This window comes from Coccinella septempunctata, chromosome 8 (assembly GCF_907165205.1).
Source record: "Coccinella septempunctata chromosome 8, icCocSept1.1, whole genome shotgun sequence".
In the NCBI taxonomy this organism is placed as follows: Eukaryota; Metazoa; Arthropoda; class Insecta; order Coleoptera; family Coccinellidae; genus Coccinella; species Coccinella septempunctata.
Window position 1 is genome coordinate 12,620,991 of NC_058196.1, and position 60,948 is coordinate 12,681,938.

Here is a 60,948-nt window from a genome sequence, read left to right on the forward strand (position 1 = left end):
TTTTCCGGCTTTTTTAATTAGTACCTCTGTCTCATAAAATTTTAGTGATATCAAAAAGCAAATACAACATTATATGGGCATTTTTCTCTGGCGTAGTCAAAGATTTTTCTCATCCAACCACTTCTTAAAAGAATATAAATGAGCATTATACCACGGAAGTTATTAACTGAAATAGTTATTTAATCAACAAGGTTATTAATAAAATCGATTAATGCTTGAGATATTTTAACGTGTGAGCGAAGCGAGCACGTTAATGTTCGAGATCATTAATCGCTCAATTAATAAACGAGTTGATTACAAGATTTTTCCATCGAACACATTTCGATTTTAATGTGAAATCTTGATTGCAGAAATTTTCTATCGATACCTAGTCAAATTTGACACCTTATAAATTTTCTATTCTCATATCGGAATGTTAATATTTATGCGGCCGATCGAACAATTCGAGAAGTGCATAGAGAGCATTTTCGAGTTGTGACATTTTTAGTAAATCACATTGATATCAGTCCCTATTATATCTGTTAAAGAATATGTGGAGCTGGTGGAAGCTGGAGTTGTAGTAAATAGATATATTGATTACTCTCTAACCATCATAATTTTTCTGCAACCTCTTCTCAATTCACTCGCTAGTTACTACGAAAATCAATGCTACATAAAATGAAATAATTATTTGGGCAGCTGCTGAATACTTCTATGTTCGATTACCTATGACAATAATGCATTAATAGGAAATTAATCAATAAAAGGGTTTATTAACAGCTAATTTCGTGTACGTTAAACAGTACTATTATTAAGAGGTCGGCGGAAAAAATATTTAATTACTCCACTCAATTCTACATAGAAATGTGACGCTGAAATTTTGCCTTGTTTTCGGTATTACTAGAGCAAATTTAAAGAGCTGAAATGAATTTGAAGATGGAGGGTTGAGGTTCTCGCTTTAATCTATCCATTTTTTATACAAACAAAAATGAATCAGCCGTTTCAAGGCAATATATTATATTATTGGCATGGAAGCAAGCCTTCCATCGAGTCAAACGAAGCTTAATTTCTGGATACACATGATAACCAATTTTTTTTTTCGGTAGGTTGATTATAGAAATAAAATATATAGCTAGCTGATTATTAGTCGGAACAAATAATTAAATTCAGACAATGGCAGTTTTAATTCAAGGCTCAGTAGTACTACCGCCTACCAGGGTTTCAACAATTTTGAAATCGAAAATTTTTGAAGCTATTAAATGAAATGTCACAAGGCTATATCATTACTGCGATTCAGGAAACTTATGAAATACTTCGTAGTGAGGAATATCAGTCACAAGGAACAGTTGTATACAATTTATTCAATGGCAACGTTTCTGAGCATTTAGCTCCTTCATCAGGCTAAAAACAAAAACCAACTTATACACAACGGCATGGCTCATACAATTGGTGTAGCAATAAAGATAAAAAATAGATAAAATGACACTTTACAAGTATAGCATAATATATGGTTTATAACGGTTCTCAGCTGAGTGTTGGAAACAGAATCTACTCTAATACCTAAGTGATAAATCTGAGATTGCTACCTTTTGTTGTCTTGATGTGTACTACTCCTCACTACAGATATATATAATTTTGAAGATTACGATAAACCAACTAACATAGCTGCTTTCAATAAACAATGATAAACAAAAGTAGGTACAATTTTTTTGATCAGTGATTTCTTTTGAATTTCATTGATTTCGACTTGTATTTCATTGCATATAATTCAGAAAACTCATATTGAATATAGATTTGAAAAAAGGTATTTGAAAAATCATGAGAAAAACGATGACACATAACCTAAAATAAAATGAAGGCTGTTCATTTCAAATTGACGCTTGAATCCCCACCCCTTATCGATACCCGCTGCAATCACAGCGACACCTATCCTACGTTTCCCGTTTAAAATTTTCACAATATTAAAATCAAAGGAGTGGTCATTAATTTTTGCATGCTGTGATAATGCTGTTGCTTCACTACGATTCTTGCAATCTCTCTTATGTTGTTTCAACCTCGACCCTATATACTGTTTTGTTTGGCCTATGTAACTGCCAGCACAATCTGAACAATCTATTTTGTATACTAAATTAGAATGTCTCATCAACGGATTGCCATCCTTTAGTCGACTGAACAATTTGCCCACAGTTTTATTATAATACACAACTACTTTGTTTGAGAGATTGCTCATTATTCTTGCCAATTGCTGAGAGCATCCCGGTATATAGATTAATTTACAATAATGTGTCGTTTGATCAACATCATTGGATGATCGAGAATCACTTGCACTATTAGATGAATAAAAAATCTTATATATTAAATTACTGGAATAACCATTCTTGACAAGCAGAGCAGCCTGATCACGGAAATTTTTTCCATGGAATGACTCATGAGAGAGGTTTAGAATTTTATATTTTACATTCTTCATTATAACGATTTTTTGTGTGAGTGAATGCAAATGATGAAAATTCAACAATCGCTCAGAAGAAACTGGCTTCGAGTACAAATCATTTATTACCTTGTTATCACGACGGCCAATAACAAATCCAAAAATGAAATTTTTTCATCATTTTCTAATTTATATGTGAAATTCAAGTCCTTATGATGATTATTAAAGGCATTCATAACGAAAAATAAATACTGTCTTTAGGTATGGACATAACAATATCATTAACATACACCCACACAAACGCAAAAAATTACGTAGTTTGGTCGTTTCAGATCTCAAATATCTTCATCAATAAAGAAGTTGATATACGCACATTATTGCGTCCTTTCATGGTCCTACCATTAGTGCGTCCGGCGTATATTTTGTTTTCATATGTAGCACAATGCTGCGTCCGAATTACATTCAATCTTTCACCATTAGCATGTTGTTGCGTCCAGCGTAGTTGCCACATATGTTTTAGAATCTGGTACATTAGGATTATTCGAAATCGATGACGTGATCGTATTATAACATTGGCTCCAGTTATTACAACTTTCATCTTTCAAAACACCTCTATATTTATGATGGCTTTCATCCTTAGTTTGTGGACTGCTCACTTTGGGAATCGTGTTTCAGAATGTTTCAAACACTCTTTAAGTGTCTTTTTGTCAAGAAGAGCTGTAGTGATTGTGTAATAATTTTAAAAAGGTTATATATTTCATTTTCGTTTTTTTTTAATAACAAATGAATGTGAGAGTGTGGTGCTCTGGAGATAACTTAAATTAGGAATGCATTAACTGCACAGTTGTTAGTTTATCCTACGTTTATTCTACGAACAATTTGGCAGTCTGGAGAGTAAACTACTCTCTCAGGGTAGTTGAATGGACGGAGAATGAAATTCTCGAGTTCGATAGAAGTGTTTGAATATGAATCGTAGCTTGCATCCTAGCTCTTCGATATAGAGGTCAGGCTGTGTGGATATTTCGAATCTCAGTCGATCATCTCTAAACATCAGCATGGCTACCAAAGGAGGAAGTCAACTATTACACTTATGATGGAAGTCGTCGATTATATTATGGATGCATTTGAAAATTTTGAGGAGGCCCTTTTGGTGAGAGTTTGAATATGAATCGTAGCCTGCATCCTAGCTCTTCGATATACAAGGACTCTCTTTGCTTATAGGAGGACGAAACCATTGAGCATATCCTCAGTGACTGCCCAGCGGCAGACAAGGTTCGCTCAGGCTGGTTCTAGGGGAACCCATGAACTACTCCTCCTCTGTTATCACCTCTTCCCTTAGGAAGATGGCACTGGAGGTAGAAGTTTAGCTCTTTAAGCTTGTTTGTGTGCCACAATAGACCGCTTTGGGCGCGGTAGCAGGTCTGGGGGATTCGACAGATGCGCCGAACAAACTGTAACTGTAACTCTTCGATACAAAGGAAATACTTTCCTCGAATGCAGGAAGACAGGGGTTTCAAAGTTTGCAATACCAACATTATACACAAAAGTTGGAAATGGAATAAGATTATTGAGAGGTCAAGACCCACTCTTTGGAAGATGGCACTGGCGGTAGAAGTTCAGCTCTTTGAGCTTGTTTGTGTGCCACAATAGACCGCTTTGGTCGCGGTAGCAGGTTTGGGGGATTCGACAGATGCGCCAAACAAACTGTAACTATAACTCTTCGATACAAAGGATATACTTTCCTCGAATGCAGGTAGACAGGGGTTTCAAAGTTTGCAATACCAACATTATACACAAAAGTAGGAAATGGAATAAGGTTATTGAGAGGTCAAGACCCACTCAAGGGAATAGTAGCGCATCATAAAATCCAAGTCAAAGAGCTGGAGTGCTTTGGAGAAGCTAATATCCGACATATGAATCGATCTTAAGCTAGTAGGAAAATCTATCACGCCAGCAGAACAGAAGATATTAGAAAGCTAGATAAGACAAGCAAAACTGAAGTTTTCATTCGAATATCATATGAGTTAACATATACTTTATATATTTCAATAGATTGAAAGACCATGACTTGCTGTAAGAATCATCTTCTGCTTTTCTGGATTCGGCTGAGCTGATGTCGGAAACGGGAGGATTTGTTCATCAAGATGAAGTGATACTAGATACTAGTATTCTAGGCAGTATAAGAAGAATATAATGCGAGTGGTCACCTCAATATCTTGCGGGGCTAGCCGTGATCGACGAAAACTCTTATGCACATCTTGTCCGCTTGCAGAATTCATACTTTATCAGGGTATATAGAGAGACAGAATGCGAATTCCTTACTTTCATCTGAGAGAAGTTTATGGCATAGACAAATAACCAAAGCTCTCATTTGTACCTCCAAAGACCAAAGCAGTTTTTGAGAATGATAAAACTCGCATATATTGCAATTAGGCTCTTTCAACAACTTGGCATATGCCAAAAGCGTGTATATACACGCAATAAAGCTCGATAAAGTTCTGTCAGAAAAAGAGTTCAAAGAATTTCTTGTGTTGTATTCCCTTCGCTACCAAAAATAATGTGGTAGTGAACGAAGAACAGAAAAGTGAAAAATACAAAGGATCAATGTTCGAACAGGGGGCTTCATACCCAGGGCATAAAGTTTGAATGGTAAATCTGATTGAACAATTTTTAGATCTGAGAACTAATAACGTTACTGAATTGGAGATTATTCTGGCCTGCATAACTCTGGCCGAATGAAGAACTATCTCAAGAACGTGGGGACAACACCTGGTTCTGTCACTAGGGCAAGAAAAGGGGTTCTGGACGTGACAATGGTCAACAAAGCTTCCAGAAGAAGTGTTAAAGCTTGGGAAATGGTGACCAAACCATCAATCTCTGACCATAAGATAATCGAATATAAAATAACAGAAGAGGAACTGATCCACCATTAAGATCCATCTGAAGCAAAACTTACAACAGTTCGAAACTAATTGGCCAAACCTCTCGCATTACGATCTGGAACAAAATGTCGATCAGGGAATTTTAGAGGCCTTCCACTCCAGTTATCCACTCCCGGAAGTTTGAACAAGTGAGGATTAATCCTATTCGTGCATGGGCTCATGCCGACGATTTTAAAATCATTGGTGATATAGGCTCTATTGAAGACTGCGTTTCCCGCAGCGTGCTTTGTGGACTCATTCTTGATTTGGTGTGGCAGAAATCAACTACCATTGAGCTTTTTTGAGTGCAATGTCGCCACGTATACCAGGAAAAAGAACTATTTACTGTATAGTTATAGTCTTGATGGCAGCGTCCTGAGCAAAAAAACGGAGATAAAAGATCTTGGCGTTGTTTTGATCAAAGTTTTACATTTGTTCCTCATGTTAATCATTTACTTGGTACGAAGCCAAGATTGTATGAATTCATCGTGCGTAATAGCAGATATTTTCTGATCCGGAAACCATGATTTTGCTGTTCAATACATTTGTGGCGAGCAAACTGGAGTTTGGATGCATTGCTTGGAACCCAATATACGATTGCCATACACATCACAATGACATATATTCCGAGAGCTGGCGACGAAAATCGGCAAAAGATTTGTAATGGATCATAATTGAATATAAGTTAGTTTTGATGGTTTATATGAATGAGCACCCACGCTAAAAGATCAGGTAGTGGAACATTTGACGGCGACGCTCTTTGATTTATATAAAATTACAATATCCGTACTTTGTTGTGACTGCTGACTGCCTTCTCTTCACGAATAATATATGATATTTGAGCAGTATATGCAGTTTCAGCCAATACAATTCTTTTGAAACAACATCGTCAAGGCTGCATGATCATGCTGCATGATCTTACTCGAAAAAACTTCTCTGAACAGCCTCCATTAGTCCGAGAGCTGGCAACGAAATTCGGCACAAGTTTTGTACTGGCGCATAATTTAATATGATTTAGTATTGAGGGTGTACTTAAGTCAGCACCCACTCTCAAGGTCAGGTAGTGGAACACCTAGCGGCGACGCGCTTTGATGTAGGTATATGAAATTACAACACACTCTACAAGTATTTTGTAATGATTGAAAATTGTCACTAGTTCATAGAACAGAAAACTTGAAAAAGTAGTCAGATCTCACTTTAGTGAAACGCGGTGTGTCAGTGCACCACATAAGTTGCTGCCTTGACGATGTTGTTTCAAAAGAATTGTATTGGCTGAAACTGCATATACTGCTCAAATATCATATATTATTTGTGAAGAGAAGGCAGTCAGCAGTCACAACAAAGTACGGATATTGTAATTTTATATAAATCAAAGAGCGTCGCCGTCAAATGTTCCACTACCTGATCTTTTAGCGTGGGTGCTCATTCATATAAACCATCAAAACTAACTCATATTCAATTATGATCCATCACAAATCTTTTGCCGATTTTCGTCGCCAGCTCTCGGAATATATGTCATTGTGATGTGTATGGCAATCGTATATTGGGTTCCAAGCAATGCATCCAAACTCCAGTTTGCTCGCCACAAATGTATTGAACAGCAAAATCATGGTTTCCGGATCAGAAAATATCTGCTATTACGCACGATGAATTCATACAATCTTGGCCTCGTACCAAGTAAATGATTAACATGAGGAACAAATGTAAAACTTTGATCAAAACAACGCCAAGATCTTTTATCTCCGTTTTTTTGCTCAGGACGCTGCCATCAAGACTATAACTATACAGTAAATAGTTCTTTTTCCTGGTATACGTTGCGACATTGCACTCAAAAAAGCTCAATGGTAGTTGATTTCTGCCACACCAAATCAAGAATTAGTCCACAAAGCACGCTGCGGGAAACGCAGTCTTCAATAGAGCCTATATCACCAATGATTTTAAAATCGTCGGCATGAGCCCATGCACGAATAGGATTAATCCTCACTTGTTCAAACTTCCGGGAGTGGATAACTGGAGTGGAAGGCCTCTAAAATTCCCTGATCGACATTTTGTTCCAGATCGTAATGCGAGAGTTTTGGCCAATTAGTTTCGAACTGTTGTATGTTTTGCTTCAGATGGATCTTAATGGTGGATCAGTTCCTCTTCTGTTATTTTATATTCGATTATCCTATGGTCAGAGATTGATGGTTTGGTCACCATTTAAAATCGTCGGCATGAGCCCATGCACGAATAGGATTAATCCTCACTTGTTCAAACTTCCGGGAGTGGATAACTGGAGTGGAAGGCCTCTAAAATTCCCTGATCGACATTTTGTTCCAGATCGTAATGCGAGAGTTTTGGCCAATTAGTTTCGAACTGTTGTATGTTTTGCTTCAGATGGATCTTAATGGTGGATCAGTTCCTCTTCTGTTATTTTATATTCGATTATCCTATGGTCAGAGATTGATGGTTTGGTCACCATTTCCCAAGCTTTAACACTTCTTCTGGAAGCTGCGTTGACCATTGTCACGTCCAGAACCCCTTTTCTTGCCCTAGTGACAGAACCAGGTGTTGTCCCCACGTTCTTGAGATAGTTCTTCATTCGGCCAGAGTTATGCAGGCCAGAATAATCTCCAATTCAGTAACGTTATTAGTTCTCAGATCTAAAAATTGTTCAATCAGATTTAACATTCAAACTTTATGGCCTGGGTATGAAGCCCCCTGTTCGAACATTGATCCTTTGTATTTTTCACTTTTCTGTTCTTCGTTCACTACCACATTATTTTTGGTAGCGAAGGGAATACAACACAAGAAATTCTTTGAACTCTTTTTCTGACAGAACTTTATCGAGCTTTATTGCGTGTATATACACGCTTTTGGCATATGCCAAGTTGTTGAAAAAGCCTAATTGCAATATATGCGAGTTTTATCATTCTCAAAAACTGCTTTGGTCTTTGGAGGTACAAATGAGAGCTTTGGTTATTTGTCTATGCCATAAACTTCTCTCAGATGAAAGTAAGGAATTCGCATTCTGTCTCTCTATATACCCTGATAAAGTATGAATTCTGCAAGCGGACAAGATGTGCATAAGAGTTTTCGTCGATCACGGCTAGCCCCGCAAGATATTGAGGTGACCACTCGCATTATATTCTTCTTATACTGCCTAGAATATTAGTATCTAGTATCACTCCATCTTGATGAACAAATCCTCCCGTTTCCGACATCAGCTCAGCCGAATCCAGAAAAGCAGAAGATGATTCTTACAGCAAGTCATGGTCTTTCAATCTGTTGAAATATATGAAGTATATGTTAACTCATATGATATTCGAATGAAAACTTCAGTTTTGCTTGTCTAATCTAGCTTTCTAATATCTTCTGTTCTACTGGCGTGATAGATTTTCCTACTAGCTTAAGATCGATTCATATGTCGGATATTAGCTTCTCCAAAGCACTCCAGCTCTTTGACTTGGATTTTATGATGCGCTACTATTCCCTTGAGTGGGTCTTGACCTCTCAATAACCTTATTCCATTTCCAACTTTTGTGTATAATGTTGGTATTGCAAACTTTGAAACCCCTGTCTACCTGCATTCGAGGAAAGTATATCCTTTGTATCGAAGAGTTATAGTTACAGTTTGTTTGGCGCATCTGTCGAATCCCCCAAACCTGCTACCGCGACCAAAGCGGTCTATTGTGGCACACAAACAAGCTCAAAGAGCTGAACTTCTACCGCCAGTGCCATCTTCCAAAGAGTGGGTCTTGACCTCTCAATAATCTTATTCCATTTCCAACTTTTGTGTATAATGTTGGTATTGCAAACTTTGAAATCCCTGTCTTCCTGCATTGCAAGATGTAAGAATTTTGAATGAAGACAGATATGAAAATTTTCAGTAAAAGCACCTATTGAAATCAACAATATTTATCAACATCCAAGAGAATTTATAAATTTAGGAGAAAATACGGATTACAGTGATGTCAAAAGTTTAACTTACGTGAAAGCTAAATTTTATAAAAAAAATATCAAAATTTTAATAGATACTGGTTCAGAAATAACACTCATCAATAAGAATATTGTGAAGGAACTCAAATTAGAACAAAATTGTTACAAAATACCGAAAACAATTTTAATAGGTGCAAATAATAAAAAATTAGGGGAAGTATCAGTGGGCATTATGGGAGAAATTATATTCAATGATAACGAATATAAAATGCAACTTATAATAATTGATAATATGGATTATGATATGGTACTTGGAACAGATGAAATGGATAGGAACAATGTGATAGTTGATTACAAAAATGGACAATTGCAAATAGGAGAAGATATAATAAATTTTGAGAAAGATAACGAACTGATGGTTAAAAAAAAAGATAAAATGAAATTGAATGGAATGCATATGGAAAGATTGCAGGATGTGAGAGAAATTATATGTGATTCGACTAAAATAAGAGAAGTGCAAAGCTTGTTAGGGAAATATCAAAATATCATAACTAAAGAAAACAGAATTGCTAAAGACTATACACACAAGATACAACTTAAAGGATTATAACATTTCAAAAGTAAAACATATCCAATACCCTATAAATACAGAAAGGAAGTATCACAAGAAATAAACAAAATGTTAGAAAATGGTATTATTGAAAAATGTAATTCCAGATTTATAAATCCCATCGTTGTAGTTAAGAAGAAAAATGGAGAATTAAGACTTTGTTTAGATGCAAGGAATATAAATAGATACACAATTCCCCAATATGAAGCACCAATGAATGTAGAAGCAATATTTGGTAGAATTACAGGTTCTCATATATTTTCAAAGGTGGATTTGAAACATAGTTTTTGGTTGATTCCATTAGATATAAAAAGTAGAGATTACACTGCTTTTTCTATTGATGGGGTTCTGTATAGATTCAAAGTTGTACCTTTCGGATTGCAAAGTTCTTGTTCGGCTCTTGTAAGAGCACTCCATTCAATTTTGGATAAACACGAAGAATTCATTTTACATTATATAGATGATATCTTGATATTTTCAAAGGATGAAGTAAGTCATTTAAATCACATTGAGATATTGATGAAGGAATTGGATACAGCAGGATTAAAAATCAATGTAGAGAAATGTCAATTTTTCCAAGAAGAAATTATATTTCTAGGATATAAATTAGATCAAGAAGGAGTAACAATAGACGAAGAAAGGATTAAAATTATAGAAGATTATAGAAGACCAGAAAATTTGAAGTCATTAAGAGGATTCTTGGGATTGATTAATTATTTCAAAAAATTAATTCCAAATTTAAGCGGAAAAGAAATAGCATTGATCGAATTATTAAGGAAAGGAAATAAATGGCAATGAAAAGAAGAACAGGAACAAGCTTTTGTGGAAATAAAAAAAGAATTTTCAAAAAATTTGAAAATATATCATCCTCAGTATGATCAACCATTCACGTTGAGAACTGATGCTTCCATGTATGAATTTGCTGGAGTATTATTACAATATCAAAATGGTATAGAAGTACCCATATGTTTTGTTTCTAGAGTGACGAAGAAATATGAAAGAAAATATAGTGTAACTGAATTGGAATTTGCGAGTATTATATTTTGTGTAAAAAAATTGAGATTTTATTTATTAGGATCGAAATTTTTTATTGAAACTGACCATTTATCATTGCTGAATATTATGAATAATAGATTACTCAACAATAGAATACATCGAGGAACATTACTTTTACAGGAATATGATTTTGAAATTAAATATATAAAGGGAAAAAATAATATAGTAGCAGACATATTAACAAGAGATGATGAAAAAGGGAGAAAAGAAAATAGAAAAGTACAAATTGGAATGAATATTCTAAGGGAGAATGAAGGATTATTTTCGAAGAAGAATATAGTAGAAGAACAAAGCAAAATGACAACACAAGAATTGAAGAATTGTACAAAGATTGATGATATCTATATAAAAAGAACAGGGGAGAAGGATTTATATCTGAAAGATTAGCGAGAGATATTTTAACAGAGTTACATGAAGAATATGGTCATCCAGGAAGCAGAAAAATTTGGTTGATATTCCGGGAAAATTATATATCGAAGAAGGATGGGACGATCAGTAAAAATATCACCAAACATTGTAAGATATGTCAAATGAACAAAAACAAGAATTTTGTGAATTACAATGAACCAAGAAATATATTTGTAGAAGGAAAATTGGATACAGTTGCTATAGATTTTCTTGGGGAGTTAATAATGACAGAAAGAGGAAATAAATTTATTTTCATAATGGTGGATATTTTCTCGAAATACATTAAATTGTATGCATGCCCGAACACTAAAGTCAATACAATTATAAGAAGAGTAAGACAATATGTAGAAGAAATTGGAAAACCAAATAGAGTAATTTTGGATAATGCCACATATTTTCAGAATAATAGATTTAGGAAATTTTGTCAACAAATGAATATTACATTAAATTATACCAGCATAAGACATCCTGAATCAAATCCGTCAGAAAGGTTTATACAAGAAGTATTGAAATTTTTGAGGATATCAGTTGAAGGAAATCACAAGTCTTGGGATCTACAATTACAAAAGGTAGAATTTTTTTTAAATTCAATTCCAAATACAACAACAGAGGAAACTCCATTATTTTTGATGAAGCAAATAAAACCTGAAAGACACTGGTATGACCTAGAAGAAAGAAATTATGATGACATCTTACAAGAAATTAGAAGGAAGTTAAAAAAAAGTGGAGAGAAATATCTTAAAAGGATGGAGAAGAAGAAAAAGAAGAAAATTATATTTAAGAAAGGAGATTTAGTTATTGTCCGATCTAAAAGAATATCTGATAAAAAGAAAAATATTTGTGCAAAACTATTACCCCCTTTTGAAGGACCATATATGATTGATAGTGAAAACAATTTAAATAGTTATCGATTGAAAGAGATTAATACAGATAGAGTACGTGGTATCTTCAATATCAATGATATACATTTGTACAGTCAAGAAATGAGTATTGAAAATTGAGAAAAGAGTCAACTAAAAAAAAATTTTTTTTTGAACTTCAGTTCTGTTTTCTTTTGTTTTTTATTATGAAGCATTCATTGAAGGTTTCAAGTAGGTTAGTTGAATCCAAGAGTTTTGTTTGAAAATATAAAATTTTCATTTTCAGAATCTTCAATTTGAAAAATAAAAATTTTTAATTTTGGAGAATTTGTTATGGTTCAGTTTTAACCAAATAATTGTATTGTTGAATTGTCGTGAGTAACAATTCAAATCGTACAAAATTTAGTTTCATATAAAAGAATTTTTCAGTTGGAAATTTCAAAGAGGTTTCTCAGTTCTAATAAGATCTAGGCTATTTAGTTGTTCTTCGAATTTTAGAAAATTGTTACATTTGTTAGCATTAATGAGGATATTTAAATTATCATAGATGCTCAGATTTGGAAATTTCAAGATGACAGGAAACAAAAAAATAGATTTGTCAGAATTTTTTTTTGAGAGTATGAATGAAAGTAATGTTTTTGTAATTTGAATATTGAAAGATTGAATATTATCGATACAGTATGTATAGAGTTCGGAGTTCGAGAATGTTATAATCTCTTATGAGATCTTGAATTGAAAAATTGAATACAAGGATAAACATGAACTTTGATGGAAGAAAATCCTAATATGGAGGTGATATAATACATGACAAATTAAAGAAGAAAGAAAGACAAATTTGATGGAAACATGGAGATTCTTCAAGAGATATTGAGAAAATTTCCGAAATTTTGACAACAATATAGTACAACAATAATCAATTCGACCAGTGACAGAGCATAGACTTCATATCAGATAAGTAGTGTCATAGGAGCTAACTTTCGTGAAGTGATATAGACAGGACAATCAGAGATATAAAGTAAGGTAATTTAGTAATTAGTATTTAAGTGTTTGTATTTTATTATTTTCTGATTGATTATAGTTTGTTGATTGAATATTAAATTTTTTTATATATATCATTGATAAATATCATAAAGCACTTTACAGCTGAGAACCCCCTTGAGAAAGAGTTAATAGAAAAATATTTCAAAATTCATTGAAAGTTAGTATTAAATCAATTTCAAAATGTTTATGAATCCGTTTAAACTAAATTTAAAATTTTTTATTCATAACAGGTTGACAATAAAGGGATTGATATAAAACGGATCATAACAATATATATGTAAGAAATAAAAACGCAAGTTGTATCGTGGGCGAAAGCTTTTATTCCCAAAGTAAAATGGCGGACGGTTAACTAGCACGTGGCGGTGCTCTAACAAAGGATCAGGTAAAAAGCATACCACTCGGCAAGGAAGCCCGGGTAATTCTGTCTTAGACCTATGCGTAGAGAAAGCAGGTTACATAGAAGCACAGGGTGCACAGAGCATGGGTTCTATACTCTTATTCTTCCTTTGACATTCATCATCGGACATTATCATTATATTATAAAGGGGGTCAAAATTAACATTTGCTAACACGGCCATACTGACCATTGAAACGTCCTCGTTTCACTTATCTTAATAACAAACAACATTGTTAAAGAGAACTTGTAAACATAAAACAGTTTAATCTTGTGTACATGGCTCTGTTTGATGCGCTGGCTCGCGCTGCGGCATTATTATAGGTGGAAAAAAGAGCCAAGCGAGAAAAAAACCACCACCGCTTACATGCTCCTAAGTTGAATGTAAATTAGAACTGAATAGCCAAGAATGAAAGAAAATCAAACCTTGCTAACCAAAAGAAACTATTATCAGACTATAGCATTGCTCAGAGGTATACCACACAGGACTTCGCCTAAGTCACGGGCATGCGTGTCAATACTACAGTTCAGATAAAATAAAAGCGAAACCAAAAACAATAAAGTGTAAATTATCATGATCTACCATAGCATTGCTCAGAGGTATACCACACAGGACTTCGCCTAAGTCACGGGCATGCGTGTCAATACTACGATTCAGATAAAATAAAAGCAAGACTAAAAACAATAAACTGTAACACCTGTTACACCAGAAAACAAAAATAAGCGAACCTCCCTGGTCTTCGCAATGACATTAAAACCATTCAAAGAAGCTAATATCTCAAGGCTATCAAGTTCTGAGCATATTAATTCAACTTAAATCGTATAAAACAGTATTAGCTTTTGTAGTGCAATGATAGATACAAACATTAAACAGTTAACATTTTCACAGTTTCTGTTAGATACACTGTCACATTGAAAATTTCACAATTCACAAGGATCTTCAGGCCAAATTCTTAATTGTTCCTGGCCTGCCGTGGTCGTTCTATTCTGGCCGCCTATCCTTTTCAGTACATATCGATCATTCGGTAAGACAGCCTTGATTTCAAAAGGGCCAATAAATTTTGGCTTCAACTTTCCTCCATTAGATAGTTGTGTCACTTCCATTACAACTTTTTGGTTAACTTCAAACGGGTAACTAGCTTTTCGGGTTTCATCGAATTTCTTCTTTGTATGCTTGGTTGCAACATTGAGCTTCTCCCTAAGAGCTCCTTTATTGACTTCTATTGGCTTTACTACTATATCGCTTAATAGGTTTATGGTAGCTGTTAATCGTTTATTCGCGTTTTTCATCAAAACAGCTGGGGCATACCCTGTCGATTTATTAACTGTATTATTCAAGTCATCTTCGACTTTCGGTAGGGCTTGGAACCATAATTTCTCTTCCTTTTCGTTAAGAATGCACCTCAATGCATTGAAAACAGTTCTCATAACACGTTCGACTTTTCCGTTTCCTCGTGGTAGTCCTGTGGCAATGAAATGCAATTTTACACCTTCTGTCTCAAGAAATTGCTTGAATTTCGATGATATGAATGCAGTTCCTCTGTCTGCTATTATTCTCTTCGGTTTTCCCAATTCTGCAAATGCCTTCTGAAGACCTTTTATACTTTCTTCTGTAGTTCTCTGCTTCAACGGGCATAGTTTGATGAATCGTGTGAAACCATCGACAATGACTAAGATCTGGGTGCATCCAAAAGATTTCACTAATGGTCCTGCGTGATCTATGTGCCACGTATCCAATCTTTCAATTGGGACATCAGTAAGTTGACAAAAGCCAGCTCTTTTGCCAGTATGAGATTTGCCAACTGTGCAGGACCGGCAGCTTTGTACATATTTGCGAACGGTCTTACTCAGTCCTGGCCAAATCAAATCTTCTTTCATTTTAGCAATCATCTTCTCAAATCCTATATGGGAAGACTCGTCATGGTACAGCTTCATGATCTCCAGTCTCGCCAACTTTGGAACAAAACATCTGGCTGGATCAGTTCTCCTTGCCCTCCAATAAACGGTTCCGTCTTGTACTGAGAATCCCTCTTCATGTAAACTTCCATCTAGTAGTCCTATGCAGAAGGGGTCTGCCTTTTGCCATTCTCTGATAGATTGCGGAGAACCTGTAACATTACAGAGCGCCAGTATGTTGTTCTCACAGGGAAGATTTCTACTAAGATTATCAACATGCTTCATTTTTTCACCAGGACGATATTCTATCTCAAAATCAAAGTCCTGCAACCGAATCCACCAACGAGCTACTCTTGGAAGCAATTCCTTCTTTAGGGCTGTGGCTCTTACGGAATTACAATCGGTAAAAATTTTAAATTTAATGCCATACAAGTAATTTCGAAAATAGCTAGTGGCCTCTACAATGGCCAGCGTTTCAAGATCATACGAGTGATACTTAGATTCTACAAGAGTGGTTTTTCGACTAAAATAGGCTACCGGATGTGTTTTTTTCTCCGAATCTGTTTGCATTAAAATTCCTCCAATTCCAACAGCGCTAGCATCTGTATGAAGTTCAGTTTCCCAATCGGGATTGAAGATCCTAAGTATTGGTTTTTGCGTGAGTCGTGTTATAACTTCTGAGCGGATATTTTCACATTCCTCAGTCCATTTAAACTCAGAGCTTTTTCTTAGTAGAGAAGAAATTGGAGCGGTGAGTGTGGCAAAATTTTTTATAAACCTTCTAAAATAACTAGCAAGACCCAAAAATTGTCGTACACCTTTCACATCTACTGGTTCAGGGGTATTTTTGAGAGATTCTATTTTACTCGGACTAGGTTTTACAGTTCCTTTTTCTATTACTACGCCTAGAAATTCTATCGATGTTTTGAAGAATTCACATTTTTCATAATTTAAAGTAAATCCGCATTGAGATAATCGAGTTATAATTTTCTTCAGATTGTCGAGACCTTCTTCAATATTTTCACAGGGGCAAAGAACATCATCGACATACACTAAAGCAATTAGGTCTTTATAGTCTCCTAGAGCTTTATCAATAGCTGATTGGTAACATGGTGGCGAATTAATAAAACCAAAGGGCATTCTATTATACTCATAAAGTCCATCAGGGGTTATGAAGGCTGTGATGTGTTTTGAACTTTCTTCAATTTCAATTTGGTGGAAACCTGACTTCATATCGAGCTTCGAATAATATTTGGCGTTTGCTAATAGGTCTATTTGATTTTGAATTCTCGGCAAAGGATAATTAATTCGAAGGACCTTTTTGTTCAATTCTCTATAGTCTACGCACAATCGTATCTCACCATTACGTTTCCTAACTAGAACAATGGGACTTGCATAATTTGATTCGCTAGGCCTAATGATGCCAGATTCTAGTTGTTTTTTGATTATTTCTTTAACTTTCAGTCGTTCCTGATAGGATAAATTTCTAGCACGAAAAGCAATAGGATTATCATCCTTCAATTGAATTTTCAATCTACCTGTGGTGACTGCTTCAGGTTTTGATTGAACTGACTCGTTCATAATTTTCATGATTTTAATCTTAAGTTGTTCGTCCAATCCTGACAAATCTATTCTTGACTCGGCTTTACTATCGATTGAGAGGACTTTGAAGGGTCTGAATGTAGTTTCAAAGTCGACGCAGTTTTTATCAACCTTTAGTTGAATATCTTTTTCTCTGAGAATATCCATTCCTATTAACGCATCAATATTTGTGTGAGGGATTATGTGATCACTAACAACATTAAATTCAATTTCTAAGTCCGCGTTTGTAAAATAGAATGTAAGTTGTTCCTATAGTTTTACATAAAAAATTTCCTATTCCTGAGATGAATTTCTGTTTGAGAACGATGTCGCAATTCAATTTCTTAGCAATACTTTCTTTGACCAGACTTATATCTGAGCCAGTATCTATTAAATATGAGATTTGTACGAAATTATCGTTATGTTTGAGTTCCCCTTCTGGATATTGGCAAATCTTTGAAGAACTTTTAGCGATCAACGTTTTGTTAGGCGAATTCGCATTTTCTCGTTTAGCGAAACAAAATCTTTCAAGATGTCCTTTTCTTTTGCAAAAATTACAAAGTAAAACTTGTCTCTCATAAGGAGGGTTTTGTGCACGTCTTTTTGTCGATCTGCAGTCAACTGCTTTGTGTCCTGAATAACCACATTTTCTACATTGACCATTGAATCTACTTTCTGTCTCTACTTTCATTTGATTTGATCTTTTTCTACTATTATCTGAGACTAGTGGAGCGTCGGAATCATATGAAGAAAGCAATTTCAGCAGCTCCATCTCGTCCTTAGGTTCTTGTAATACTACTCTATTCTTTACTTCGGTATTAGTAATATCATGTGTTACCAAGCTCAAAACTATTTCCCAGGGAAACTTATTATAAAATTTCCTGATCGAATTCAACTTGACATGAGCATACTCTACTAATGAACTAAAATTTGCGCTACTTATCAACATGCTCTCTTTAAGCCTCGAAGCCGGAGTTCCTTTCTCAGGGAACGCTATCTCTAAATCCCTAGAAAATGTTGACCAATTTCTAAGAATCGGTTTCCAATTTTGATAAAATTTGGCTGCACGGCCTTTCAGGGCTTGCCCAGCTTTCAATACTACAACAGTATCAGACATACCTGTTTCGAGTTTAATTCGATCTACTTCCTCAATCCACTCCTTGGTAGAAAAGGGTGTATCGTCGGGGTCAAACTGGGCTAACGACAATTGTGCGGTCACCACGTGGTCAGTGTCGTTCCTTGAACTAGACATGTTGGCTAGCAGCTCCATCATCTTCATTTGAAGTTGGGCCTGGTTCTCCATTATCCGCATTACCGAAATGGCTTCACTTTCTTGGGGAGCGTTGTTGAGATTTTGCTGATCCATTTTGGCTTACTCTTGTAGATTCTCACAAAACCCAAACGATTTTCACTCACACAATAGGGTCCTCAATTTCTTTTTTCGGAAGAAGAAATTTAATCGCACTTCTGATGTAAGAAATAAAAACGCAAGTTGTATCGTGGGCGAAAGCTTTTATTCCCAAAGTAAAATGGCGGACGGTTATCTAGCACGTGGCGGTGCTCTAACAAAGGATCAGGTAAAAAGCATACCACTCGGCAAGGAAGCTCGGGTAATTCTGTCTTAGACCTATGCGTAGAGAAAGCAGGTTACATAGAAGCACAGGGTGCACAGAGCATGGGTTCTATACTCTTATTCTTCCTTTGACATTCATCATCGGACATTATCATTATATTATAAAGGGGGTCAAAATTAACACTTGCTAACATATATATATATATATATATATATATATATATATATATATATATATATATATATATATATATATATATATATGATAGCTTTTTTATTATATATATATATATATATATATATAATAAAAAAGCTATTATTATAAAATGGAGATTTGGTGAATTGACCTTGTTTGAGGCGAATAAGTTTAAATGAATTTTCCAATTTTGGTTTTGAATTTATTCAAACCACGGGTGATGCGGTTGTAGAAATGCACTATGTAGACTGCATTCTAACACGTTTAAAAAAACAATTATAGATATGTATATTCAAGACCCCTTTGTGAAATTTCAGATGAAAAAAAAAGGTTTTTTATCCGGCTCGAAGGACCATGCGGGAGTGATTCAGGGTGAAAAAAGCAAGAAGAAATAAAAACAAAAGCGTACCCTTCTTCGGTAGCAACCGGAGAGGATAAATGAATGAATATCGCATAGGCGAATGAACAGTTGAGTGATCTGAAATATCCCAATGATATTTATGAAATATATTTCAACAAATGAAGGGGGCTGAAAGAAGCGCACTTACCTTTGTCCGTTCCTGTTAGTTGTTGAGGAGGGCCCTCCCAGCTGGAATCCCAGGGATGAATTTGCGTTGTCTCTCAAACCGCCGATACGAACTCGGAAATTGAGCAACAAACCACTCAACTGAAGCGTTCTGAAACTTTTCCCACAAGGAGTCGTTATATATTCTTGATACGCGATTTCACGGAACGATATTGCGACAACGTGAAGAGATCCTGACGGCAACTGACTTTTCTCCACCGTAGTAGGATATATGTACGAAGTACGCTTCTTTTTTCTCGCCCTTTTTCAACCTAACGAATTTAATATATCATCTTAGATCACTCAATCCCAAGAATTTTCCCCCAAAGGTTATCAATCCCGAACACACACTATCTTCAATTACTCTAAGCCACAGTTTTACATTCTATAGTTCAGGTTCAAACCGGGTTCAAAGTTGAATCCATTTCAATTTTGGATACAAATGAACTAACAAGCACTAATTTCAGAAGTCAGAAGAAGTTTTTCATTTGTTTACCTATTTATGCAAATTATATCATTTGATTGAGGTTGTAATAATAAGCCTTTATTCTCCAACAGGTTTTCAACCCAATTACAGGAAAAACAAAATGAAAAATACTATAAAGAACACAACAGCACATAGTCATGCTTGACACAGCTATAAATCGAAAAACTCAAATATTACAGAATTGAATTTAGCAAATATCCAATTCTACATAAACTTGGAGCAATTTATGAAGAGGGTCATAATTAATGTCACACCTATTAGCTATCTTATTATAAATACTACACATGTAGTGAATTGGTGACTTTAAATTCAAATTGGTTTTTCCCGCTCTCATATAAAACAAGAAATTGTTTCTGCCCTCTAAGCGTGGAACAAGAATTGGTAACTCGTCTAATAATGGTGGACAATCCACCCTGTTATTTAAAAGTTCATTAATGAAACTCAATGCTAGCATACCCCTTCTAGTTTCTAAACTTCTGCCCTTAAATCTGCTGAGTAGTAAGTTATGATCATATCATACTGTGAATGTTTACAGTAGCTTTTGGTGTAAGGACAAATTATGGAGAAGCGACAGATGCCGAAATCATAAAAGTTTCCCATAAGGATATGGTTGGATGACTTCAGATGCTGGACGGAATTAAAAGTGAGTTTTATAATTTTTTCATATCCTGAGATTTTTTGCTTTTCTTCAGTTCAATTCAGAATGAATTTTGTGTTTATTTTTACGACTACTTGCTGTGCGAGTTGCTGTCTAATATGAGAATCTGGACTAAAATATTTCTCGTGATGTGAATTTTAACACGGCTTTTATTGTTTTGCAAAAAATGCCCTCACTTTATAGAGTGTGAGAGTCTAACTTCAAACAAATTCTCCGAAAAGGGACAGGTTGTTTGTTGTAAATATAACAAGTTGATTAGTATTTTCAATTTGCGCTTTCTTAAGTGAAGGAATTTTACACAATAATTTGATACCTTATCGAAAATTCGATAATTACCCCAATTCTTGGTAGAAGAACTTTCATCACCCTAAATTGACAAAATATAAAACTTTCTGTTTCTGAAAAATCATAAGAATATATATTCATTCCAGGAATGCCAGTAGTCGACGACAATTTCCGTTTCAATTATCTCAAAATATCTCGCGAGATCTTTGCACAATATTTAGCAAGGAACTTAATAAAATACAAATCAATTTGGTATCACTCTGAAGATATATGTTCAAAGTATCACTTAATTCTTCAGGAACATGTATTTTATGAAGATATTCAGCTATACCCTGGCGAAATATTGTTCAATATATTTTCTCGCATATTGCAGAAATATTTCACGTCAGATAATATAATATAATTCAAAACATTTATTGAATTTTCATGGAAATATTTCCCATTATTGCATATAAATCTTCCAAAAATATTTTTCGAAAGATTCCAGCAGCTTTACACAAACGTCACAGAAATATATTTCGTAACATTTCAGACCCTCTCGTTGGAAAATTGCGGAAATCTCTTCTGAAGATTTCAAGAAACATTTTCTTCAACAAGAAGAAATCTTGCGTGAATATTCCATGTTATATTACTATGATGGTTAGAAGAGATTTCACACAATGTTGTGGAAAATATTGCAAAAATGTATATGAAATATTTCAATGTGAGGAAAAGTCGGACATACCTTTATTTCATGAATATTTCAACGAAAGATTCATTAAATATTCAAAACCTTGTGTACACATATTTCATAAATATTATACTTGACAAATATCCCATGCTATCTGGGGCAACTATAATACTATTTAAAGTAAAAGGCACGTTTCCGAAATATCAATTACTTTGTAAGTGTGTATCAGAAAAAATTCGAATTCATTAAGTTCATCTATTTCATCCCTATCATAGAATAAGGTTAATTAAAAGCTTCTTCAAATTATCGAATCATTCTTGGCAATACAAGGTCTTTCACGAGGAACCTGACCCATATTTATACGCGAAACTACTGAACGTATTTTCATGAAATTCAGCACTCATAAGTATTTCACGATGCTGATGAAATCTACAATATTTTCAAGGCATGAGCACCTCCGGTTTTTTCGGAAATGACGTCAACTTCCGTTTTTGAAATTAGAACACCATTTTTTTATTGCAGAAATAGATTCCTTAGAAAATTTCAAGTTATTTTGATGTAACACGATGATTCCATAACCCATGATTGACTGGAAATTAGAGAAGTCTACAGTTTCTAGCGACTCAAGGTCAGCCTGCTCTATTAGTATAGTAGTATAGTATAGTATAATTTATTGATCCTTCCAGACATAACCATTTTATGTATAGGACACGTCATAGATGAAATAATCAATTTTACAATGAATTTTCTAAACTATCATACATGTACTCATTTATCGTGTAATACCCTTTTTTTAATAACAATGTCTTGACAACTTTCTTATATTTACTAAGAGTTAAGGTTTGTACACTAAGTGGAAGATGATTGAAGAGCTTAATACTTTGATACATCGGGGACGTCTCAAACTTAGAAGTTTTGTGTTTCGGATAGGATATTATTTCCTTGTTTCTAGTGTTATGAGAGTGAAAACTAGAAAGTTTGTTAATACAACTCTCATTCTCCTTTATGTATATGAGACATTTCAAAATGAAAATGGAGGCCAAGGTGAGGATACCCTTCTCAATAAAAAGAAGTCTACAAGAGGACCGCGGAGCAGCACCGAACATCATTCGTAGTATTCTTTTCTGAATTATGAAGGCCCTGTTAACTTCCGAGGAATTTCCCCATAACATTATATTATAGCACAAATGACTGTACACCAAGCTATAATAGGCACTTATAAGGTGTCTCACAGGAAGCGTATCCTTAATTCTTGCTATTGCATAGTAGGAGCTATTAATTTTTTTGCACACTGCATCAACATGTGTGTTCCATTTCAGATGTTGATCAATATGAACACCGAGGAACTTGATGCTATCGTTCGAAGGAATACTGGTGTCTACAACACGTATTACAAATTTTTTAGAACCAACATTTGTCAGTGAGAAATGAACCAATTCAGTCTTGCTGACATTCAGCATAATAGCATTCAATTGGCACCATTCCACAAAGCTCTGGATCAGAAGTTCACACAAACGCTGTAACTCCTCCAATATGTTCGCAGAAACAGCTATAGATGCATCGTCAGCGAACAAAATTATTCTTATCATCCTCAGTAAAGCCCGGTTTCCACGAGAATGTCTTAAAATTCTCCTTCTTAGATAAGTTGGTAGGTCATTGATAAATAACAGAAAGAGGAGTGGTCCCAGGACCGATCCCTGTGGTACACCCAACGCTATATCATGTTCAGTGGATACAACTTCTTGAACTCTCACGGAAGCTGTTCTACCAGTTAGATAACTGTGAATCCAGTCTAGGAACACCCCCCTGAATCCAAAATCATAGCATTTGTTCAAAATGAATTTATGGGAGAGACTATCAAACGCCTGGGATAGATCGAAAAATATTCCTGCGACACAATCGCCAACATCAAGGCATTCATAGATGAAATCCACAAAATGCAAAGCCCCAGTTTGAGTTGAGAGGCCAGGCCTGAAGCAATGCTGAGCACTATCAAGTATCTCAAACCTATCCAGGTATTTCATCATTCTATTGAACACTATTCTTTCAATTACCTTAGAGAATATACTCAAGATGGATATGGGACGGTAATTCAAAATATCATGAATACTATTCTTTTTATGCAATGGAATAACAACTGCCTTTTTGATAAACCGAGGAAACACACCAGAAACAATTGATAAGTTGACAATATGAGTGAAATGCTGTTCTATCTCTGATCCTATCACCTTCAGAAGCCGCGCAGATATTAGATCAACGCCTGAACTCTTTTTATTTTTGAGGGATCTCAAGACATCTTGAACTTCAAGCTCTGAAACTGGATGAAAGAAAAAAGTTTGAGCCTGAATACCTGAAGTAGTACATGAAGAGGATAATGAACCCTTATAATACTGGTAGAGGGTGGTCTCAGCAATAGAAGTAAAATGGCTGGCAAATATTTCCGCTAAAACTCTCGGCTCCTCATACATAATACCATCAATTTTCAGTGAAATGGACTTCTGTTCCGCGCTCTTACGGCCTGTCAAAGCATTAACCAAAGACCACACTGTTTTATTTTTATTGTCTGATCTTTCGACAAGGGCACTATGAAAGTTATATTTGGCACTTTTCAATAAGATATTATAAGAAGCTTTGGCTTTTTTGTATAAATCAAGGGTGGATGGGCTTTTGACATTAGTATATAACCAGTGAATCTTCTTCAGTTCTTGTTTAGCATGCCTAATTTCAGGGGTGACCCATTTTTTAACATTTTGAACATGATCGGTATATCTGATAAGCGGGCAACATACTTCAAAGTTACTCAAAATAATATTCGTGAAAGCTTCAAAGCAATCATCAACATTAGAGTGAAGGTAAATATCTTCAAAACTGCAATTTTGAATTTGATCAACAAATTTGCACAGGTTCCTCTGACTCAAATTTCTCACTAACCTAGTAACAGGTTTTTTTCTCAAGTCAGGGCCAATGGACAGTTCGAGCGAAATAGCTCGGTGATCACTCAGAAACGCTTCAAAAACCTCAGCATGACAAATTGATGGATCTACATTATTTAGAATATAATCGACTTTAGACACAGATGTATGACCCGTTATATCAGTAAATACTCTTGTAGGAATGTTAGATGAGATGTGTAGATCATAACATTCCATTAAATCAATAAGTAATTTGTAGTTTATACATTTGTCCTTCAGAAAATCAATGTTCAAATCACCACACACAAATATGTTATCGGTTGAAGCACAACAATAATTCAATGCAAGTGATAGTCTATCAAGAAAAGTTTCAATATTACCAGAACATGGTCGGTAGACACTCAGAATACCCATCCGCATGTTATTAACAGTCACTATTGTTCCACATATTTCGCACTCCATTTCTTCCGAAAATCTGAATACACACAAATTCTTCGTTTGCAGACCAGACTTAACGTAGATTATTGATCCACCATGTTCTCTATTTGGGCGACAATAACAGGCAGCTTGTATATAACCAGGAATGGTCATGGTTTTCACATTTTCCTGCTCACACCAGTGCTCTACAATGCTTACAATCTCAGGATCACGCTCTGCCAAGATTGATTCCACGGTCACTATTTTATTTTTGATACATTGAGCATTCATTTGTAGAATTTTAATGGAAGCATCCTTCACAACTTTTAAGTTGCTTGATTGTTCACCGCTCTCGGACGAACAAAACGATGAACACTGGCCTTATTAGGCCAGTTTGAACCGTCAAGGGCTCTTTCGTAATCAGAATTAGGAAGAAGTACCTTGAAAGACGAATAACTTTCCGGATATCTTGACGAGAGTTTCTCACACTTCACAATAGAGAAGTTTTTATTCAGAAAATTTTGTAAATCTTCCACAGTAGTCTCAGGCTTCAGATTCGATACATGGAATGCCTTAAATTTCTCAACTCCCTCAACGGATGAGCTCCCTGAAAAACTTCCAACAACCAATGGGCGATTACGTCGCTGAGATGAACGCTTCCCATTCCAATCCATTTTCCTGTTTATCCACCGATGGCGGCACTTCAGTGCCAACCGATTTCAAAAGTACCGGATTTTTATTATTTTTATTATTCCAAGCATATCGAATTGGTGGTCCTGTTGAAGCAGTGTTAGAAATCGAAAGCCCCGTCTCGCTTGGACCAGGAACACCCTGTAATTTCGCAGGATTAGGATCCACAGTTGCGGTTTCTTTAATACCGTGGGGTGCAGAGGAACCCGATCGACCAGGATCAACATATTCGAATAATATTCGAAGAGTGTAATGAACAGAATTTAGTCTTCGTTTGAGTGCATCAATATGTTTTTTTTTTTTTGGTGTAGCACTGGGAAAATCTGCAAATCAGACGAACCAACAAGTATGGGGATTCTCACTCTCCTGAGCTCGAGACCCACTAAAAACCCTTAACTGCTTCTTGAATATTGGTTCCGAGCATTTGCCTATAAACCGTTCATCTCTTAGTCGGTTTTCTTCTCGCACAATATCATGCTGGGATTTATGTGTTTATCCTCTATTGGATAACACTTTATTGGAATATTTTTTTATTGATTTCTTAGTCTCCTTCGTTAAATTCGCATTCTCCTTTTGTCTTCTTCTGGGTCGTAGTCAACTAGTCTCCTGAAATCTTGATTCGGATGGTTTTTTGATGTTTCGAATAATTTCTGTGCTTTTCTGTTCATGAATTCCGTTATGGTTTCCCATTTTAGGTCCCTATAAAGCTGTCTGTTCCTGACAAACCAAGGTGAATCTATTGCACATCGTAGCAGCTTGTTTTCAGTGGCCTAAATTCTTTTGATGTGGCTCTTTGCCGCGAAACTCCAGGCAACTGATCCATAAGTCAGTTGAGGCCTAGCAACGGCTTTGATTATCTCCAATTTTGTCTCTTTCGAAATGTGGCTTCTTCTTCCTATTAGAGGGTAGAGTCTATACATCGCTGCTTTCGTTTTGTCGTTTGTTTTTTGTTTGATATGACTTTTTCGAGTAAGTTCTTGTCAAGCGTTATTCCTAAATATTTGACTTCATTTTTCCAGTAGATTTTTCCGCCGTCAACTTCTAGGTTCGTTGTGGATCGTAGTCTTCTCTTCAGTAGTAATATTGCTTGGCTCTTTTGTCCATTGAGCTTGATTTTCCACTTTATGCACCTGTCATTTGTTTCGTCAATCGTTTCTTGTAGAACTCGTTTTATTACTTCTAGGTTGCAGTGTCGAGTTGCTATGCTGATGTCGTCAGCATATAACGTTAGCATGGTTCTTGGATTCTTCGGAATATCGTCAATGTATATGTTGTACAGAAGTGACCCAAGTATTGACCCTTGGGGTACTCCAGCCTCTTTATCTCTTGTTGTGGAGCATTCTCCTTCCACTTTCACGTAAAATCTTCTATTTTTGAGATAATTCCGGATCAACTTGCATATTTTGATCGAATATCCAGCACATCTCATCTTATATATTGATCCTTCATGCCATACTCTGTCGAATGCTCTGGCGACGTCTAGTAAAACAAGACCTGTAGCTTTTTCATTTTGTTTCATTCTGTGAGCCGTAATAATTGTTGCCCTGTTGAATGCTCTCTTCTGAATCCGAACTGTTCTGGTGGTATTATTTTCAGATTTTTGGTTTCCTCAATAAGCCTCGTGGATATAATTCTTTCTACTACTTTTCCTAACGCTGACAGTAGACTTATCGGTCTGTAGTTTTGTAGGAACTTCTTTTCTTTGAATGGTTCATTGAACACTATGACTTTCGCTGTTTTCCATTTTTTGGGTAGTGTTCTGTCCTCATAATTCCATTTGCGATATTTGTTAGAGTAGCTTTACATTTTCTAGGTAATTTCTTCAACATAACATTCGTTATTTTATCGCTTCCGGGAACTTTCCTCTGCTTCAAACTTCTAATTATTTCCCCCGTTTCATTTGGCGATGTTGGCTTGTCTATTTCAGCAGCCGCTGGTAATTCATCCATTTCTTCAACCAGTTCTTCAAAGTCTTCATTATCGTCGTCTATCCTGTAATTTTTTCTCGATTCTCGTTCGATCGAGTCCGCCAATGCATCTGCTTTATCAGTATTAGTATACGCCATTCCCCTTTCTCAGTGTAGGGGTGGAATTTTAGTCTTTTCTCCTCGTAGGCTCTTTTGCATTCTCCATGCAGAATGATCGATTGTATTCAGTCCTTGAACCCTTTTGTTCCATCTGCAGATCATTTTTATTCATCCGATATGTTCTTCTGAGTCTTAGATTGTCTCGTATAAGATCTTCTACTTCTTTCAGCCATGCGGATGACTCGGTGCTGGTCTCTTCACTTTCCTCGTGCTTTTTTCGTAGGCTTTTAATAAACTTAACTCTTCCAGTTTATCAACCGCACATTCCAGATCTTCTGGAGTGCCTATTGTTGGGATTTATATTATTTCCGATTGAATTAAACGGCTATATTTGGCCTAATCTTATTTTCATCAGATTTTCTCTTGGTTCTTCTTCAATTGTCAATTCCATGGGATTGAGGTTTGAGGTTCCATCTTCCAAAGTTTCAATCTAGATATCTTGAGTTATATTTTTCAATATCGCGATATATCTGGTATTCCTACACCAGAAGCAAGATATGTCCGTAACTCTGGTCCAATCACTATGGCATTTTGTTTTTCGGCGAAATCCTTGAGTTTTTTGTCATTTCTTTTCTCTGTTCTGCTAATCCATAATGGGGATTTACAGTTGAAATCTCCAATGCAGATTGTCGGGTTTGTTCCTGCCGACATGTTGTTCATCTCCCCTTCCAATAAATTGTTTTGTGGTAGCTTATATGCCGAGATACTTTCGACTCTTTGTCGATTGAATTCGGCAACAATCGTCACTGTTTCTGTTTCTGTTGTGTTTCGTCGGATCTACTTTTGAAGTTGTGTTTCAGATCTGTTCTCACCAATATTGCTACTCCTCCTCCGGTATTTGTAGTTCTGTCACATCTATATGTTTCATAATTCATGAAATTCAGTCGTCTGTTCCGGTTTATTCTTGTTTCCTCTAGGACTATATCAGGTTGTCTCTATGATATTATTTCTTCTATCTCGGCTTTCCGAGTGTTGATCGCGTTTATGTTCCACGAGATTAACTTGAGGGATTTCTTCCTGAAATCCGTAAGGTCCATTAATTCAGTTTACTGAATAATGCTTGAATTTTTTTTTCCATTTCTCTTTCAATTTCCAACATTATCTTATTGAAAATTTTTTCCGTGAAAATATCTAAATCATCAGCGGAATCAGATATTTTTGTTTTTTCTGTTAAGTTATTTATTATTTTGGTTGGACTTGGGATGTCGTTTTCACTCACCGCTAACAACTCGGGTCTTTTCCAAGATTTGAGTTGCGGTACCGACCTCATAAGCCAGTCCGCCGACTATTGAGATCCACAGTCCACGAGAATTATCCCACTGCGGAAATAGATGCCCGAGAGACTCTTCCACCAGAGTGTCCTCAAGAGTGGAGAGTTGTTCGGCTTCCAGGATAATCGTAGGATATTCCTTGGGAATTATTCCTACCCTGATCGCTATCCCTGTTTTGACGGCTGCAGCATAACCAGTGGTATGCCCAGTTTTCGCTGCAGCTGTCCTCTGTTTTTTCGGCAGAGGCCGCGGAGGAGGCGTTGTTTGCTCCAGATCTCTCTTGCTGTATTCTTTCCCTGTCGGAGTATCTTTCGTGTCCGGGCGCTGAATGGCTCGCTTTGTAGCCTCCTCAGGTTCTTAGCCCTGATGGAGGAGTCGCAAGTACTTTCTCACCCCTGTTCCACTGAGCCCTTTCCTCAGTGAGTCCTCTCTGCCGCCTGGTTGTCCTAGTTTGGACAACTCAAACGGCAGACGATTTTTCGGTCGTCTGACCTCCCCCTTTGCAGGGTGCCCGGAAGAAGAGTTGGGTGTTTTCTTCACTCCTTTTCTAGTAGTACTTTGTTTTTTCGTATCATCTTCTATTTCTGGTCCCACGAGAAGCTAGGGTCTGAACGGTCGACCTCTGCAGACCCCCCCATGCAGGTATAAAGGGCTTAATACAATGGGGTGCCCCCTGGTGTTCCAAGGTCGAAACCAGTACAGACTACTCTACTATCTAGCCACGAATCCCTTGGCCTGGTTTCCTGCCTTGGATTTAGAATTTTTATTGAGGTTGTTTCCCCTTGACAAATGATTTACATTTGTCATTCAACACTGCTGAAAGTTCCCCGGACCACTGCGATAGACCAACGTGGACCAGTGGGCCAACAGAGCTCCGAGCATTATGTGATCAATGGTGTTGAAAGCTTTGGAATAATCTAAAAGTGCCAATCAACAAAGTTAATTATCCCTCATCTGTTGCTTCAGAATATCATCGGTTATGTGAAGAAATGCCGTATCCATGATTCACTCTATAACCAGATAGAATTGGAATGTCGCTGAACTAATGTTGGTGTCGTTCGATAGTATTTGGTCTACCCTATCGTGTTGTAACTTTTGATTCACTAATTTTGGGACACCCTGTATATTGTATCGTACATTTGGGACGTTTACTTTGAAATTCATCAATGCTAATTTTTTTTCTAAATCTTCTGATCAAACGTTAATTCCTGTATTAGTTTCATTATTATTTTTTCAGTTTGGCATATAAAGTCAGTGAAGAGTCTTCTCAGTTGAAAGAATAATTGCGTTATGTTTAGGTAAGTTTGTTGAATGCTGATTATTGTTCAGTAGTAAAGATATCAATGTGTGTATACAGGGTGTTTCACAAGTGGCTGGCCATAGGCTAGTGGTGAAAGCAGCTCAACTAGACCTTTCAGGTTATTTTCAAATTTTTTCAGATATTTTTCGTCTAGTCAGTCTAGTGGAACTTGGCCATCAATTGTACTAAGCCCACCTGCTCTATGTTTCATCGTAATTTTAATTACAGAGAGAAACTTTTTAGCACCTTGTAATTTATCTCCAACAGCTGAAAGACTTGCATGAACGAGAAGGCTTTTTTGGAGAATCGGTTAGATATATTAGTAAGTACATTATTTTCCTTCAATCATTGCTATTCATTAAGAGATTCTTTTTAAAACTTCTTGCAGAGTTATGTTGTTAGCTCAATTTCAATAATGAACAAATCAATAAATCATATTAATATAGTTCATTTGATAAAAAATGGTTCTTCGGAAAACTCTTGTTCTAAATATATCTTTTTCAATATCACAGAAAAATATTTCCTTTACTCTATTGCTCGAGGTATGATTTTTATAGTACCCGAAGCTCCGAAGCAAGAACCTTTGAATAGTAGAATATAAGTTGACTGGGTTTTTTCCTTTTCAATGTTCATTCTCGAGGAAATGAACGCTTCATTTTTTGCTAACACAAAATTAAGTACATAAAAAATCTTTGGGTTATTTCATTTATCAATTACGTCATATTTGCATTTTACTGTGGTTTCACCCACATTTCGCATTGTAAATTTTTTTTCATGAAGCTGAAAGTTTTGCAATTAATGTTTTAATGAGTAGGTACCATACATCAAATAATTCTGTTTAATATACTCTATTACGTTTTCGACCATTTCATTATTTTTAAGCACCTAGATAATTTGCAGTTTCCAACTATTTCGCCGATTTTCGAATATCTAATCGAGTGTCTACTCTATTTTCAATTTGAAAATCTCCTCGAGAGTTGAACTGAGAGTTGACCTCTTTGGTATCCCAAAATAATCAGAGCATCAAAAATATCAATTACTCCTAATATATAATATAAAGTAAATGTCATCGAACTCAAAAAAAATATGTTTTCCACCCCAATACGGTTAATACCATTTAATCCTTATTATTTAAATTATTTTTGATAAAAACAACAACAGTAGTCTATCCATTTTTTGGTACAAAATGTCGGGGTTGCCATTTAGAAAAACACAACTGACCGCCTCTCCTCGTAGAAGTTGCATAACAAACTCCTCAATTATCCCTACATGAAAATCTTTGTAGTTCAAAGTGACCGGTTCGAGCGCTTTCCCATGAAACAAAATACCGAAGATATGAATTTTTTGCGTCACTTTATGTTTGTAAGCCAAATATACTCGATAATCTGAAAATTGAACGAAATAATGAACATTTTTTGTTTATGAAACGTGAAAATAAATCAAATATCATAAATGAATCAGGGCTTCAAAATAAGGCGAGTCAATATATTATATAAATGAAATCATTAATTTTCAACCTAATATGTGAACAATTTTTCAGCAATAAATATTGCACTTCCATATGTCACACGTATACTGAGCATATTTACATTTGTTGGGAACGTCGCCGTCGTTAGTTTGTATTTTGAAACAGAATTTTCATTTTTTTCACTTTTCCTAGCGTTTATGGAATTGAAGCAAGATACTAAGTCTTGAGATCAGTTTATCAATGCATATAATAAAAAATCAAGACGGAATCAATAAATCAGTAATTTTATAGTGATAATTCATCAACCCATATTTATGTGAAATTCGTGAAATATAAATGTGATGAAAATGATACTACCTTGGATTTTTTCAAGTCTGTTTTTGTTGGTAAGTCTTTTCAGTTTTCAAATAACTCAATAAAATTTGAATCTATTCCACTAATCATGTTTTACCATAATTTTCCTTACTGTAGATATATTCTGCCCCGATGAATTGATTACTACCACTTCAAGATTAGAGTTGATTTAAGGAATTTTTAATAAGTACGTCCAGAAAACGTTTTTTAATGGGGAGCAGCTGATTGTTCAGTGATCAAGTTTGAAATAATCTCAGAATAATTGTTTCGGTTTGTCTGATTCATAACTATCATAAACTTTTTGATGAAATAATTCATATTTATCGAATGATAAGTATTTACCCTGTGTGATTTATGAAAGAATAACTGTATTTGATATGCAGGGTTTATTATTATTTAAAATATAATGGTAATCGGGCAGTACCCTTTTTCTAGTCTGTAAAAAACAATATACACAATGTAAAAACGACAAGAACAAACAAACAGTTTATAAGTATTATAAAATTCTACAAACTTTGTTGGATAGAGATCTGATTCTTTTATTACCTTCGCAATAATTCATTTCTAGTTATTTCCCAACTTATTTGTTGGATGTCATTGGTGTTATGATTTCAAATGATGCTGGAGTTGTTACGTCAATAATGATTTCTTCTTCTTGTTTGTTTTTGTTGGTCGGCTTAATTGATACTGTTCGAAATAGTGGAGTAGATGTTGTGAAGGTATCTAATATCTGATCTGTCATTAATTGATTTTTCATTTTGTGTTATGTGGATCATTTCGAGAATTTCTCTAGATTTTTTATTTTTTTCCCGGTCCAACACTATGGTCTCGTCATAATTGAATGTGTGTCCATTCTCGGTTTTGTGCTTGTAAAGTGCTGATTGTGTTTTGGAGTACTTGTGTCCTTTCAGTCTGTCTTTCAGTTTTTGTTCCGTCTGTCTTATGTATACACCCTCACAATTATTGCAATTGATCTTATATACCACATGAGATGTTTCTGTTAATGGTGTTGGTGATTTTAACTTGCTATATAGTTGTTTAATTTGAATGTGTGGTTTATGCGCAATTTTTACGTTGCTGTAGGGTTCCAAGATGTTTTCTATTTTTTCAGATAGAGAAGGTACGTATGGTATTGGTATGAATGTGATTGGTTCTTTTTTTTTATCTGTTGAATTTTCGGTGTTGAATAATTTGTGTGTGCGATGTTTAATTATCTTCTTTATTTGTGGTAGAGGATAGTTGTTTTTTATTAAAAGTGAAGTAATGTCCTGTATGATGGTGGGTCTGCGTATTTTCATGAAATTCTGCACTTATAAGTATTTCACGATGCTGATGAAATCTAAAATATTTTCAAGGCATGAGCACCTCCGGTTTTTCCGGAAATGACGTCAACTTCCGTTTTTCAAATTAGAACACCATTTTTTTATTGAAGAAATAGATTCCTTAGAAAATTTCAAGTTATTTTGATGTAACATTTTTCAGTTTTGGTTGGAAAATTTTCTCTGAGCGGGAAAATTCGAAAAAAAAATCGAAAATAGAGCTCCGCTGAAACAAGAAAAACTTCGAGGTTTTTGGATGGAAAATTTTCATTTTTGGGATTTTTCAAGATGTAATATTGATGTATACACTTAAAAAATCGAAATCGCGATTCATGATACAGGGGGTGAAAAAATCGCTTTCAAAGATTGGGATGACAAAATCGTGAAAAATCGATTTTTTCAAATTAGAACCCCATTTTTTTATGGCAGATATTGAATCTACGTTAAAAAATAATGTGAGTGTATGCATCATACCCTCGCCCTAAAGTGGATATTTTCTGAGTTATTCACAAAAAACTATTTTTCGTCTTGAATTTTCAGCTATTTCTTTTCCCTTCACGCCAAAAAGATGGAATTTTTAGGAACTATTACTTAAACCATGTTTTAGATTTTACTACCCTAATATGCAAGAGAAAAAAGTTACAGGTTGTTCCTAAATAGATGGCGAAATTTGATTCGAATTTGTATCGGAAACCTCTTTATTTCAACTAATCGGCCATCGGTTTTCTTTCCAGTGATAAATAAATAATTCCTTATGAACCATATGCAAAAACTTACCATGTTTTACATTCTTTTTTTTAATGATAGATATCATTAATTTCATCTGCCAAATTCCTCTTTATTCAGTAGCATTTGTGTTTACTATTAATTTGGTGATAATTCGTATTAAGTTATAAAATCGATCACTATGCCTAATTTCACCAATCAAGATTATTTAAATCTCATTCTACTTCATGGAGAATGTAATAAAGTTGTAGATAGAACGATTCGACTGTTCTTTGAGAGGTTTCCTGACCGACCCAGACCAACGAGAGATACCATTAACAGAACCATGACAAACTTGAGAAATGTCGGATCTTTCGTTAAGAAAACTATACACAGAGAAAAAAGTGTAGTAGAAGATGAGAACAACGAAATTACAGTTCTTGCATTTTTTCGTGTGAATCCTCAAAATTCTCTCAAAGATGCCGAGATTGATCTGGGATTATCTCACCGTCTGTTCCGATATTCCTGAACAGTACTGTCAGTATTTCAGAGACGATGTTTATTGGCCCAGTCGTTCGAGTTCTATTGTTATTCGATTGTTGGCCAGCAATATCGGAACAGGCCCTCAATCGAGTGTTTGGAGAATATTAAAAAAACCTAAAATGCACCCATATAAATTCAATAGGGTACAGCATTTGAAGGAAACTGATTTCGTCAGGAGAGCAGAGTTTTGCGAAGCTATGATGATTCACAAAGAATGGTTCTTTCAATAGGCATATCAGTCATTATTGAGATGAAGAGAACAACCACCACTTCAGACAATGGAACTCTCAAGAGACCTGGAGTTTCAATGTTTTTTGCGCCATCAAAAATAATGCAATTCTCGATGTTCACATTTATGATGGGACTTTAACTGGTAAGATAGAACACTACACATGTTTGCATTATTTAAAGAATGTTCTCCCTTAGGAGATAGATATTCTGACATATTGACTCAAATAATTGAGCCGCTAGTACAGAACCATAATGACTTATGGTATCAACAAGATGGCGCGCCTCCACACAATTCACTCAATGTGTCAAATATCCTCTACAGGCTATTTGAAGATCGATGGTTGGCGAACAATGGTCCACATCTTTGGCCACCACGTTCTCCCGATTTAACTCCTTTAGACTATTATGTTTGGGGTAGGATAAAAAATATTGTCTACTCAACTCCCCTGACTGATAAAGAGGACTGCATAGAACGAGTCAGGAATGCGTTCAGGTTTGTTTAGATTTTTAGATTCATAGTTTTGAAACTCAATTTGGTTTTTAAACACTTTTGCAGATCTCTTCCTCCCGATGAAATAAGAAGAGCAACGCACGAAGCATTCCTGAGACGTATAAATAAATGTCTAGAAATTAACGGTCAAAACTTTGAGCATCTTCTCTAGTTATAACTGCTAGAGTTTGCCATGGTTCTCCTAATAGTAACTTGAAGTCGGTTTCAAGAAGGGGTGAAAAATCTACAGCATGGTTCAAATAACAGTTCCTGAAAATTTCATCTTTTTGGCGTGAAGGGAAAAGAAATAGCTGAAAATTCAAGACGAAAAACAGTTTTTTGTGAATAACTCAGAAAATATCCACTTTAGGGCAAGGGTGTGATGCATACACTCACATTATTTTTTAACGTAGATTCAATATCTGCCATAAAAATATGGGGTTCTAATTTGAAAAAATCGATTTTTCACGATTTTGTCATCCCAATCTTTGAAAGCGATTTTTTCACCACCTGTATCATGAATCGCGATTTCGATTTTCGAAGTGTATACATCAATCTTACATCTTGAAAAATCCCAAAAATGAAAATTTTCCATCCAAAAACCTCGAAGTTATTCTTGTTTCAGCGAAGCTCTATTTTCGATTTTTTTTTCGAATTTTCCCGCTCAGAGAGAATTTTTCAACCAAAACTGAAAAATGTTTCATCAAAATAACTTGAAATTCTCTAAGGAATCTATTTCTGCAATAAAAAAATGGTGTTCTTATTTGAAAAACGGAAGTTGACGTCATTTCCGGAAAAACCGGAGGTGCTCATGCCTTGAAAATATTTTAGATTTCATCAGCATCGTGAAATACATATAAGTGCTGAATTTCATGAAAATACGTTCAGTAGTTTCCTGTATAAATATGGGTGAGGTTCCTCGTGAAAGACCCTGTATAGGTGAAGTTAGTTTTAGCGCTCTGTCAATGTACCCGATCATAATTGCTTTCTTCTGTTTATAGATATGTGCTGAGTTGTAATCTATTATTCTGTCCGTGCATGTTTCCTTTCTATAAAGTTTTGTTTGTTTTGAGTTGTTCATTCTTAAAAGTGTCATGTCTAGAAAATTTATTGCGTTGTTTATTTCTGTTTCTAGTGTGAACTGAATTTTAGGGTGAAAACTATTTAGATCATCAATTATTCTTTGTATCTAATTTTCTGATGTTATTATCAAACAATCATCAACATATCTTTTGAAAAGTGTAATGTTATAGTTTTTTCCGGACAAAACTTTTTCCTCTAAATATTCCATCACCAATTGAGCAACCGTACTTGAAATAGGACTACCCATCGAAACTCCGTCTATTTGTTGAAAGAAATTTTCCTCAAACTTGAAATAACACGTTCCTAACGTTAATTGTACTGCTTCAATGAATTCGCTTTCAGGAATCGACGTATACGGTTCTATTAAACTCCAATTAAACAACTATATAGCAAATTAAAATCACCAACACCATTAACAGAAACATCTCATGTGGTATATAAGATCAATTGCAATAATTGTGAGGGTGTATACATAGGACAGACGGAACAAAAACTGAAAGACAGACTGAAAGGACACAAGTACTCCAAAACACAAACAGCACTTTACAAGCACAAAACCGAGAATGGACACACATTCAATTATGACGAGACCATAGTGTTGGACCGAGAAAAAAATAAAAAATCTAGAGAAATTCTCGAAATGATCCACATAAAACAAAATGAAAAATCAATTAATGACAGATCAGATATTAGATACCTTCACAACATCTACTCCACTATTTTGAACAGTATCAAATAAGCCAACAAAAACAAACAAGAAGAAAAAATCATTATTGACGTAACAACTCCAGCATCATTTGAAATCATAACACCAATGACATCCAACAAATAAGTTGGGAAATAACTAAAAATGAATTATTGCGAAGGTAATAAAAGAATCAGATCTCTATCCAACAAAGTTTGTAGAATTTTATAATACTTATAAACTGTTTGTTTGTTCTTGTCGTTTTTACATTGTGTATATTGTTTTTTACAGGCTAGAAAAAGGGTACTGCCCGAAACGTTGCCGATTACCATTATATTTTAAATAATAATAAACCCTGCATATCAAATACAGTTATTCTTTAATAATTCATATTCATACTTTCTGACCTGCAGTGAGCTCACTTATAGAAATAATCGTATATTTTCCTTATTTTCAATTCATTCATCATCTTCAACTGTTCATTTGATCAAATTCGTTGAATTTCCCTACTAATGCCTCATTCATATTGCAAATTTTTCTAGGCTCACTCGAACTATGCCTTCAGTATTGACTCTATTCAGCAGTGGAATGAAAGTCAGGTTGTCTGTGGATACTCGGTCAAGAATATAAAACCGTGAGTAAATTAGACAACTTATTTTCTATGTTTTACATGACAGTCGAGCATATCAGGATATTTTTTCCTCAGGCTGCATATTAATTTAGTGGATGTTAATTATTGCATCTATTCACACAACTGTTTATTCAGTGTTAATTATATGATAAGATAAGACAAAGTAGCAGGGCGGTGCCTGAGCATTTTGCTTAGTGCTGTAACGGTTGGGTTCTCTCACAGGGGTGATTTTCAAGAAGACTCTGATTCTTTGTTGTTAATATTCATTTTATGGAATGGTTTCGAAAAACGTGAGGTCAAATTATGTTAATTAAATCTGCAAAGTATATAAAAATCTAATACCCTATGACATTAATCAATGGTGAACCATTTACCTGCAACCAGGACAATATTCTCTTATTATAAACAATATAATTTGGAATAATTCTTCCACAAGGATCGCTAATTTAAATATAGGTCTCACAAATTGATGAAAAATCGCGTCTCGCGTCTCTTGGACATGCTGTGTGCCCCCCTCTCAGCAGCGGTCATGCGCCCGGTCACAGATATTACTATCGATCAATATTAAAATGAAAAATCAATAAAAATTCTTGTCACAGTGCTTGTGAAAGCACTTGAAGCTTTTCTGTATTCTCAAGCACTTTTTAAAACCAGTGTTTAGTACTTCGTAATCCGAGCACTTTATCGAAAGGCTTAGTAATACCTAAAGATCTTCCGATCACTAAAGTGCTCGCGATTACTTTTGGGGATTACTAAACTCTAAGCCCTTCGGAAATCTTGTCGAAAAACGAATAAGCGATCGACGCGTTGTCACTTTAGGCAAGCCACACATTGAAGAAACGTGAAACAACAAATATATTCCCATTTTATAAGTGTTTTGAGAAACAAATCGTATTGAAACCTGCCATTAAGTATAGTAGATTGCAGATTACTATAGTATAGTAACGCGAGAACTCGAAACATGAAACAAGATATAGAATAGAATCTATTTGATATTTCGAGTTTTCGCGTTACTATAGAAACTTGCATATCTTATATACTTGATCGCAGGTTTTAATACGATTTGTTTCTCAAAACACTCATAAAATATTGAGTTTTGGTGAATTCTCTGGTCTTCTTGCTCTTCGAAGATTTTTTTTGAAAGGCCCCACCCCAGCAAGATTATTTAAAAATTGTGCGCGATTTCTACATTTTTATCATAAGAATAACAATAACACATATATCATAGATTTTTTACCCATGGTATAGCACAATATTGGAATAGCCACCAAATCGGCTATTTAACAATGCAAAGATATACTAGGTGTGCCGTGTGCCATTCCAAATGAGGAACTCTAATGCCGGCATATAACCGGATGTTGACAAGGTCTGAAAATATTTATGGCAGAAAGCTCATTGTCTAGAACCGCATCATGAAAATTTTCAGCAAGAAATTTTGATTACTTCTCCGAAAACATTCAATTGACAATCGGGGTGAAACACCCTGTATGATATATGAATGTATGAATATTTCGATCTGACTCATCCTGTTTATGAAGACAATATTTATTCATGTATTTCACGTGAAATGAAATTTGAATACAGTTCTGCTATGATTGCTTACCTACAGGTGTATGAAATACTTAGCATGAAACAAATTCGCATTATGTGAAAACCAAGTTCCGCATTTTGTGAAAACCGAATTCTCTTCTTTCAATATCAAAATAAGGTGGGAAAAATAGCGCATTTGAATATCTTCAGATGACCACCTTCGAACTTATAAAAACACTTATCGGTTTTGAAAACTGCCGTCATCTTGACACATGTGATTTACAAAAAATTGCGCTTTCTTTAAGACCCCGTGTACATATCCGTTTTTTTTAAGTTGCGGCGCCGTTGCTGGGCCGCCCTTTCGTATTCGGTCTGAGGTACGAAGTACCACATGATTACTGATTACTGATTGCTGGGTGTGTTGGACGGACTAACCCAAACCTGCCACCGCGACCAACGGTCTATTGTAGCAAGTACCAGATGAGAGGATGGAACGTGTGAATGGAGTCAGCCTTTATCTCAATGGTCGATTTATGCAGGTAAATGTAAAGGTAAGTAGTAATTCATGAATATTCAATATTATTGGTTGATTTTCCTTTTAAGCCATTAGTTCTTTTATATGTCTGGTACTACAGTAAAGTCGTCATCTTCTTATAATATTGCTTACTCTTGTGTATTTTCTCCTTGCAGTAGTGCCCCCGAAAGAAATTTGCCCCCTTGTGAAAAAAAAAATCTTTCTTTTATTTTCCCGAAGATCCCTCAAGAAGAGAAACTTGGATGGAAATTTGTGGTTTAGATTCGGAAATCAATGATTTTTATTTCCGAATATGTCAGGATCATTTCAGATTTTCTGATTTCAATAATCCTAGGGAACCGAAGTACCTCAAATGTCTGTCAATTCCTAAACCCCCTGTAAATCCATCGTATCATCAAATTCACACATATAATTATCCAAATTCAGATACTTATATTTCATTCAACATATTCGATACTATTTTCCATTGAGAATTCTTTATCCATTTCACCAATCGATATAACGCACCAGGTGGAAAGTTATCAGCATTACTTATTTTCAGAGAGGTTACCCAGTAATCTTTGTACATTTCCACCCACTAATACTTTTTTTTTTAAATGCATACAGAATGTGGAAATTTACTATTGGCTGAAGGACTATGACTTTAGCCTTGCGGCTTTCACACTCCTCTCTAGAGGAAAATTCACTTATCCCAGATATCTCTGATATCAAAAGGATTAAGCTCTGTTGGAGCCATTTCCAGGTTTTCGGGCTCGTGATGGTGGTCGGGTCCGGGTCGCTCCTCGCCTCCCTGCTGTAGGTTGGATTCTTGCTCCACTCGCACTTCCTGTCGGCGCAGACGGTGTTTTTCTGCATTCCCCATGTACTTGCGTACAGTTCTCGCCGTTCCGAGCAGTACCGCCTTCTGCATGACTCTATAGATATTTTCGTCCAACTGAAGTTTCCTCAAGTTCTCTAGTAGTTTCTTCGGTATCAGGCCTATTGACGAAATGACAATAGGAATGGTCTTGATATCTTTCAGCTTCCACTGTCTTCTGGTTTGTTCCTCGAAATCTCTGTATTTAGAAATTATGACTTTAGCCTTGCGGCTTTCACACTCCTCTCCAGAGGAAAATTCACTTATCCCAGATATCTGAGATATCAAAAGGATTAAGCTCTGTTGGAGCCCTTTCCAGGTTTTCGGGCTCGTGGTGGTGGTTATTATTATTATTAATACTTAACAACTGTTTGATGATAATAGTATTCATAATCCTATACCCATAATCTCACAATCCAGCAATCAAGATAGGAACATCTCTTCGAGAACACAACTGATGGTTCTCCAAACTCTTAAAAGCTCAAGGAGCTTCTTAGGGGTACTTCGTTACCTACGGAGAATCAGGATGATATAATATTAATAATTCATTCTCCTCCTGCTTCTATTGAGAATGCTCTCTGTTGAGAACAGCACCTCATTTCATTTCAACATATCTCAATCAAACGAGCCAGAAAAAGACGTTATTCTTTATATTTGTGATAATAAAAGCACCATATCACATTCAGAGAGAAGACATTAATTTTCCCTCCTGAAGGAGGCTGATGATTCGAATGAAGTAGAAGAAGATGTGTACCGGATACACCGAAATATAGCATCCAAACTTTCTGAATTGAAAGCATTATTGAGAAATGAAAGCTTAGTTAAATAAACTGATTGTTTAAGGACGGTAAATTCAAACTCATTGAAGAAAATTCCAATTAAGTTAGTAAGCATTTCATCAATTCCCAATTGAGAAACTCGGCAAAATCACCTCCAGGTCGAAGATGGACCATAAATGATAAAACGCTCTCTCCATGTATAAAAGAAGCCCGAGACTCTTCAGATACCTAAGATCAGTTTTAAAATTGCCAGCACCTAGAACTTTGCAAACTCTTCTCTCTAATATACCTTTTCAAAGCGGAATTTTAAAATCAGTTCTAGAATTTTTGAGAATTCAGGTAGGTTACATGGATTAGGTGGATGCATACTTTGTTTTGATTTTTGATGAAATTTCTATTAGTATGGTCTATCGTATGATATTCGGGATCAGAAGATATCAGGATACGAAGATTTAGGTTCCTTAGGCCGACCATCTAACCCAGCATATCATGCTCAACATCTAATAGTAGACATAATTGAGGAACTACAAGCAGTGGATGTAAGAAATTGTGCGACTGTTTGTGAACGAGGCAGTACCAACCAAACTGCCGTGAACTCCTTATTCTCAGATCACATAAATGATTAACCTTATCCATTCCACTTTAGTTAATGGACAGCGAGTTTTAACAATATTTGATTTCCCTCATATTTTTAAATGTACTCGTAACTTGGATGGAATGTCAAATGTCAGAATTTGAGACAGGGAAGTTTGCATGTATGAACCATATAAAGGAAGCTTTCAATTTTGATAACTTCACAAGATCGCTGATTTTTTTTTGTGGCTTGAGAGTTTGAACAAGCTTATTAGAGCGGTTTCTACAAATAATTTCTTGTCTATCGCGTTAAAAAGAGTGAGTGGAGTGAAGTGAAGTGAAGTGAAGAGGGTTCAGTGAGTGTTTTCAATTATGTGGAAAACATTCTTGAAGAGGAAGGATTACCCTATTCGAAAAAGGTTAATTTTTTGAGGATTCAATCAGACACAGGAAAAGGTTGGTTATTTTCTATGGTGCTGATGATATGTCTATGACTTATTTGTATTTTTTTGTTATTTTTATGTTCAAATTGAGTGATAATGTAATGCATATCAAGCTTTTTCGAATTTGTCATCTGTAATAATAAATTAAACATAAATATATTTTCATTGGAGGGTTTTTATTAACCTTTTATTAATGGACTGAATTCAATAGGTTCATCTCTCAAAAAACCTGATAATAACTATTAAGAAAGTTCATTATTACTAATAACGAAGCTTATTATATACAGGGTGTGGCGTAATGAATGGATAATATGGTGCCTGCGGGTAGAGGACCTTATGGCGGTTCGGAAAAATATATTTTATGTTTAGTAAGAGTCCCATGGTTTTCGAGATATTGGAGATTTTCGAAAATTCAAGAAAATCACACCCTTCGCCACTCGTTTTGCAGGCAAGACTCCAAATGAAGGAATTTTTTCAAACTGTTTTTCGGATAGTATTCCCGGATAGATGAGCTATACAATTCAAATTATTATTTCTGGGGCTAAGTTCAACCCAGCGTGGTGTAAAAAATAATATGGTTACCTGAGTGCCAAAGCAAGAGAAAACATGCCTGTTTCACTGAGATTCTGAAATGGTATAACTCACTCTATTTCCAGCATTAAATACAAAATAAATTGCTATTACAATGAGTCAAGGCAGAGTTTGATGTAAGGCTATTTCTTTAATATTTGGCAACTGAAATGAGACTTGCAAGCAGAATAAAGCAATTATTCATAATGAGTTGTGAAGCATCTAGTAGAGCTCCTGATGCCCATTTTGAACACTTTTTTGTAAAACTCGATTCAATTAAACGATATTTTGAAAAAAAATTTCTCTCGTATTCTTTCATTATTAAGCCCTATAGTTAGAAAGTTAATAGTTTTAAAGCGAATTTCGAGTAACGAAGTGAATTTTAGCACTTTTGTAATTAAGAAAAAAAGGTATGTAATAATTAATTTCTATTACATTGAGTCAAGACCTTTGTTACGAAAATGTTGAAATTCAATTCATAACTTGAAATTAATTCGAAAATATTGATTTCACAACGTTGGGGTTCAATAATAAAATAAAACGAGACAAAATAACAATTTTAAAATATCGTTTCATCAAATAAAGTTTCACAAATGATGTTTAAATTGGCCACCATGAGTTCTGATACATGCTCTATAGTCTACACACTACTAATGAATCATTGCTTTATTGCATATCAACAATTTTAAAATGAGTATCGTTTCAGCTCTAAGAGGCCACCATGAACTTCAGTACATGCTCTATACCTTCTTATAGATGATTGTTTTATTTTGCTTGCATTTCTCATTTTAGCTGCTAAAAATTTAATGAACAGTGTTTACATTAAACTAGGCTTCAACTGATTTCAATAGGAATTTATTTTGTATTAAATGCTGAAAATACTGAGAGTTATACCATTTCGGAATCTCAATGAAACGGGCATGTTTTTTCTTGCATTGGCTGTCAGGTAATTAAAATATTTTTTACACCATGCTAGGTTGAACTTATGAAAAAAAATAAGCTAAACGGAAAAGTTGAGTTAGATCTTTTTTTCATGAAGAACTATTCATGCGCCTCAAAAATAATGAATTCCATTCGATAGATCATCTATCCAGGAATACTATACAGAATACAGTTTGAAAAAATTCCTTCATTTGAAGTCTTGCCTGCAATACGAGCGGCGAAGAGTGTGATTCTCTTGAATTACCGAAAATCTCCAATAACTCGAAAACCAAGGCACTTTTAGTAAACGTGAAATATATTTTTCTGAACCTCCATAGAGTCCTCCACCCGCAAGCTCCATATTATCCATTCATTACGCCACACCCTCTATAAACGAAAAAATCAATTTATTATTAATAAAATATTTCAATATATTAATTATTAGGAAATATTTATTTAAGGATCGCCAATAAAGCATTTATTTCTGAGAAATAAAGATTCATTACGCCATATTCGAGTGAAGCCCATATTAAATATTAATAAATATGTATCATAGTTAATAAATTGTTTTCTCAGTGTATTTGCGCCTGGTCTCATAGATATGTCGCCAAATCATGCTCGCCTATTCAAGCTTACACCTTATATTATCAAGGAATTGAATAGGGAGATGAATGTACGACAGTTCAAAAAGTATTCACTATTATGCACTGTTAAGTACGCGAATACTTCGATAAAAGTGGACTGTATATTAAATAAATTCGAAAATTCAAAGAAGTGAATACAAAATGCACCAAAACAGCAATTTGACTCACCTTCGGCTTGATCGATGCACATGCCCGACGAAATTTTGTGTTTTTCTTTGCGACACACACTCGAGCGATCGAATTTTCAATCAATATTGCCACTCCGAACGACTCCTCTCCTTGTGGCCCGAGGTAGCGGTGTTGCCAAAATAACCACCCTGGTGCAAATCTAAAAGAAAAACAAAACAAAAAGAAACGGACAAAGTCCATTCAATCTCAATCCCGAACATGTACCATAAAACCGCATGTCCTGAAGGCACAGGATATCGTTTTTTCGATGTGGGGCACAAAAGAACATTTCTCATCGAATAGAACACCTAAATCCCGGGTCTGCGTTAAACGATTTAAATCATTTCCGTTTATGTTATAAGGATACCGAATTGAAAACTTTTTTCTGGTATAAGATATTCCACGACACTTATCAACATTCAGGCTCAAGCAGTTACGACTACACCAACGAAATAATCGATCAATAGCATGCTGCAGCGAAACGCAGTCCAGCAGAGCTTCAGAAAAAATTTCGAATCATCTGCAAAAAGCAAACCCAAAAACTCCATCCCATCGAACGAATCATTCATGAATAAAATAAATAAAAGCGGTTCCAAATTCGATCCCTAGGGCACCCCATACGATGTGAGAAATATAAATGAATTTGAATTATCAACCCTGACATATATGAGCCCATTAGCTTCAGCAGGCCATCCGAAAATTCAAGTTTAAATTTCAGTTTCATAATTAGTGGTCCACCCCATCGAATGCTCTGCTGAAATCTTTATATATAATATCTAGTTGTTCAGACTGATACAGTGTCTCAATCAATTCTTGCGAGAACCCCGCTAAGTTGGTCAAGCTTGAACGCTGTGGCATAAATCCGTGTTGCTCAGAACTTATCGTGTTCCTTATGCTTGGGAATATATTTTTATATAAAACTAGCTGACCCGGCAAACGTTGTTTTGCCATATAATTAATTTCGTAGAAGGGTGAAAATTGAGGATTTTATGTATTTTTGTATGTTATCATAAAAAAATAGAAATTAGAAATTTTGTCTAAAAAATAAAAAAAAAATTAGGGGTGGACTACCCCTAACATTTAGGGGGATGAAAAATAGATGTTGGCCGATTCTCATAGATACCGGATAAGCACAAAAAATTTCATCAAAATCGGTCAAGCCGTTTCGGAGGAGTATGGCAACGAGAATTTTATATATTAGACTAGCTGACCCGGCAAACGTTGTTTTGGTAAAAGTTTATGATTTTTCACTGTCCTAACTTAAACTAACCTAACCTAACCTCAAAACCATTATTTATATTTAATCGAAAATTGAAAAATTTCCCACATTTTTCAGAATGAACTAACTGAAATCATTAACTCATCGAGTTCTCTTAATGGCAACATTCGAATTCATTGAAATTGATGAAAAAATCGAAGACAAACATCCAAGGTGGGCGCTAAAGTAAACAGGAGCCTAGTAATTTCTAGTGTAGACAAAAAAAAGCTTACTTATTGTAAGTATGTATGTATGTTAGAATGTGTATATTGTATGTAGGTAAGAATGTGGTATATGCGTGAAATAAGCACATGTAGACATCTGGCGGGGATAACTAATTAAATGATGATTGATCAGTTTTCGACCGGAGAGGAAAAATGATTAAATTACTAAAATGGCTATTAAAAAATAAGGGTTGATCGTAGAAGGGTGAAAATTGAGGATTGTATGTATTTTTGTAAAAATAGAAATTAAAAATTTTGTCTAAAAAATAAAAAAAAAATTTAGGGGTGGACTACCCCTAACATTTAGGGGGATGAAGAATAGATGTTGGCCGATTCTCATAGATACCGGATAAGCACAAAAAATTTCATCAAAATCGGTCAAGCCGTTTCGGAGGAGTATGGCAACGAAAACTGTGACACGAGAATTTTATATATTAGATTATCTCGAAAAGTTTAGAAGAATTTGACAGAATTGATATGGCTCTGTAGTTCGTTACAATAGATTTATCCCCCTTTTTCAGAACTGCTATAATTTTAGAAAGTTTCCAGACTGATGGATATTCACCCGTCTTCAATGATAAATTCATAATGTGCACGAGTGGTGAAGCTAAAACATTTATGCAATATTGGACGAGAAAACTCGGTATGCCATTTAGTCCGGCTGTATTCTTGTTTTTTAATTTCTTAACAGCCAGTTCCGAATCATCAACACAAACAAAACCAACATGAACAACATCCGAGTCAACGCCCACGTCAACGTTATCTGAGCGCACGCGTTGTAGAACCTGATAAACACTTTTCCACATTTTAGGTTACCTTGAGCCATTGTACTCTAAAAGAGTGCCTTGAGCATCCCACATCTCACCAGGAATTCGTGAACTCCTGGTTATTAACGAATGCTCAGAAGTGAGCGGGATCCAATATAATATTTTGCTGTTTATATTCAAAAAACAGTATTTTTAGTTCTTTTATATTTTTTCCACACTCTTTCGTTTTTGAACACAAGATTGACAACTTCAGCATTATACCATATAGAAAAGTTTCTCCTTCTCCGAGACGAGGAACAGTTTTATCAGAAATATCTTAGAGTATTGCGTACAAGATTTCACAAGCCTTCTCTGGCTCGTCAATCAATCAAATATCCGACCATTCAGCCCCAAGTATCATGTCGTGAATCGCCATGAAATCAGCTTTTCTGAAATTGAATTCAATAGGTTCATCACAATTATTAATTCTATGATTTCGAAGACGCACAACAAGTCCCCAACACTAAAATGAATCGGTGGATGGTGAGACTCCGCATCAACTGGAGAAAAAGTGTCATCTAGGATACTGTACTTCATGTTGGAAAAAATAAGATCCAGAATCCTGTTATTATTGAACTGTTTCGAATTTAATATGTGAGAAAAGGAGTTCAAAGCGATAGTTTTACGATCAGATCAGCTCCCATTAAATAATGAGGCATTGAAGTCACCAATAACTAGTAAATTCTTATTAAATATAATTTCCTGTGAGGCGAAAGTATCAAAAAATAATTCAGATAAGTCACTAGGAATATTCGGATATATACAATACAAGTCGATTCGAGTCGCACTGTATTTACTGTGAATTGCAAGCAACACAGCAGCACCCTTTGATACACCGGATGCATTTAGGTCCCTATCACAACGAAACACATCGTAGTCCACCGGGAACAACTCCAAGTCTGAAACTCCATTTTCCACTCTCCAGCCATGTTTCCGTCATACCCAGCAAATCAAAATCACTACTCGAAATGAATGTTGTTGAAAAGTTCAAAAATTTTCGAGCTAAGTCCACTCACATTCTGATAATAACAGTGAAAGGTGCTCCATCCATAATCAGGTGTCGCTATTTTAAAAAATGTATCGTGGAAACGTCCCTAATAAACTTCAGAGCGACGTCCTCACCCCCAGATCGGCGCCTTTCAACCTCTTCTCATATTTTCCTGTAATATGCGAATTGCCTAGGTGTTTTGTCTGATATTATGATTAAATTCGAACTGGACCTGAGTGTTTTCGATTTCCTCAGTAAAATAATAGCGGTATTTATAAATTAATTTGAAATATATGTGATGCCTTATACATTGGAAAAACGAGTGGAATTTTCAAACAGATAATGAATTAACATTTAAGAATCCTTAGGTTGGGGCAACATTATAACGACTCCCATTTCGGTAACCATTTATTCGAACAAGGATGTGAGTTCAATTTGGAAGATGGTTTTAAAATCCTCTACAGTGGTGCTGATTTCAAGATTATGGACTGTTCAGAAAAATGTGAGATAATAGATCATAATAGACGTTTTCCGCCGACCTTTTAATAATAGCACTGTTTAACGTACACGAAATTAGCTAATAATGAACACTTTCATTGGTTAATTTCCTATTAATGAATTATTGTCATGGGTAATATAGAAGTATTCAGCAGCTTCCCAAATAATTATTTTATTTGTATGTCGCATTGATTTTCCTAGTACCTAGCAGGCGAATTGAGGAGAGATGAATTGTGGAGGTTGCAGAAAAATTGTGATGGTTAGAGAGTAATCAATATATCTATGTACTATAACAACAGCTTTCACGAGCTCCACATATTCTTTAACAGATATTATAGAGAACGATATCAATGTGATTAACTCAAAATGTCACAACTCGGATATGCCCATAGATTAAATGAACAGAGAATAGATGGACCACTCGAAAAACAAACTTCAGCGTCATCTGTTTTCACGGTACACGTACCAAATAAAAAGGGAATCTGTAACGCTCATTTTCGATTTTCTTGTAATGATCAAGGCAGAATATATTTGAAAATTTCTGAGTGAAACTCTGAGAAAAAATCGAATAAATGGCTCATTTAGAAATTGCAGTGAGATAATGAATAATACGAATCTTTATCTGGATTTTTCTCTGATCCGAAGAATCGAAAAAAATATCAGTTCATAATTGAAAAGTTTATTAGGTACATTGTTCTTCAAACACGGATTCATTTTATAATTGAAATTAGCTCTTGAATTCACTTCATTCTAATTACAAAACTTCTTCATTGCACAAAAATATTTCTCATGCACTACCATAATTCCTAATCACAAAAAACAATTCAATATTTATACATAATATACGCATATTCTATTGAATATCAGCAATACATTTTTGAATATCAAACAATACAGCATATGTATGACATGAAAAAGTTTCAGTAGAGGTTGATGTAATGAGGTACCATACAATTCGGCGTATGATACAAGAGCTCAGAGAAGAAACCTCAGTGAGAAAACCCTGCCTCCTCGAGAGTATTGTAGGGCGATGTTTAATTGTACTATGGGAAAGTAGCGAACATCCTATGAAATAAAGGTTTTAGGATCTTTTGAATTCAATGTTATGTCGCATAATTACCTCCTTGCATCACGATTTTTGCACATAACAACACAGCACGACTACACTCTTGCAGACATTTCGCTTGGCCTATTGAATAATTTATTGGAAAATTATGTCAATTCGTAGATTGAAAGATAATCAAAAATACATTTCAGTCTGTCGGTCTCTGGATATCTTGATTAGTCGTTTGAATATTCGGCGGAGATCACGGTCATTCACGAGTGATAACGATCGAAAGCTCAAAATGCAGTGACACCTAACGATAAATTTAGAATAATTTTTTGTGATTAGTGTACCATAACAATAGATGGCGCCACTTGTCAGAGTGATCTACAGTGACTTTATACACTGTAGAGTGATCCATCTATATTTTAAGTTTATCTATGGATATGCCTTCTATGGATTTCTCGAATTGTTGGATCGACCGCATAAATATCAGCATTCCGATCATAAACCTATAAAATAGTTTAATACGTCTATGATTCCGATATGAACATAGAAAATTTATAAGGTGTCAAAGTTGACTAGGTATCGAAAGAAAATTTTTGCAATCAAGAATTCACATTCAATTGAAAATGTGGTCGACGGAAAAATCGTGTAATCAACTCCTTTATTAATTGAGCGATTAATGATCTCGAACGTTAAAATATCTCAATCATGAATCGCTTTCATCAATAACATAGTTGATAAAATAACTATTTCCAACTGTGATACTCAATCTCAATTTACAATTAGACTTTGAGGAAATGCATATTTTCAATTCTTTACTGAGATGTTGTTTGTGCTCTTGTTTTGTATCCTAAGGCTATTAGTTTGGGAGATACGGGATGATTCATGAATATTGGCCTATATTTGCGATAAATATAACTCTGGAAGGCAAGGACTGATTTCGATCAATCTTTATAGGTTGGTTCACTTCACGAAGCTCTTTCAGACGGTTCATGAAGTATTCATATTTTCAGGCACTACTCAGAATATCATGATTTTTTTTTCAAGCCCCAAAATCTATATTTTCACATTCCTTATAGAAATTTCGCTATTTAATGAAATACTACATAATTTATTATAAGGAATCCAATTTTCACTTTGCATGGCACACTTGTCACAAGAGAATAGAAATCGGGGAAATTCATGTTTTATGTAATTTTTTCGAATGCGATCCCGTTTTTATTAATATGGTTATAATAGGTAGCGTCTTTTCCTAAGATTTTGAATTTTTTTAAATTCTGTTCGACTTTTTTTCATTTCTTTTTTAATTCTTTTCAGAACCCACTGTGTGTTCTCAAAAAAGTGATTAAAAGTATGCAAAATCGAGCAGTGAATTCTTTTGAAATTACTTATTGAATTTAGATACAAATGATGTAAACCCTCTTGGAGAATGTAATCCGTAAATGTATTCGCGTCATAATAGATATAGATAAAAAAATTCATTTTTGCGGAAATCTTGAATCCTATTTATTTCCTTTCATGAAACAACAATAAAAATGTTCATCTCGACACAATTTCTAGCTTATAAAATCAGATTATTTATTGCCCTTTTTATCACATCGGGATTTTGTTCAACTTTTGCACAGGCTTCTTCAGTTATTTCAGAGACAACTTTACAAGACAATAAATAATAGCACGGAAGGAATAAACCAGGACGTCTGGTTTCATTTCTCTGAGGAGTATGCCAGGCCATGTGAAAATTGAATTCCGTGGAATAAATTATGTAGTTTTTCATAGCAATAACGAAATTTCTGAGAGGGATATTGAAAATATAGATATTGGGGCTTGAAAGAAAAATCATGATATTCTGAGTAGTGCCCCGAAAATATGGATATTCCATTAATCTGAAAGAGCTTTCTGAAGTAAACAAACTTATAAAATTTTATCGAAATCGGATTTTGCCTTCCAGAGTTATGCCTATCTCAAGTTTAGGCCAATGTTCATGAATTACCCCGTATCTCCGAAACTACCTTAGGAGTATCGTATTCTCAATGCTAAAGTGCCTGTTGAAGGTTTTTTCGTTTTTGAATATTTTTTGAGATGAAGAAGCTACGGCACATTTTACAAATCGGCGAAATATCAAACTTTATTTAAATCTTCAAAACAAATGAAGATATCGTGAAATGTATTCCACTAATGGACTTTCTGCAAAAATCGATTTCAGATCTCCTCTCGACGGTTTTACCTATCTAGTCTAAAGCTGCATTCACAATCAATTAGCGGGCCGAAGTGCACTTCGGTACGGAAGCTTAACAGATGGCGTTTTCCGTTACCATTCACAATGAAATTCAAGACTAGCACGGAATTGGAAATTGGCAAAATTCCTTACAAGCTGAAAACTATCACTTCGCTGAGGGATTTCGTACCGGCTATGGATGATACTTATATTTTGATCAGTTACATGTTTAATTCATTTGAGTATTTTGTCCGAAGTTAATTGGGAATAGTTAATTTCGTGCCAACATTCGTGCCCGCGAATTGATTGTGAATGCAGCTTAAAAATACAAGAAACAGCAAAAATGAAGTAATTTGGGATACCCTGTACTTATACCGGCTTGAGATGTTCGGAAGCAGAATCTATCGTTTCACATAAACTTTGCAATTATACGTAGATAACTCTTTCTAGCAGTCACTTTAATAAATAAAATCGACAAGCATTTAAATTTTCCATACTCTTCGGTGCAGAGTATGAAGTCAAAATGCATTCTGAGCCAACTTAGATTGTTCCCACATTTCATACTTTCACACTCAGAACATAAATACTTGGAATGGACATTGACGTGCTATGGATGTATTTGTTGTGGTACAAACATTCGATGCTTCTTTGTCTAGCGCGACACTAAGGCAGTGGCGTAAAATAAATAAATTTATATACTTAGCTCCTACCTTTTTGAATGACGTGACAATGATGTCAGATTCAACTATCTCAATTGAAGGGTACGGGGAAAAACCATCAATGTTATTTTTTTTCCGAAAATGAGTTAGATGCACAATTTAATTCGGAATGAAGAGTAGTATCTTATGTTATATTAAAACAAGCATGAAACTAGTTCAGTCATACATTAAATCGCTTTCAAAGGTTCACCGCTCAGGGAAAGGACCAACGATGTCGATCATTACACGAAAAGAAAAATCTAAGTCATTTCATGTAATCACTCATTTCAAGTATAATAATATCAATAATTTTTTTTTTATTTGTAATTAACGTGTCTCGGCAACTAGGCCATTGACACATGGTACAGAGTTCTATTCATCTAGGTAGTACAGACATTAATGTATACAAAGAATGGGTATCTACAGAAAAGGAAATAATTTTAGATACATTGATTATATGTGGTTGTACAATTGGCATTCTATCAAAAATTTCAATGTTGCTTCAATTTGCGTTGCTGAGTTGAGGTTGTCCTTTAAATTTTCTTTGAGTCCCATTCGACGACGGATTTCATCATAATGTGGGCAGCGAGATAGAAGGTAATCTACAGTTAAACGAGTTTCTCGACAGTATTCGCATATAGGATGTTCTTCTGATGACATCAAGTAGCCGTGTGTAAGCCTGGTGTGTGCTATTCTTAGTCTCCTAATTACTATTTTGTCCTTTCTATTGAGACTGATTTTTAGCGGGGAATCGATTTCAGGTTAGATTGCATGTAGCTTGTTATTGCTGCTATTCCACTTGGTTTGCCAATCTCGAAGGGATTTCAACTTTATTGTCGCCTTTAGGTCTGAGTGCAACTGAAAGTTTGTGATGGGAAGATCAGAGGATCGTGCCAGTTTCGCGGATTGGTCTGCAACTTCGTTTCCTTCTATACCCACATAAGATGGTATCCAAATTATGGTCGTAGAGATGTTTTTGTTGGTTTTAAGTATATGGCATCGTTCCTGAATTTTTTGTATTAGTGGGTTATTAGAATAGATGTTGGATATCGACTGAATTGATGATAATGAGTCTGTGAATATTGGCCTGGCGTCATGGTGCTGAATAGAGACTTGTAGATTGCGAACAGTTCACCAGTATGAATGCTGCTGGTAGGTGGAAGTTTGTAGGATACTGTGTTATTGTGTTCGTTAACTTTCGAGCATGCAACTCCGTGTTCATCTTTAGATGCGTCGGTGTAAAATTCCTCATCGAATTTCTCCTTGGTTTTCAATTCAAGGAAATGTTGTTTTAGAATTGCACCATGAGTTTCCTGTTTATTGTATCTATGTAGGACTGTATTTAGCATCGGTTGGTGTCTGGACCAGGGAGCATTGGCACTAATGAGTTAAGATTTATGGACTCTGAGTGCTGTTGGACCATCTGTGGAATTGAGAGTAGTGTCATAGGTTTTATAGTGGTTGGGTATTTCGATGTTTTCATCAGATCATGTGCTGGATGGTTTGGCATAGCAGACACCTTCAAAGCATACGAAAGGAGAGTTTGCTGTCGACGAAGGTTCAGTGGCATTTCTTGTGCTTCTACATGGAGGCTCTCTGATGGGCTTGATCGGAAAGCTCCAAGGATGATGCGGAATGCTGTATTGGGTACGGTATTCAGTAGATTCAGATTTGTTCTGCATGACGTGGAATAGAGAATGTTGCCATATTCCAGTTTTGATCGAATTACTGATCTGTAGATTCTCAGCAAGATTTCTTCATCGCATCCCCAGTGATGATGAGATAGGGTTCGAAGTATGTTCATACTTTTCATGCATTCACCTTTAACGTTTTTGATATGTTGAGTCCAGGTAAGTCTTTGATCTAAGGTCATTTCTAGGTATTTTAGATGGTCAACTATTTCTAGAGGTAGGTCGTTAATTGTAAGGTGGGGTGGGACAGTTTGATGTCTTCTAGTAAAGCGAATGGCTTTTGATTTTGATGAGGAGAAGTTGAAACCGATGTTTCCTGCCCAAGCAGTTATACCATCAAGAGCATTTTGTAACAGTTTGCACGTACTGTTTGTGTTTTTACCTGAACAGAACAGGAGCAGGTCGTCAGCATATAGAACTAGTTTTATTGGGGCTGACATTTCACCATTTACTTTCACTTTGAAATTTCTGTCGGTAAGGAAGTTCTTCAGAAAAAGGAATATATTGCAACTAAGGTTTATGTTTTTCAATTTAGACGAGTTACTTTCACGACTTGTGGTGTCAAATGCACTTTCTATATCAATAAGTGCGGCAATTAGGTCTTGTTGATTTGCGAAGGCATTCGCGATTTCTGTTTGTAGTAAGACACGGTTGTCTGTGGTGTTACGTTTCTGCCTGAAGCCTGATTGTGTGGAGTACAGAAGGTTATTTTTCTCAAGGTGCCACAAAAGTCGTTGGTTAACCATTTTTTCTAAAATTTTACACAAGGTACATGTCAAGGAGATTGGTCTGAACGTGTTAGGTGAGGGTCCTGACTTGTCTGATTTTCTGATGGGAATAATATGAGATTGCTTCCATTGGGTGGGAAACTGATGATTGTTCCAAATGTCATTATATATTTCTAGGAGTTTGTTCAATGTTTCTGGATGTAGTTGTTTGAGGAATATCATAGGGATGTTGTCTGGGCCTGCTGCTGTGTTCTTCATGGAAAATAATGCCAAATTGAGTTCTTGTATGGTGAAGGAATCATTTATAGAGTTTTCGGGATCGTTTATTGTATTTGGTTCTTCATCTTCGAGGTGTGTTGATGTTAATGAAGTAACTGTTTTATCGTAGTAGTGTTTTGCTAGTATATTTGCCAAGTCTTGGCTATTCGTGATTGGTTCATTGTTATCTCCTAGTATAGAGGGTATTTTGTAGTTTGTGTTGTGCCCTTTTATTTGTTTTATTTTCTTCCAAATTTGGTTCGACGGTGTGCTCGAGGAGATTGTGCTGACGTATTTCATCCAGGATTCACGCTTACTCTGTTTCAAAACTGTCTTAGAGACTGCTCTACATTTTTTGAAATTTATTAAATCCTCTTGGTTTCGGGTTCGTCGGTATCTGTTCAGGGCGCATTTGCATTTTTTAACTGCTTCTTTGCATGATTCGCTCCACCAAGGTACCATCTTCCTACCTGGAGTTATCGTGAATTTTCCGACATATTTTTCGGCGGCTGAGGTCAGGATATTTGTGAGTTGGTTAATGGCCAGATCTATGTTTGAAGAAAAATCTGTATTTCTTATTTGGCTGTTCACCTCTTCCGAAAATGACTCCCAGTTGGCGTTTGATATATTCCACTGAGATACGCTTTCTGTGAGAGGTACGTTTTGGTCGTTTATTGATATGGGGAAGTGGTTACTATCGTAGAGGCTGTCTAGAGTATGCCAGAATAAGTGAGTTGTTGTGACTGGGTCACAAAGACTGAGATCGATTGAAGAAAATTTGCAAGTGGATATATCGAAGTGTGAGTTTTCCCCAGTATTAAGTAAGTTGAGATCGTGGTTTATCATCAGATCTTCAATTATCTTTCCTCTGCCGAATGTTTTTTCCGAACCCCATATTGTGTTGTGCGAATTGAAATCACCTACCAGAATGAAAGGTGTTGGCAGCTAATCGACAAGATTGGAGAGTTCCAGATATGTGAGGTTGTAATTTGGTGGTATATATACATTACAGATTGTGAGTTTTCGAAGATACCAGGTAGTGACAGCAATAGCTTCCAGAGAGGTACTGGCGGAAAGTTCTTTGAAGTATAGGTCTGATGAAACAAATATGGATGCTCCACCGCTGGCTCTGGTATTGGTATTTCTTATGAAATGGTGACCCACATAGTTTTTTAATTTTGGGTTGTGGTCAGGTTTGAAGTTAGTTTCCTGTAGGCAAAGAACATCTGGTGAGGTTTCAGATATCAACTGATGGATTCGTTCTAGACGTGAGTAGAATCCATTACAATTCCACTGGATTAGTGTGAATGTGGTTTATGTTGTTAATTTTGAGATCGTAGTGAGGAATTATCAGAGAGTTCGTCATCAGTTTTGGTATCAAGGCTATTTAGACTGCCCACCTCTATCGAATCGTCCACAAGTTTGGCTTTTATTTTTTTTTAAATTATATATTTTAAGTTATTCTGTTTTTAGTGGATCTTTCTACGTGTGGGTAAATATTGTGCAGATCTTGGAGAAGTAATTTTATATCTCATGTGAACTTTTCTGCTTCAGTATAGGGAGTGGGACTGCCATAAGAGTTCTCTAAAAATGCAACGAGGCTGTCGTAGGAAAGATGAAAACTCTGTGTGTCTTCTTGATATGCTCTTAAGATTGCATCTTTGGTGGATTCATTTAAAGCGTGATCTTCAGATAAATCTATCTTCTATGAATTCAGTTTCAGTATGTCTTTCTGATTGACTAGTCTGATCACTGGATGATAATATCTCTGATAATCCTCTTTTGTGGGCGGGTGTTTCACTTGCTTGAGGTATCAGTGAAGGTAGAATGTGATCCTGTTTTTCATTTGTTGTGGTTTGTGTTATTGGTTGGGTATTATTTGGTTGTTCTGGTTGTGGGTTTGGACAGTTTGATGCTATATGGCCAGTTTGTCGACATATGAAGGATTCCATCTTGTCGGTCGATAGAAATATCCTATTGTCATTGCCGTCGTATTGAATTAGTGTTGACGTTTGTAACTCATAATTTTCACTTGGGGGAAAGATGTAAACCTGTCTTCGAAAGCTGAGGATATGTGAATACTCTTCTCCAGGAATTCCGGCTTTTAGGAATGAAACAGGGAAGGCAAGCTTGAGTCCAAGATTTTGTATAACTTCGGTGACTATTTCATGGGGAATACACGGTGAGATATTCGAGATCACTATTCTTCTGGTTGGAGAGACTAGTCTTCTAATATTTAGGTTTAAATCTCCAATAAAAACAGTTGGATTGGTTTTAATTAGCTGATCAACAAGTTCTACAGAAGCCAGATATATGCATATTCTGTTGTTCGAAATTCTTGAAGCGAAACATATGTTTTTCGGCTGGATAATTTCACCAATTGCTTGGACATAGTCGTGAAGTTTCAGATTATCTTCGGCGTGAATAACTATGGCTTGTTTTTTTCTAGGGAAGTTAATTTTGGGAACTGATTTGGCTGCGGGTACATATGATGTTTTTTGAGATATTGGGGTTTGTTCAGTGTTTGTAGACATTGTATTATTAGAACTATTAGGTAGCAAGATCAGGAAGGAGACACAACCGAATACACCATAGTGTATTGTTGGTTGCCTGCACGAGGACGGACAAAACGCCCTGTTCCCGGTTATGTTATCAAATCTCTGTATCTGTTTCACTTATGAGATAAGGAAAACTTTGTTTACCAATATATCGGAGATCGAATAAATCGATTTTCAGTAGAATTAAATGCCTGGTAGACACTGTCACTTTCCACTCGTGAAGTGCTTCTGTTATTTCGTATACTTTTGCACACTTTTAAAATAATTATTTCCCAATATAAGGTAATAAGCTGTGATTAATTGAAGAGCGATGTGAACACCGTCGGAATCAATCGGAGAATCCGATATTAATAATGATCATTCCGAGAACAATAATATTTAATTTATCATATTTCGAATAATATGAACGGATTTTGAAGTTAGAATGGCGCTTTTCTCAGCTGAAAGGAAAATTGAAATTGATGGTTATTTCCCTGTACCCTTCAATTGTGATTGGCGGCACTGAGCAAATATCTCACTTCAGTCTTTGGACAACAACAGATGTTTATTTTCCATTCCTTGTATTTATGTTCCAAGATTTCATACCACTCAATCGATATCTTCGATTTTCCGAATTCCGAAGAAGGTCCTGACAAGGAACTAAAATCCGCTATAATGGAATAAAAGGAAAATATAATTGTTTTTCGTTTTTTTCTCATAACCTCTCGAAACTCATCTGTTAAATTCAAAATTCATATACATAACAAATACAAAAATTAAACAACAAAATAGTGCGCGAATCTACATTGGTATACGTATATCTCTACCGGCTTTTATATGATGCGTACGATTCGAAATATGCTCAATCACTGAGGCCCAGTTTCACAATATATGGTTAACCCAAAGTTATGTAGTGACCAGTGGTTAAATCAAAAATTCTGTTTCACAAAGTGTGGTTTATCGTTTGACCTAAAATAAACTTGTGGTTGACTTAACCCCGAAAATTTCATGAGTTAACTATGAGTTGCCTGGACATAGAAGTTTCGTGGCGTATGCTTTTCTGCATAGATAACATATTTTGAGTTCTGTCAGAGACAAGTCAGTATTTCTTGGGGAATACTGTTTAGGAAGCGTTTTACATTTATTGGGTGTTTATTAGTTATTATTTACGATTATCGTGGAAGATTGTGATGAATACTCATAGTAGTGATGAGGAAACAGTGAGGCCCAGAAGATTTGGAGCTAGGAGGAATGATTTTGAGTAATATGTCGACGTGGATTTCTTATGTAGATTCAGAAATACAGTGGAAGGGAAAGCAGTTGGAAGCGAAGAATCTCAGCTCCTTCAATGAAAATATAGGGGATCAAGAATTATTGTCAAATAATAGAACTAGAAGAACTAGACTGAATCTTATGAATAGTTATTATGCAGATATGTTGAATTAGAGTGGTGAAATTTGAATTTTTGAGATAGATCAAAGAATCTCAAATAATCAATAAAAATAGGCTTTTGAAGAATTGTTGAGGAGAACACCTATATAGATATAAATTATTTAAGGAACTTTAAGTTATAAATGCAAAACTCAATTCTGTTTGAATTTTTCAATAAAGTAATAATTTCTATTGGTCCAGCACAGTTGCACTGTTTTTTCTTATTTCGCTCAAGAAAAAACGAACGCTTCAGCTTCACTTAAATCAAAATCCAAACGAAAAATAACCTTTAGGCAATTATGAAACTCATATCAGCACAGAACATCAAACATTCGTACGGTGCTCATACGTTTTATTCGTTTTCTGTCATAGTCATAACAATTTATATATTCTTAAGTTCTTGTTTCACAGAAATACGAAATGTCAGTCATAAATAACCCAAAAGTAGATCTATCGTACACGAAAAACAATACCAACCTTCAGAAAAAAATTTTAACCGATGGTCAAAAAACCATCACTCGTTTTTTTGTTATGAAACGAGCATATTTTTTAACCTTGGGTTAACTCAAAGGTAGTGGTTAATAAACCACCACTGGTTACCAATGATTGTGAAACTGGGCCTGAGTGTTTTTTAGATAAAAAAGTGTATCAAAGAAGGTTCAGTTATCGCACAAAAAATCATGTATAATATTTACGACAAAATGATCCACGACAGATTGTGCAACTATATTCCAAAGCTACTAATCTATTGCAAAATTTGGTTCCTCTGGAATAAAAATGTATATTTCTTATTGTTGTCATTTATATTTTCAGAGATGAATGGGCAAAAATACTGGAAGAAAATTTTTCAACGGGAACATTGAACGAAACAAGTACGAACGAAGATTCCATGAACCAAAATGAAAAAATCGTTGTTTCCTACGAAGATTTTTTATGTTGCCTCAAAAATGTGTGGATAAGTGTGAAGAACAACATTCAAAAACAAAAATGTCTCAAGTTTTTCATGAAATGCATCAAGTACACTCAGCAGCAGAGGTGTTCAGTACCTTGGACCTACTACGTTAATCTGGCTGTACATGATTTGAGGGTTGCGACGATGCTAGTAGTTACCAGTGCTGTTTTCTTCGTGACCTCTGTGATTTTGGTTGAAAAATGTAAGGAAGATGGATATGATTCTTTCATAGACGTTTCTTGATGTCATTAAGTCTACTATACTAACCATGAATACTTAAGTGTACAGTACTGTGTTTTTCTATAAATTTTCTATTTTTTGTGACGTGAAGGAGGTATTTTATTGAGTGTAATGAATAAAAGACGATAAAAAATGTAAAAGAATATATTTTTCTTTGTTCAGGAAAAAAATCTAATCATTGATTTGATGTGAAAGATACCTCATGAAAATCCATAATCAATTTAACACCGTTTCCATCGATTGAATCCAAAAACAATGAAATATTATTCACATGACTTGAAGAAAAGACGTTTTCTCTTTACCATTTCTTCCAATACGGCTCAGTTGGAAAGAATCAGACTGTGGAAAATTCATGAAAAAATGAGTAGGTACCTAATTTCCAGGGGTATACAGGGTCTTTCACGAGGAACCTCACCCATATTTATACGGGAAACCACTCAACGTATTTTCATGAAATTCAGCACTTATAAGTATTTCACGATGCTGATGAAATCTAGAATATTTTCAAGGCATGAGCACCTCCCTTTTTTCCGGAAATGACGTCAACTTCCGTTTTTCAAATTAAAACACCATTTTTTTATAGCAGAAATAGATTCCTTAGAAAATTTCGAGTTATTTTGATGTAACATTTTTAAGTTTTGG

At 35.3% G+C, this 60,948-nt stretch overlaps 1 protein-coding gene across 1 annotated transcript; it reads left to right on the forward strand.

Annotated features, from left to right (window-relative positions):
- The first annotated feature begins 31,569 nt into the window (after positions 1–31,569).
- Positions 31,570–60,451, forward strand: LOC123319384. Its single transcript, XM_044906305.1, has 3 exons — positions 31,570–32,057; positions 37,624–37,715; positions 59,928–60,451. Exons 1-3 carry the CDS (start codon positions 32,013–32,015, stop codon positions 60,307–60,309), a joined length of 519 nt encoding a protein of 172 aa, XP_044762240.1. The 5' UTR covers positions 31,570–32,012; the 3' UTR covers positions 60,310–60,451.
- Positions 60,452–60,948: the final 497 nt, after the last annotated feature.

Bases quoted from the DNA above. Each gene is read 5' to 3' on its own strand.
- LOC123319384 (XM_044906305.1), top strand. From the start codon at position 32,013: ATGAAAATGATACTACCTTGGATTTTTTCAAGTCTGTTTTTGTTG. The intron at 32,058-37,623 runs GTAAGTCTTTTC...AAATTTTTCTAG, and splicing joins TTTCAAGTCTGTTTTTGTTG to GCTCACTCGAACTATGCCTT. The intron at 37,716-59,927 runs GTGAGTAAATTA...TTATATTTTCAG, and splicing joins TCGGTCAAGAATATAAAACC to AGATGAATGGGCAAAAATAC.